We start from the raw sequence: 72,089 nt of genomic DNA on the forward strand, positions 1-72,089 counted from the left end.
AAGAATGAAAAAACAAAATTCATTTCATTATCTTCTTCAAATGGTCGAATGCCATAGCTAGGGTGAGGAGAAAGCTTCGGTTTGCTTATTTCTTTGCATGTAAGTTCATTTCGATATTGTTTCTTATAATTTTTATGTTTTTGAGATCGTTGCAACTAGATCCAGCTAGCCCGTACCTTTATTTTTTATTCTGTTAAAAATTTTGAAAGTTTCCATTGATGAATATTGAATGTTCTTGATGAATACCATGTACTCGGAACTTTGATTTTGTTATTTGATGAATTTGTAAAGTGTTTTTTGTTAGATTTTTATTTTAGAATTAAATTGTGAAAATGTCCAAATTTTAGGGTTTAATAATGAATTTAGTGATTATTAGTGATTTTTTAAGGGCCTGTTATATTTAGATAAAATATTGACTTGAGAAAATTGGTTAATTTGATGAATTTCAAGTTAAGCGACTAAATTGTAAAAATGGTAAAAGTTTGGGGTAATTATGTAATTTTGAAAAATAAAAGGGTATTAATTGTAAAATGGTTTGGAAATGAAATATATGCTAATAAATGAAGAATTTTACATTTTAGATCAAAATCCTATAGATACTCGTAGAAAATGAAAAATAGTGGAATAGTCCCTAAACTTCTACAACGACTACAATTCAATCCAGGTAAGTTCGTACGGTTAAAATTTAACATTTTTATTAATTGGTGATTGGTATTATATATATTCTATTGTTGGAAATGAATTATTTTCTGAATTATAATATTGAATTTGATATTTGATTTGGATTGAACGCGAAATTAGACTACATTTGTGTTTTAGTGTATTACAGGGGTTTGGAGTGGAGATGGTATTGGAGGGAGATATTAGCATATTACCCAAGTAAACCAAGGTTCTGCATTTGTTAAGAACTCTCGCATTATACTTTTTGTTTGGCATGATTTGGGTGGATCAGCTCTTTTGAGCTTTTGTTTAGCTCTTTTGTGCTTCTGTTCAGCTCTTACGAGCTTCTGTTGGCATGTTCAGAAGGACCAGCTCTTATGAGCTTCTATTGATGATGTACTATTACCATTAAGTCGTTCTTCGAGTGGAAAATCTCAGTAAGGTAATCTATTTAATGAATTTGAAAGATATGTTATTTATTTCATATTGATCTAAATACGGATGTATTTATCGATTGAAGTTGTGAATGATAGAGAGTTCTCTGGGATGATTATTATTGTTTGAATTATTATTTTAGTTAGTTTGGTAAGATTTATCATTTAACTCATCAAACTTACTAAGCTTCATTAAGCTTACTTGTGTTGTTTAATGTCATTGTAGATTCTCGAAAGGTTGGACAATGAGATCGGCACTCAAGTCACACTATCTAGCTTATCTCGGTAATTTTTAAAACATTTAATTCAGATTATATGGCATGTATAGGCTCTTGTGTGGTTTTCATCAATGTTTGGCTTATGTAAATACTATGAATGATGTTTTGTGCAAATAACTAACTTGCATATTATATGAGAATGAGGTATAGTTGTTATGCTAGTATGTGTGGTATATATAATTATATCAATGTTTATTTTGTTGTAAACTTGCATATACTTGTGGTACCAAAGAAGGTACATTGGTTAGGCACTTATTAGGTTGGTTTTGATGTGTTTTTGGCTCGATTAAGGTCGTTTTGAATTAGTATTTTGGTTGGTATTTTAGTTTCTTAAGGTCCAAGCAAACTTGAAATGGTAAACTTGTGTTTTAAGATTCATTTTAGGGTCATACGGCCTGAGACATGGGCATATGTCTCAACTGTGTATGACACACAGCCATGTGTCCCATGTAGGTTCAAGGCATACAAGTCAAGTAGACGTGTGGCTTGGCCGTGTGACCTAAGTCAATGTGTTACATGGGCATGGACACGGGTTGGGACATGGCCATGTGTCCCTATTTCGAATCTCCACACGGCCTGAGACACGGGCGTGTGTCTCAACCATGTGACCCCTGGAGTCCAAATTTTTTTACTTTTTCTTAAAATTTCCAAATGTTTTTTATTTAGTCTCGAACTATTTCTATAGTATTTTTGGAGCCTCGAGGGCTTGATTAAGGAAAATTATGAATGTCTTTGAATGAAATAATATTATGTTTGCATAAATGTATGAATTGAATGAATTACTATTTCGTTTGTCTGGTAATGCTTTGTAACCCTGTTCCGGCGACAAATACGGGTTAAGGTGTTACATGGAATCAATATAGAATTAGCAACATCGTTTCATCATTTTAATTTAAGAAGGGTAAATCTTCAACCTTATTTCAACCCGTTTCTATTCCTCGTACATGGATCTATGGCTGAGGATAGCCGAAATATTTTTTCCATTGCGCCACCGAGCGTATCGACGGTCCCATCAAGACAACCTTATTTAGATGTTTAGGTAGGAATAAACCTAAAATTGGTATTGCCTATCCGTGAACACCTTACCCCAATCTGGTATGGATAGTGAGGTCGCGAAATAAGTAGTTCTTTTCGACTCTTTAGTTTAGTGGAAAATTGAGAGATTCTACTTGGTTAATGACTAGTTGATTGATTAGAACTCGAAATAGGAGTGAGTTATGACCACCGAAACAAGTTAGTCTTCAGTTCTTAGAATCGATAAAATCTACAAATTATACTCTCTTCTTTGTCCTTATGCATTTTAATTATTTTTATAAAATATGATTTTTCATCACCTTAGGATTCATCATAATATAATTAAATTACTAGTTAGATTTGTTAACATAAGAATTAGGATTAGTTTAGTTTCGCCTCCCTTCGGTACGGTCCTCGGAGTACTCTAATACTTCATTGTACAAATCTATATTACAACCTAACCTGTATACTTGTGGAAATCTCCTAACAATTGCATTTCATTGCAAGATTTGCACTCTAGATGTCAATACATTCGGTGGCGGTCAATAAGTTTTTGTGAAAGAAATAGGAGCAAACAATCCACAAAAAAACTATGCAACTCTAAGCCAAAAGACTAAATTAAATCTTGTATGAAATCGCAAAGAAGATGCATCAAGAAAAGAAAGTAAGAAAATGAGTGATGACACCTTAATCAATAAGCAAACAAAACAACATTGTTATTAGAGGAAAGAAAATCATATACTATCTATAACATGTATAATAAAAAGGCAATATAAGAACAAGGAAAAAAAATAAATAAGGCACAAGAGAAGGAAAAAGAAAAAAAAAGTTTACTAAATAATGGAAGAACGAAGGAAACTTGGATGATGGCACTACCTACACACTAACACCACCAAATGGTATGCAAAGCACCAAGAAAAGGCTAGGAACTATGGCTAGAGGCATAGTTTCTCTCTCTAAGCATGAAGAAAATTTTTTCACTCAAGTTGAAAACGAAAGTGATAGAGGCTTCACTTATATAGCCAAGAAAATAAGGTGAAATAACCCTACCTAATTTGTAAAAAAACTGACGTGGCCAATGTCTAAAGAGTAGAAAGTGTAACATCCTGGAATAGGACCTAAGAGTTTGGGCCTGACGAGCTAGTGTTGTCCAGTGGGTCTTGCAAGTTAGGGTTCCCTAGTAGGCTTGGTGAGTTGGGGTTCGCTAATAAACCTAGCGAGCTAGGGTCGCCAATGGGCTTGGCAAGTTGTAATTATTGGTTTAGGCCTAGCAACGGGTCTGGCGAGCTACAATCGCTAGTCAAAAGTAAGAGTAGCCAAAGGGCAAGTATACCAAAGTTAGGAAGATAACTTATTTTCATCTTCAAAAAACCAATCATACACATAACTCTTTTCTACTTCTACTGCGACTAGGGCATCATAAGAACATGAAAACACTTAGTGCCTATAAATTAAGTTATTTCTATTAAAAAAATCATATTATTTTGAATGGAAAAACTGTCTCAAATTTTTTCATCGATTACTTCTTTCTTTTGTTGTCAAGTTTCTACAAAAACAAGAACCCAACACTTAGCCTTTAGGAGTAAAGGTAAGACACTGCTTCTCTATTATGTTAGACATATAAAAACTAAGAAAGCTCACAACAAAGGAAACTAGGTTCGCCAAAAGACTTATTACGCTTGTGTTTATGTATGAGTTTTAATGTGCTTTGTCTGTTAGTGTGACTTGTATATGTTTGTAACATTGCGAACCTAATAGAACCGCCAACAAGCAAAGACAAGGGAAAGGTGAAGCTTGTTTAAAACTTTCAACAAATTGGAAAGTGTTCAAGGATCGCCACATGTATGTGAGAACAATAGTGTTAATCAGAAGCTTAGGGTTTTATCCTAATTTTCGAGAGTAAGTCTTCTCTAAACTCTGCTTTGTGATTGTATTAAAAATGTGTTTTTATAAACTATGATATGCAAGCTCTATATTACGAGCTAGATATGAATTGTGTTCAATGAGCTCCTCATGACTTGTGAGCTCTATGTTTAAGTAAATATTTTGACACTATAATCTTTTGAAATTGTTGGATATAATGTAATGTCATTGGATTATGATTCACCTTTGTGTTTGTGTTTTGGGCAAGAGGCCCTAGGACAAGTTAGGAGGAATAAAGGAATGTCGTGCAAAGCTACATTCAATGGGATATGTTGGTGTGTTTGGAGAGCACTTAGCTTTATGCTACACTTATGAGACATGTTAAGACTTTTTGAGTCAAAGTGAGGAGCTATAAGGAGATTTGCTTATCCAACTGAAAAGAACATGTGAATAAGATTGTGTTTTCTGAAATACTATGTTTTACTGTTTTAAGCTAACTAACAGCAGGTAACCATGAACCAAACTTCACATAAATATGGCGAACCAAGTTTGCAAAACAGAAAATTTGTTAAAACTTTTGCTTAATTTATATTTTTGTGCATGCTATGTGGTTTTCCTATAAATTGACTGAGTTTGCAAGAGCACACACACTCTTCGAAACACTGCAGACACTTAGACGCACGGTGTGTAATGGTGAGGTGAGTGATCTAGGCAAAGCATAAACACTAAAAGGTGGTACAAGAAAACTCTGGACATAATGGCAATGTGGGATTCTGCTTGGGCTTTCAGATATTTTCTTTCTATATATAGACTTCACCGATCATTCTAGGACTTAGTTTTTTTTTGTTTTTTTCCTTTATGTTTTTAAATACCTCATGTGACCTAATAAAACTATATATATACAAACCTGAATTTCCAGTATATGTGACAGCCCAAAGTTGACCCTAGTCGGGAAGTGGTTTCGGGACCGCTAAACCGAGTCACCAAAATGTTTGAATGTGATACTTATTGTCTAGAATATGTAATTATGAATGTGTGAAAATTTCAAGCTTCAATTTGGTTGATTTCATGTGAATTTAGTTAATAGGACTTATGTGAGAAAATTCTAAAATGTGATAGGTCAATGTGTGAGGACCATTAGTGCATGTGGACAAAGGGGGGACTTGCATGTCAAATTTCCCCCCTACTAGTAGTGGCCGGCCATGATGGGCATGATGCACAAGTGTGCAATTTATTTTATGGAAATTATGGCATGAGTATGGCCCAAATAAGATATGTTAATTTGTGTCATAAAATGTTGGGATAAAACAAATAAAATAATAAAAAGGAGTATGGAGAATACAAAAAAAAATGTGTGTGTAGTGGTTTGTCCCCCCCCATTGCCGTGAGCTAAAGAAGAGAAAGGAGAGAATTTTGTTCATCCTTTTCTCATCTTCATGCTTGCCGAAACTAGAAAGAAAAAACAAAGAAAAATTTTCTCATCCTTTGGTTCATCCTTGGCCAAAAATTTTAAGGAGGAAAGAAGAAGAAAGGTGAAGAGATTCGGCCATGCATGTAGCTAGGCTAAGGTATGTTTGATGATGTTCCATGAGATGCATGCATGTTTTAGTTGTTAGCTTGAGTTCTACTTGGCCCATGGTCTAAATCTTGCTATGTGATGGAATTGGCACTTGACCATGGATGCATCATTCTTGGTTGGTGTTTGATGTTGTGGTGATGAGGCATGAGGATGAGTTAAGATTCGGCCTAGGTGGAGGTTGTGTTAATGCCATTGCATGCAAAATATGAGGCTTGTTAATGATGCATGTGATGATGGCTTGATGATTCTTGAACCTCCTTTTTAGCATTTTTGTGTGAGCACATATGTGCATTGGTTGCTAAATGGAGAAGAATCGGCTAGCAAGATGTGTGCTAAGGCCGAATGTAACTTTGCATGTTGATGAGCAATGCATGTGTTAAATCGATGAAAAGGGGGAGGATGCTTTACTAGTGTGTGTATATGTGTGTATTAAGTGTTGAGATCGACCCCAAAAATAGACATGCATATTCGGCCAAGGGGAAAGAAATTAGCTAATATGTTGTGTTGATGCATGATTTTTGCATGTATGAGACTTTAATGTCTAATGTATAAATATGGGCTAAGTGCCTTGTGTTCATCTTTTTGATGCCTAAATGATGAAATCAATTTATTTGTTTGATTAAGCTCAAGAGCAAAGGGGAAATAAATCCGATAAAGGGAAGGAAAAAGTGGTTGAATAGCTAGCGGAATCGTTCGACAACACCCGAGGTAAGTTCTTGAGTAAGAGAGCTTAAATTACAATGTGATTAAATCATGCTCTATGTGTGGCTATTGAGCCGAATGTGCAAGGACGATATGTGCCTTGTGTTTAAGTTTCGCAAATGAAAATGAAATATGAATGTGCATGATTAATTGAATGCTGTCCGGGCTAAGTCCCGAAGGCTTTGTGCTAAGTGAATATATCCGGACTAAGATCCGAAGGCCTTTGTGCGAGATACTAAATCCGGGTTAAGTCCCGAAGGCATTCGTGCGAGTTGTTAAATCCGGGTTATGTCCCGAAGGCATTGTGTGAGTTACTAAAATCGGGCTATGTCCCGAAGGCATTTGAACGAGGAGCTATATCCGGTTAAATCCCGAAGGTACGTGATTTGGTAATGAATGAGCTTGCTGTAAAATTCCAGCGAATACTCGAAAAACATCCCAATATGGGGATATGTTACGTATGTGTTGAATTTAATCGAGCCCTTACAAATAAATGTTCGCTCAGTTGATAAACGAGCTATCGGCCTTCGGCTAAGTTAGTCTATTGTGTATGTACATAAGGGTTGTGAATGTTGTGAAGCAAGTTTGATATCGGTAAATTGCGTATTATGAAATATTCCATTTAGCTAAATGTGTGTTATTCTTTGTTTATGCTGGAATTTCTTACTCAAAACTTACTAAGCATAAATTGCTTACTTCGTTCCATTGCTCCTCTGTTTTATAGATTTTTTGGTTCTCCAGCTATCGGACTCGGGATCTTGACGTCGAAGTCGCCCACACTATCAAAGGCTCTTATGGGTACTCTTTTGGTTGAATTTTGATATGGCATGTATAGGACGACCCATTGTTGTTTTTCGAGTACTTTATGTGATGTATAAGTTTTGGATAGCCATGTGAAAATGGCTTATATGTGTTTAAGTATAATGTTATAATCATTTAGTGTGGATATGCTTGACAAGGATTGGCCACGGGGATGGTTAATCACTTTCATAAATTGTGCTATGTATGCAAAAAGGGCTAGTTGAACCATGAAATAGGTAAAGCCTACCTTAAAGGTAGATGCTGACAGCAGCAGTGACGTAGATTTGGAAAATCACTAAAAATAGTAGGAATGGAATTAAATAGTGAATAAATTATGTAAACAAACCTTGAAGAATCTACTTTCATAGGAAAGTAACGAAACAATCATATGGACAGTACAGTAAGAGATATTCGGGTTCTTGTGGAACAGGGCCAGAACAGTTTCTGGATTCCCTGTTCCGCCTTTGGAAATTCACTATAAATTGACCAGAGATAATTAGGGGTCATACCATATATGTATGGATTCCTCTCTGAGTCTAGTTTCCATAGAGACAAACGGCATCAGTATTGAAGCTCTGTGCAGAGAGATATCCAAGTCGTAATGGGAAAAGGTCAGTATAGTCGACCCCTGTAACATGGGAGACTTTGACTAATAAACTGTACTAATTGGCCCGACCAAAAATTCTAGAAAAAAAATACATAGGTGGGGACATGAGTCTAGTTTCAGGGAAAAATCACCAAACTGATTTTCGAGTTGTGAAACTCAAGATATGATTTTTGAAGCGACTAGTACTCAGACTGGGCAGTGTCTGGAAGGAAATTTTTCAAAGTTTGTTAACATCTCGTGTCCGACTCCGGTGTCGGTCTCGGGTTTGGGGTGTTACATTTTATTGGTATCAGAGCTACGGTTTAGTCGATTCTAGGACTACCGTAATGTTTTGGGTCTAGCTATACATGCCATTTTATGTGATTACTTGATAGTGTGGTGATTTCTGACAATTGTAAATGTGTTTATTTATAGTAATGGATCCCGATCGTGACCGAGAGGTAGATGATGATCTTGAGAGTGTAGCGCCTGCTCCCGCACAAGGGACAGTGCCGGCAGACTCTCAACCTAATGCTAGTAATCCGAATGATGAAGCTAGACAAGCATTCTATAGCGTGATGAATGATTGGTTTAACCAATACATTCGAACTAATATGGCTGTTCCACAACCTCCATTCCCGACAAATACTACCCCCGCACCTACAATACCACCGGTAACGGACCAAATAAGGTCAAATAAGCCCCCAGTTGACAGAATTCGAAAACATGGGGCTACTGAATTTAAGGCTATGGATAGCGATGATGCCGAGCAAGCTGAATTTTGGCTGGACAACACTATCCGGGTACTCGATGAGCTATCTTGTACACCCGATGAATGCCTAAAGTGTGCTATCTCCTTGCTACGTGATTCTGCCTACTATTGGTGGAGTACTCTGACTTCTATTGTGCCCCGAGAGCAAGTAACTTGGGAGTTTTTCCAAACTGAGTTTCGGAAAAAGTATATCAGTCAGAGATTTGTTGATCAAAAACGGAAGGAATTTCTTGAGCTTAAGCAAGGCTCCATGTCGGTTACTGATTACGAGCGAAAATTTGTTAGACTTAGCAAATACGCTCGGGAATGTGTTTCGTCCAAAGCTATTATGTGTAAACGCTTCGAGGATGGGCTGAATGAAGATATAAAAATGTTCGTTGGCGTTCTTGAAATACGAGAGTTCGTGGTACTTGTTGAACGAGCTTGTAAAGCCGAAGAGCTTAGAAAAGAAAAGCAAAGAGTCGATGAAGGAACTGGAGAGTTTCGTAAAAGATCCTCGGGAAGGTCTCTTCAACAGACATCGAAGAGATTTCGAGATGATGCGGGCCAGTTTAGAGGCACTTCGGGCCTTTTTGGACGAGATCGTGATCGACCCCCTGTGGGTACACGAGGCACTTCGGTCGCCAGTGTTGGGAATGAACGTCGAGACAGGACGAAATGCCAATATTGCGGTAAATGGCATTCGGGGAGTTGTAGATTTCCTGACCGCTCCTGTTACAAATGCGGATCAGTTGACCACTTCATTAAAGATTGCCCGAGGTTGTCGGGACAGAATGCAAATCAGAGTGGGAGACCGGGTGCTACCACTGCTCGAGGTAGACCATCTGGAAATATGGGCAATGCTAGTGGTGGTTAGAGAGGATCTAGAGATGATATAACCAGATCCGAAGCCCGTGCGCCTGCTAGAGCTTATGCTATACGTGCCCGCGAGGATGCTTCTTCGCCTGATGTTATTACCGGTACATTCACTCTCTTTGATACTAATGTAATTGCTTTGATTGACCCCGGTTCTACTCATTCTTACATATGTGAAACCTTAGCATCCAGTAAGACTTTACCTATTGAGTCTACTGAGTTCGTAATTCGGGTGTCAAATCCCTTGGGTCGTTACGTGCTTGTCGACAAAGTGTGTAAGAAATGTCCCCTGGAAATTCGAGGTTCCTGTTTTCCGGCGGACTTGATGCTTTTGCCGTTTGATGAATTTGATGTTATCCTTGGTTTGGATTGGTTGACCGTGCATGATGCGATTGTGAATTGCAAGAGCAAGACTATTGATTTGAGGTGCGCAAATAACGAAGTAGTCCGAATTGAGTCTGCGGACTTGGAGGGGATGCCAGCTGTAATATCAGCAATGTTGGCACAGAAATATGTAAGAAAAGGGTGCGAAGCATACCTTGCGTATGTACTTGGTGACAAAGAATTAGAAAAGAAACCCGAATCTGTGCCGGTGGTTTGTGAATACCCGGATGCTTTTCCGGAAGAATTACCGGGTTTACCACCTGTTCGGGAGGTAGAGTTTGGTACTGAGCTTGTACCTGGGACTACGCCGATTTCGATAGCTCCGTATCGTATGGCACCAATCGAGTTAAAGGAGTTGAAAGCTCAGTTGCAAGAACTGACGGATAGAGGTTTCGCTCGACCAAGTTTCTCACCTTGGGGTGCACCAGTATTGTTCGTGAAAAAGAAGGACGGAACCATGAGGTTGTGCATTGACTATCGTCAGCTGAATAAAGTGACAATAAAGAACAAATATCCGTTGCCGCGCATCGATGATTTGTTCGACCAACTGAAGGGAGCCTCAGTGTTCTCAAAAATAGATTTGAGATCGGGCTATTATCAGTTGCGAATCCGAGATTCAGATATTCCCAAAACTGCCTTCAGAACGAGATATGGTCACTACGAATTCTTAGTGATGCCGTTTGGGCTCACTAATGCCCCTGCAGTATTTATGGATTTGATGAATCGGATCTTCAGACCGTATTTGGATCGGTTCGTAGTGGTGTTCATTGATGACATTTTGGTCTATTCAAGAGACGAGACCGAACATGCTGAGCATCTGAGGCTAGTGCTGCAAATTTTGTGGGATAAGCAGTTATATGCTAAGTTCAGTAAGTGTGAGTTCTGGTTAAGAGAGGTTAGCTTCTTGGGTCATGTGGTATCCGCGTCGGGTATTCGAGTTGACCCGAACAAAATTTCAGCCATACTTGACTGGAAACCTCCGAGAAATGTTACTGAAGTTCGGAGCTTTTTGGGGCTCGCCGGTTATTACCGACGATTTTTCAAAGGTTTCTCGATGATAGCCACACCAATGACGAAGCTACTTCAAAAGGATGTTAAGTTCGAGTGGACGGAGAAATGTCAGAAAAGTTTCGACCAACTGAAAACTCATTTGACTGAAGCTCCAATTTTGGTGCAACCCGAATCAGGTAAAGAGTTTGTCAATTATAGTGACGCATCCCTACTTGGGTTGGGTTGCGTATTGATGCAAAAAGGTCGAGTCGTGGCCTATGCGTCGAGACAATTGAAGCCTCACGAGAGGAATTATCTGACCCATGATCTCGAACTAGCTGCCATCGTGTTTGCTTTAAAAATATGGCGACATTATCTGTTTGGTGAGAAGTGCCATGTATTTTCGGATCACAAAAGTCTCAAATATTTGATGACTCAATGAGACTTAAATCTGCGACAAAGACGTTGGCTTGAGTTGTTGAAAGATTACGAGCTTGTCATTGATTATCACCCGGGAAAGGCTAACGTGGTTGCGGACGCCTTAAGCCGGAAGTCATTGTTTCCTTTACGAGCGATGAACGTGCATTTGTCTGTTCTACCAGACAGTGTGTTAGTAGCTGAATTAAAAGCTAAACCATTATTGACTCACCAAATTCGTGAAGCTCAGAAAGTCAATGATGAATTGGTTGCAAAACGGGCTAAGTGTTTTCCGAACGAGGAATCGGAGTTTCAAATTGATGATGATGATTGTTTGAGGTTCAGAAATCGTTTGTGTGTTCCAAGGAATTCGGAACTCATTTCGATGATTCTGAACGAAGCCCATTGTAGCCGAATGTCAATTCACCCGGGGAGTACGAAAATGTACAACGATTTGAAACGTCAATTTTGGTGGCATGGTATGAAACGGGACATCTCCGACTTTGTTTCGAGATGTTTGATATGTCAACAAGTGAAAGCGGAACATCAAGTGCCTTCAGGATTACTCCAGCCGATCATGATACCCGAGTGGAAATGGGATCGAGTCACAATGGACTTTGTGTCCGGACTGCCCTTGCCAGCAAGTAAGAAGGATGCGATATGGGTTGTTGTTGATAGACTGACTAAGTCGGCTCATTTCATCCCCCGTACGTACGGATTTTTCATTGGATAAACTAGCTGAATTGTACGTTTATCAAATTGTGAGATTACACGGGGTACCTGTTTCTATCGTGTCGGATAGAGATCCGAGATTCACCTCACGATTTTGGAAGAAATTGCAAGAAGCTCTGGGTACCAAGCTGCATTTTAGCACTGCTTTTCACCCCCAAACCGATGGTCAATCCGAGCGGATAATTCAGATACTTGAGGATATGTTGAGATGTTGCATCCTCGAGTTCAGTAGTTCATGGGAACGGTATTTACCTTTGATTGAATTTGCTTACAACAATAGTTTTCAATCAAGTATTAAGATGGCACCTTACGAGGCTTTGTACGGTCGTAAATGCCGTACACCATTGTTTTGGACCGAGCTCAGTGAAAGTAAAATTTTCGGAGTTGATTTGATTAAAGATGCTGAACAGAAAGTAAAGGTAATCCGTAAAAGTCTAAAGGTAGCCACGGATCATCAGAAGTCGTACGCAGATTTGAAACGAAAAGACATCGAGTATCAGGTGGGAGACAAAGTGTTCCTTAAGGTTTCACCTTGGAAAAAGATACTCAGGTTCGGCCGTAAGGGCAAGTTGAGCCCAAGATTCATTGGGCCGTACGAAATCTCCGAACGAGTTGGTCCGGTTGCGTATAGATTGATTTTGCCCCCGGAGCTTGAAAAGATTCATGACGTCTTTCATGTTTCGATGCTTCGACGCTATCTATCTGATCCATCGCACATAATTAGCCCATCAGAGGTTGAAATTCAAGTCGACATGAGCTATGAAGAAGAACCGATGCGTATCCTAGCTCGTGAAGTGAAGGAGTTGCGAAACAAAAGAGTTCCGCTAGTAAAGGTGTTATGGCTCAAACATGGGATCGAGGAAGCTACTTGGGAGACCGAGAGCTCGATGAAAGAACGATACCCAAACCTATTTACCGGTAAGATTTTCGGGGACGAAAATTTCTTAAGTGGGGGAGAGTTATGACAGCCCAAAGTTGACCCTAGTCGGGAAGTGGTTTCGGGACCGCTAAACCAAGTCACCAAAATGTTTGAATGTGATACTTATTGTCTAGAATATGTAATTATGAATGTGTAAAAATTTCAAGCTTCAATTTGGTTGATTTCATGTGAATTTAGTTAATAGGACTTATGTGAGAAAATTCTAAAATGTGATAGGTCAATGTGTGAGGACCATTAGTGCATGTGGACAAAGGGGGGGACTTGCATGTCAAATTTCCCCCCTACTAGTAGTGGCCGGCCATGATGGGCATGATGCACAAGTGTGCAATTTATTTTATGGAAATTATGGCATGAGTATGGCACAAATAAGATATGTTAATTTGTGTCATAAAATGTTGGGATAAAACAAATAAAATAATAAAAAGGAGTATGGAGAATACAAAAAAAAATGTGTGTGTAGTGGTTTGTCCCCCCCATTGCCGTGAGCTAAAGAAGAGAAAGGAGAGAATTTTGTTCATCCTTTTCTCATCTTCATGCTTGCCGAAACTAGAAAGAAAAAACAAAGAAAAATTTTCTCATCCTTTGGTTCATCCTTGGCCAAAAATTTTAAGGAGGAAAGAAGAAGAAAGGTGAAGAGATTCGGCCATGCATGTAGCTAGGCTAAGGTATGTTTGATGATGTTCCATGAGATGCATGCATGTTTTAGTTGTTAGCTTGAGTTCTACTTGGCCCATGGTCTAAATCTTGCTATGTGATGGAATTGGCACTTGACCATGGATGCATCATTCTTGGTTGGTGTTTGATGTTGTGGTGATGAGGCATGAGGATGAGTTAAGATTCGGCCTAGGTGGAGGTTGTGTTAATGCCATTGCATGCAAAATATGAGGCTTGTTAATGATGCATGTGATGATGGCTTGATGATTCTTGAACCTCCTTTTTAGCATTTTTGTGTGAGCACATATGTGCATTGGTTGCTAAATGGAGAAGAATCGGCTAGCAAGATGTGTGCTAAGGCCGAATGTAACTTTGCATGTTGATGAGCAATACATGTGTTAAATCGATGAAAAGGGGGAGGATGCTTTACTAGTGTGTGTATATGTGTGTATTAAGTGTTGAGATCGACCCCAAAAATAGACATGCATATTCGGCCAAGGGGAAAGAAATTAGCTAATATGTTGTGTTGATGCATGATTTTTGCATGTATGAGACTTTAATGTCTAATGTATAAATATGGGCTAAGTGCCTTGTGTTCATCTTTTTGATGCCTAAATGATGAAATCAATTTATTTGTTTGATTAAGCTCAAGAGCAAAGGGGAAATAAATCCGATAAAGGGAAGGAAAAAGTGGTTGAATAGCTAGCGGAATCGTTCGACAACACCCGAGGTAAGTTCTTGAGTAAGAGAGCTTAAATTACAATGTGATTAAATCATGCTCTATGTGTGGCTATTGAGCCGAATGTGCAAGGACGATATGTGCCTTGTGTTTGAGTTTCGCAAATGAAAATGAAATATGAATGTGCATGATTAATTGAATGCTGTCCGGGCTAAGTCCCGAAGGCTTTGTGCTAAGTGAATATATCCGGACTAAGATCCGAAGGCCTTTGTGCGAGATACTAAATCCGGGTTAAGTCCCGAAGGCATTCGTGCGAGTTGTTAAATCCGGGTTATGTCCCGAAGGCATTGTGTGAGTTACTAAAACCGGGCTATGTCCCGAAGGCATTTGAACGAGGAGCTATATCCGGTTAAATCCCGAAGGTACGTGATTTGGTAATGAATGAGCTTGCTGTAAAATTCCAGCGAATACTCGAAAAACATCCCAATATGGGGATATGTTACGTATGTGTTGAATTTAATCGAGCCCTTACAAATAAATGTTCGCTCAGTTGATAAACGAGCTACCGGCCTTCGGCTAAGTTAGTCTATTGTGTATGTACATAAGGGTTGTGAATGTTGTGAAGCAAGTTTGATATCGGTAAATTGCGTATTATGAAATATTCCATTTAGCTAAATGTGTGTTATTCTTTGTTTATGCTGGAATTTCTTGCTCAAAACTTACTAAGCATAAATTGCTTACTTCGTTCCATTGCTCCTCTGTTTTATAGATTTTTTGGTTCTCCAGCTATCGGACTCGGGATCTTAACGTCGAAGTCGCCCACACTATCAAAGGCTCCTATGGGTACTCTTTTGGTTGAATTTTGATATGGCATGTATAGGACGACCCATTGTTGTTTTTCGAGTACTTTATGTGATGTATAAGTTTTGGATAGCCATGTGAAAATGGCTTATATGTGTTTAAGTATAATGTTATAATCATTTAGTGTGGATATGCTTGACAAGGATTGGCCACGGGGATGGTTAATCACTTTCATAAATTGTGCTATGTATGCAAAAAGGGCTAGTTGAACCATGAAATAGGTAAAGCCTACCTTAAAGGTAGATGCTGACAGCAGCAGTGACGTAGATTTGGAAAATCACTAAAAATAGTAGGAATGGAATTAAATAGTGAATAAATTATGTAAAAAAACCTTGAAGAATCTACTTTCATAGGAAAGTAACGAAACAATCATATGGACAGTACAGTAAGAGATATTCGGGTTCTTGTGGAACAGGGCCAGAACAGTTTCTGGATTCCCTGTTCCGCCTTTGGAAATTCACTATAAATTGACCAGAGATAATTAAGGGTCATACCATATATGTATGGATTCCTCTCTGAGTCTAGTTTCCATAGAGACAAACGGCATCAGTATTGAAGCTCTGTGCAGAGAGATATCCAAGTCGTAATGGGAAAAGGTCAGTGTAGTCGACCCCTGTAACATGGGAGACTTTGACTAATAAACTGTACTAATTGGCCCAACCAAAAATTCTAGAAAAAAAATACATAGGTGGGGACATGAGTCTAGTTTCAGGGAAAAATCACCAAACTGATTTTCGAGTTGTGAAACTCAAGATATGATTTTTGAAGCGACTAGTACTCAGACTGGGCAGTGTCTGGAAGGAAATTTTTCAAAGTTTGTTAACATCTCGTGTCCGACTCCGGTGTCGGTCTCGGGTTTGGGGTGTTACAGTATATAATTATAGTCCAAGTCTAGTTTGATGTTTTCTTCATCTATAAGTTCATACTTACGTATTTAATTTCTAAGAGAGTGTTCACCATAAGCAAAAGCATGATATAATCAAAATTGACTAACTTATATAGAGTTCACCAAGGTTGCTACAACGAGACAAGGTTGTTGAACTGTGTAATGTGCGAACCCTAACAATTTGGTGAACTATTACCTTCGAACCCTTGATAACTTTTGATACATAGAATAGGAGAACCCTACAAAACGTGTTCGCGGTATCTAAATATGTAGGGGTTGTTTATGAAACCTACCTTGCTTAAAGAGACTTACTTTACGAAGACTTAGAATGTGTGAGCTATGCTAGGAGCAAACCCTTATGATGAATTGGGTATCATACAACTAATGATATAACTATTTACTTAATCATAGAATACCGCTTAAAAAGAAGCTAGTTTAAATGTTTTGAAGAAAGTACTTATATGATATTCTACTGCATATTAGTAACTTAAGCATGTTTTATGCTTTAACTGGTGGTGTGTTGGAGGATAGGTTGGTTTAAATGGAGAGTCACTAACGTGGCTAATATGGTGTTCCATAGCTCGAGTTCAGCAATTGGATCGGGTATGAGGTGTTACATTTATTGGTATCAGAGCTAGCCAGGTTTGTTAATTTGTTAGGTTCACCAGGTTTGTAAACTATTTGAAGTAATAAGTATAATCGTTTGTTATTAGGGTAGGATTGGGAAAAAATGCATTGCCTTGGTTCAGCTACTTCTTTTGTAGGATTATGCTTTAGATAACTTTCTACTACTCACATTCCTAGTGGTTGGGATCATAGATATGCTTGGCGAGTTGTGCTCGAAGGTGTGGTGTGCTCGTAGATGTGCTTTGGTGAACTAATTTCGTTGATTTGTTTTGGCAAACTAACTTCGCAATTGTGTTTCACAAGCTTAGGATACATAACTGTATGTGATTATTGTTCTTGCTTAAACATGTGTCTTATGTATGTTTAAAGTTAGTAAAATGCCTCCCAGAAAAGTAAATGTGAGTGCGAACTGTGTTCATGAAGCTACAGACATGTCACTGCTAATCGTTGGTACAAGCCATGATCGGGGCTTTCGAACATGTTGTTAGTACCAATGCTGCTCCAACTAATCGAGGATTGCTATTAGAGTGTCTGCAAGCTCTAGGTGGTAAGGAATTTAGTTGTGTCAGGGGAGCTTATCCTACTAAGGTAGTGTATTGGCTTAAGGGTGTCAAAAAGATCCTTGAGCAAATGGCCTATTCCGAGGAAGAAAAGCTAGGATGTATTGTGTCTTAACTCCCTGGTGAAGCCCATCACTGGTGGAACACTGTGAAGTAGGGAACTGTTGTGAACCACCTAACTTGGAACTTTTTCCTGGAAACGTTTAAGAATAAGTTCATGGGTGAGTAGTACATGGAAGATCGTAAGCGTGAATTTATTAATCTAGTGCAAGGCGAAATGTTTGTAGCGGAGTACGAGGTAGAATTTGTGTGACTCAGCTAGTACGCTGCCGAGATGGTTTCTCTAGAAAGGGATCAGTGCAAAAGGTTTTACTTTGGATTGCATCACGACATCCAACTCTATCTGGTAGCACATGACCCTGCGAACTTCGACGAATTGGTGGAAAAAGCAAAGGTTGTCAAGGAAATTAGAACAGTAGCTCCATTAATTGTAACAGGGTTTGAAAATGAATATCTAGACAATCTAGACGAACATCCAAGAAGGATCGCGAATCGCATAACTCTAGTAAAAATTTTAGACACAGTTTCTAATTAGACCATTCGGGTAGCAGGGAACATTGAGGGTGGAAAAGGAGGCTCGTGTCAGAGACTTATTCGGGTCCTAAAGGTCTTTTAGGCTTGTAACGTTCTAAGGCTGAAGTTGGTACGAATTCAAAGAAAGTTCATCTAAAAATGGTTCAAGCACTATGAATAGTATATCACACGACATTGTTCCCAATTCCCCCCAAAATGTGATCATTACATCTCATCGCCTTATTTCTCGTTCTCTTACCTTCTTTATCTCTCCAATAATGTGGAAGAGGATAATTGATAATATCTCTTTTTTTGCGCACTATGATTTCGAGACTATTTTATTCTCCCTTCTTTTTTCTTATTTTTGAGCATATTTACACTTTGTTTGTTCTTTTCTCTCAAAGTGCTTTTGATCCTCACATTTTTTTCATTTTTTTCTTTTCATTAAGCAATATTTCTAGAGAGAATCATTTACGAGCTAACTCAACCCCTCTTCACTAATCATTCGAGTATATTTTTGTGAAAGACCTCCACAATGTTCTTACCTAACCCTCGATGTCCATAGCTTGACATTCATTCAATCGTGCATTACAAGGTTTTGGGACAGTGAAAGGTTGAGTTTTAAAGTCAATTTAATTTAGGCTTAAGGTTTCAAACACAAGGTGATAAGGAATGCGGCAGATGAATGTGGAAATGGATCGTAAAGTTTGTCAAAGTCACGGATTTGACTCAAGGATCTAGACGTTCAAAAAGAATCTTGGATTCTGACACAACCTGAAACGCAAATGAAATCCAAGTCAAATAAAAATAAAGAAAAACAATTAAAAATAAATAACTAAGATGAATAAAATAGTGTAATGAAATCTAATATTAGAATTATAAAGAAGATAGTTGGAAAGATAGAACGTGGTATGTAGAAGTCCTAAGAAGCCTTGGAAACACGAAAAATTCACAACTCCCTTTAAACGGTTGTAATTTCCCTCCAAGAAAGAAAACTTGGCAAGAGAAAAATCAAGAGAAATTCTTAAAAGAAAAACTCAAAGAAAATTTATTAAGTTAAAACAAAAGTTGAATAATAATCAATTGTGTCCATTGTGTACAATGCAAAGGCCTATATATAAGCTAGCTAAATAAATCTAAATAAAACTCGTAAGTATACGAGAACTCTAATTAATCTAAATAATAAGTAGTTTTAAACTAAACATTCTTGTTGATATAAAACTCCTAAATAACTTAAACTACTACCTAATAATTATTAGGAATTTCAAATAATAAAATAATAAAATAATAAGAGCTGATAAATATAATACAAGGTTCATATATAATAAAAATTAAGCCCAAAACTAGAACCCAATATGATTTAAACTTGAATTAAAAGCCTAAAACTCGTAATTCCAGTCATAATCACGTCTAGAATAATGTTTATTAAAATAATCATAACTTGAGTTCCCAAACTCAAAATGGAGTGATTTAAAGTGCATTTCGAAGCTAACAAATAGATCTTCTAACACCATGAAGACTTCTCAAACCAGAAATGTTTGGATCTCATCCAAAAAGTTGTTGCAAGTTTATTGAGTTCCCAAACTTGAAAATTAGCAGCTTTGGTGAATGGAATTTAATAAATTTCACCCAATCCGTGCATGTATCATTCCCCTTTTCCTTGAAAAGATTCATCCACAAATCTTGTCTTTGATTGAATCTTGGTTTGATTTGCTTGGCCTTTGATCGAATCCATGCATGTATTATTCGGATACTGTAGAAACCCAAGTCATACAAAGGCAACATATTTCATATTAAGGGATACATTGAGACCTCAACGTTGCTAACATTCATTTTTTTGTATAGAAATTGATTATAATGCTTCTTTTTTATACAAAATTTGTTCATTAATTTTTTTGTATTCCATTTGTATTTGCCACTGTCTAATAGCATTCATATAGTGGAAAAATTACTACTTTAAGCCATACTTCAGGTACCAATTACAATTTCTTTGGTGATTGAACTTTTACCATTTTTACTATCTAGTCCTTATACCTTAATTAATCATTAGTTCGATAAGGGTACCCATCCAAAGTTACATATTTCATATCAAATACTCATATATGGAAAATTATGTACAATTTACATTAGATTTTAATAAAGACAAATGAGTTGCAACATAAATATAAAAAAAATATCATTTTTTATTTATATTATTCATATTTAAATTAGAAAAAGTAAATAAAAAATACATCATCAGTGTCATCGGGTCGAGTATGTGCCACAGGCAGCGGCTAATGGTTGTGGGTAGGATTTCTATATACAAGTTGTGGTGTCAGCTCCTCCTCTTAATCATGATCATCATCCTTATCTTCTTCTTCATCACCTCGACCCTCGTACCCATCTTCATCTCCACCCTCATCTTCATCTTCATCTTCATCTTCATCTTCATCTTCATCTCCACCCCAGTTTTCGTCTTCGTCTCCATCGCCTTCATTCATGCTTGAGTGTGGTGTCGTCCCAGCCTCCCATCATGTGTCCTCCATTCCATGAAATGGTGGTTGCCACGATGACCCATCTCGATAAAATAATGACGCGATGGATGTTTGTGACTCTATTGGCAAATAATCTTATAATGTCACAAAACCTGGATACGTTGGCATTGATGTGGGCATTGATGTTGGCATTAATGACAACATTGGTGTTGGTACATGTGGTGGAATTTATGTCGGCATTTGCGTCGGTATCAACGTCGACATCGGGGCGTAGTATGTTAGGGATGGAACTACCCAAAAATACGTACTGCAAGAGGTGTAGATGCAGAGTGCTATGGTGATGTATAGTGTGGTGCATAATGTGGTGCTTGTGAATAAAACATGAGGTTAGTGAAACGAACAGGATTATATGGAGGGAACTAACTAGGATGTTGTGTAGACATTGTGGCATTTTTGGGTTGGAGCCGGGGACGAACCTGTCACGGCACCTCCTTCAAACATATGTTGTTGGGCGGTCATCGTGGCCTATTCAGATGAAGTTGCCTACTCTTCACCTCCACCGACAGTAGATATGCTTGTCGGCGACTCTGACCTAAGGCATGTACTCCAAACAAGTCGTCGTATTTGATGAGAAAAAGGGTTCGCGGATGGGTAAGGATTTCATCCTACGATCCCAAATGTTGATATATTCCTTGTGGTAATCTCGCCAATTTTCGTTGGTCTTCCCCTGCAGATCAAGCTTGTGCAATGCTTCCATGTCTTGTGGGGGCGATGAAATTTTTTGCCTCCACCTGAACTACTGCTTCACTCAATCCAATTTGTACATAACCATTGTCGCGTAAACCATCAATGGCACCTTCGCATACCACATACTCCAAATGGCCAAAAATTTGAACGAGACACATTCTATGATATCCGGATCAATGTATGACATCCATACAAACTGTAGTGCATAATTATAAATCTTGTTATGTATAGAATTTTAAATTTCAAATCATTGTGTAATTATTATAAATTTGAAAAAATTAACAACTAACTCGACTTTCAAGCGTTGATCTAACAAAAGCTGGATATATCCGAGCTACTTTGGTAGTCCCACATGTAACAGCCTGTTTTCTGTGGTGTCAAAAATAGTAGTTTCGGGACCACAATTTCAACAAGTGAGTCACTGTTTAAATATTTATTTAATATATTAAAATTTAATTTTGAAGGTTTAAATAGTTAATTAAGTAAAAATGACTAAATCGTAAAAGTTGCAAAAGTTAGTAATAATACTTAATTGGTCATGGAATTATAAGTTAAGAGCTTTATGTGGTAATTACACCATGTGAATGCATGCTGGATGGTTATAGGCTTTGTTTTTCTTTTTGTTAAAAGAAATCTTAAGGGTAAATTGGTAATTAAATAAATAAATGCATAAACAATAAACCAAAATGTCATCATCTTCTCTATTTCTTTTTGTTCTAACTGAAACCACCATTAGAGGAGTAAAAAGCTTTTGATCAAGCATTGTTGGCTTCATGGTATGTATTCATTGCCCGTTTTTAATGATTTTGTGTTTTTGAGATCGTTTTAGCTTAAATTAGCTAGCCTGGGGTCAATTTGTAAAACTATTAAAATTTTAGGGACTTTCCATGAATGAATTTAAAATGTTGTGAATTTTGTTGATAGATTATTAAGGTTGGTTATTAAATAGATGTATTTTGTTAAGTGATTTTTTATGATATTAAGGTTTAAGGACTTATTTATGGAAATGGTAAAATCTAAGGAAAATATGGTAAAATAATTGAAAATATGGGTTGTATTGGACCTTAGGAAAAATTGGCTAGCATGAATTCTCTTTAAAAATGGTAAAATTTCAAGTTTTGAGTTTAGGGACTAAATTGCATAAAAGTTAAAATGCTAAGGTTAATTTTGTAAATTCATATTAAAATGGGCTATAAGCTTGAATTAATTATTTTAAGCTATTTGAATTATTTAATTGAATGAAATTATTTTTAAGATCAAGACACAAATCAATCGGACTTGAATCGTGGTAAAGCTAAGGTTTCGGATTAGTCATCATCTCTACTTTGCAACTGTGTTAGTCTAGGTAAGTTCATATAATGGTAACTAGTTAATTTTCATTTTGGATGAATGGATGATTAATATGATGCTTGTGTAACTTTGATTGAATATAAATTGTTAATTAGTAACTTGGATTAAATTGAAATGTTTATTCAATTTATGAATATATGTGAAAAAGGTGAGTTTCATGGAAGAGTATATTAGAAATGATATAAAGAAAGAAAGTTAAGGATTGATATGGAAAATATCCCGTTTGAACCTTGTGAATACTTAGGATACAAGTGACATGTCACCAGGGGTTATACATTTTTTATTGTTGGTCTTGGATGACCTACCGATGGCTGAGGTCTTGCATTTGCTGCAGATTCTTCACATCTCGTGTGAGCAACATCGTGTAGCTTAACATCCCGGCCCACAGCTCGTGTGAGCAGGCCCATTTTACAGCTTGTGTGAGCATTACAGATACAATTACAATTATATGTACAGGCACACTTTATGTGAGCATTTCCAGAGTATCCGATGATATTCTATTTGGTTCAACGGGTGACTAAAGTTTAAATTGGATATGTATGTATATGAAATGAGTTATGTGTTATGGAAATATGGAATGATATATGTTAATATATGTATTTGAATTGAAAGGTCTTAATTGAGTATATGATGGATGAACTGTATTTTGAAATCCTTATTATGATCTATTTTATGTTTAAGTGCATTGGTATGATCTTAAGTGCACCTACTAACTTTTTGGAGTGGTGTGGATAGGAAAGAGAAATATCTATATGATTTATTGAACAATGCATAAATGGTTAAATCGTTTTATGTTCGGTAAATTAAGTTTCTTTTATACGAACTTACTAAGAAATAATGCTTACGTCATTTGTTTTCCATGTTTTGTAAATCACTGAAAAGCTAATCCAGTTGGAATTCTCGTCGGAGCATCATCACACTATCCCTCCATCTTTTTGGTAGTTTGTGTTTACTTTGGATAATGGTTATAAATGGCATGTAATAGGGTTATAAGTTTATTTTAGTAAATTTGGCTTGTTTTGGATTAATGTTCTTGGTTGTTGGCATGTAAATATTGGAGTGAAAGTGTGAATTTGAACCCTTATGCATGCTTATTTGAAAGTACATAATATATGATGAAATGACATGTTCTTGGAACGGTTATTTGGCATGAGTGGTATATGTTTAATGAATGATCTTGAGATGTTGAATTGGATTAAGTTTGATAGGTGAATTGTGGTTCCTTTTGATGGCATATTGGTTAGACATAGGATGAATGATTTTTGGCATGTTTTTGGTGTCTTTAAATATGTTTTTAACCATGTAAAATAAGCTTGGTATGATGTGTCTTGGTGTGCAAGATTTGGTGCTTGATTTTGCTTGCCTTAGAGGTTAAATAGGGAGCACACGGCCTGGGACAAGGGTTGTCACACGATCCTGTTGCACATATGGCCACCTCACATAGCTATGTGTCATTTAATTTTTAGGTGTAGGATGAACCACACGGTTTTAGAAGAGAGTTACACGGCCTGGCGACACGACCATGTGACCAAAATTTGAATGCACACACGGTCTAGCACATGGCGACACGACTGTATGACCCTATTTCGAATACCCACACGCGCGGATACATGGGTTGGGACACGGTCATGCGTCCCATACATCGAATACTCACATGGCCTAGTCACATGGCCATGTGACCCTTATTTCCAAAAAAATTCAAATTTTCTAAAATTTTCTGTTTTATTTCAAAATGGTCTCCAAATGTTTTCAAAATGTTTTTAGGGCCACATAGGCTCGTTTTAAGGCCCATAAGAGTTTTTTTTCTTTAATTAACTTGAATTATTGAATTTTTATTTAATTTTCTTAATTGTTTTTATTTTAAGTTAAATGTTCCAAATTCTATAGTAATGCTTCGTAACCCTACTCTGACGATGGAGACGGGTTAGGGGTGTTACACCACATAACACGGCCCATAGTTCCACCTATTCAAGAAATATGTTAATTCAAACATATAATAAATAAACAACATTTACTATATTAACTACATATTATTATCAAATGAATTTTACCTTGTCATCAATAAGAATGTATAAGGGTTGTTCACTCGGGGACGTAGAAATGGTAGCCGCCACCTCGCCCATGACTGCAACAGGAGCAAGCAACCACCAATTGACATATTATCTAGTTCTGTCGCCCGACACAACTCCCGGTACAATGTGGCCAATATGGTTGATCCCCAACTCAGTTGTTCGCATTCTTTGAAGTCGATTAGGTGTAGTAGCCACCTTATGTGTACCAAATTTCAAGATTTATCGAGCATTAGAATGTCCTTGAATAACCTCAAGATGAATACTCAGACGTATTGTTCTTTGACGACGTCAATCGCGTTTGGAGGAAGTTTTTTAAAATTATTTTTCAACCATTTTATATCTATCCGATCACATTGAAACTTGTTCAGCACCTTTTACAAAAATGCCTCGTAAAGGTCCTCTTTATCGGGAACGACCGCTAACCCCATAAGGACTGGCACATCCACCGAGTAAATCGAGTTGTAAAGCTACGTCTTCGAGTGTGATTGTACACTCACTGCATAGAAGATGAAATGTTTGTGTCTCGAGTCTCCATCTTTCCACCAATGCACTGATAAGTGTAAGATCCAATTTGCAGCCCTCGAGCATACGAAATACATGTAAGAATCCCGTATCTTGCAAATAATCGTGAATTTTGGTGTCTAGACTCATTGACAAATTATGTATGAACCCCTCCAAAACATAATCATCCATTTATTTATATCGACAAAATAAAATAATTTAAAATAATTTAAAATTTTAAAAACTTTAAATTTAACTTAATTGAAAATAGCAAAATTTTAAATTTCTCCTTACCATTATCGCTTGAGTGGCAAAAATATGCTTGTCATTGAAACGAATCAAAGAACTTGTCATTCATGAAATTTTAATCGAAATGAATATACAAAATAATTAAATAAAACTATAGTATTTTTAAACAAGTGTGTAGGAAAATTTAAGTTCAAAAAACCTAGAGAGAGTTGAAAGAATTGAAAGAGTTGAGAGAATTGAGAGAGTTGGATTTAAGTGAAAAGAATGAAAAATAACATTCAAAAAACCATTGAGAAAATGACTATGTGAGGAAAACCCGTCTAGCTGAACAGGCTTCACACACCCTGTTCAAAAACAATATATTTAACTAAATTAAATAAAAAGCCTAAATTACGAATTAAAAAAAAACAGCATATAAGTCTAATTTAGCCCTAGATTATACGAAGATATTATTATATATAATTTTAAAAATAAAATAACCGACTATTTATATACCAACTTGGTCGTGCTAGCGGTAGTATAGATGAAGGGCTTCCAAACTTCGGACTCATTTAGCGAATACCCAAATTTATTTAAAACCCTAAAAGATTAAAGGAATCATCAAAAACTCTGAAAGCCAAATTGAAATTTTAGGGAAAAAGAAACCATATAATGCAAGGAACAGATGAGCTAAGCATAGATGACCTGGCTTCAAGTCTCTCTACGTATAAGGAACAGCTTCAGCAGGTTTCCAATTTTTCTTTTGTTTTTCTTTTCAATTTTCGAGTTAATACTTGCAATTAGCTTTAATTTATAGCAATTATTTGTATGCCGAAACAAACATATAACGACCCATGTATGTGATTGGACTGAACCTCTTGTTTTCGATGAATTATTTGTGTCTAGGGTTTTGTTTTTATTACTACTATGTTAAAGGATTATTTCATGATTAACTTAGCTTGTCGAGAAATTGGAAGAATTTTATGTGGACTTGCAAAACACGACTAATTAGCTGATTTTGGTAAAAATCAGGTTAGACAGCTTCTGGCTGATGATCCTGGGAACGCTGAATATGTGGACATGGAAAAGGAGCTCGCTGAGGTGATTCTTGCTTATGATTATTTTCTTTTTGCTGTTCTTACATTTTATTTTTATTGTAGCTTTCTATTTTTTTCTTGTTCTTTACTCTGACTTGTCATGTCATGGTTACAATGCGGTTATTCTGTTTAGAAATGGATCCAACACCTACCGGCACCAAAAAGTGATCAAAGTATCAGTTTTAGTTTGTTGGCCTTTTTTTTTCTTTTAGATGTTAAGTTTTTTGATAAGGTGAAGAAAATGTCATTTCTCTTCCTTCCATCTTTTGAAGGAATCAACATGTTGCTCAATGAAGCAACGCCAATTAACTGCTAATGGTAATGGCTCTGCTGGAGGTTTGTTTTTATTTCAGGGTTGAAAAGGTGAGGGCGGTTAATATTAAAAGAGTTCACAGCTGCAGAATGTGAACTTTAGGGAGAAAAAGAAATTTCTGAAATATATAGCTTTGGAAAGATGCCCATCACTTTGATCTTGATTCCTTTGCAGGTGTGCTATGTGTCGTGATGGCCAGCCTGCTTCTCATTCACCTGATTTCCGATGTTCATCTTGAGATTCTAAGTTCGAAATATGATAACAATTCGCCCTTAATTATTTTACTGAACATATAGGTTCATGTTTAGATATATGCTTGTGCTGAACCTCTGACGTGCAGGTGATTGCTCTGACAGAGGAACTGCTTGCAACTGCGAAGCAAAATGAGATTTCTGGATCAGATATTGGGACTAGTGTCAGTGCAGCTGCTGCACAATCGAAGGTAATTGAAATTCCTGATTAATCCTTGATTTATTTTTGTAGTTAATTTTGTTTGTCCTAAAGTGGTTTATTCACTTAGGCAATTGAAATGGAAATTTTTATTTTCTTTATACTATTTATTGTACAAATACATGCATGTGAGATGTCACAAATTAAATTTTTTCCTTATATTCAATTTGTCCAGTAACCGTTCCTGTCTGATGAATGTATTTAATGCAATAAGTTCTTAGATGTCTTAACAGTGTTAGCATAAGATTTGGGTAGTTGGGACAAGTAGTTGAATAACATAATTTTTGCAGGAATTGAACTTATCTCCCATCATTTCCATGAATTATTCTCTTTTTTTTTTTTCTCTATTACATACTTGCATTGGAAAATTCATTATGGCAAGCATATATTCTTGCTGGTGCAGGAGTTCTCTCTCTTTATTCTTTTAGGTACTAACATCTCATAGATTCTTTTCTATATCTAGGAAATGGTGAAAACATCAGATTATGAAGATAAATTTCCTGTTGGCACAAAAGTTCAGGCTGTCTGGAGTGAAGATGGAGAGTGGTATGTTTAGGAACAAGTATATTTTTATTTTAGCCAATAGTTTTTTCCCTCCCACTTCATTTGCTTACTTTTCTATGTTTCATTTGTTGAATATTCAGGTATGATGCAACTATTGAGGCTGTTACTCCAAATGGGTATTATGTGTCTTTTGATGGATGGGGAAACAAGGAAGAGGTACCATTCTGTTTGCCACATGAGATTCTTACATAAATACATCCACTTGAATTTTAGTATTCTATTGCTTTTACTAACCTACTAGATTTTGGTTATGTTAGCATCATGGCTTATTTTCGTTTTCTGTTTAAAGATGGACATCAATGAGTTTTGACATCAGGAACATGGAGAAGTTCAATAATCATTTTAAATACATATTTTTCTTCCTCTATCTTCTAATATTCCTATTGTAGCATTCCGATCATGCATTCTTTATATAAAGAAAATTGATAATTCCATGTTAGCTTTATGGGCATAAATTGTGCTTTTGGAAGTCTAACGTGCATGTGCACATGCACATAAACAAACTAGAAAGCACAAACATGCTTATACTTGTACATCATCTTTCACTACTGCATTAGTTCCACTAGTAACAAAATGGAATTTGCAATTTTTTAGTGGGTTCGACATTTTAGTGAGAAAGGGAAGAGGGAGATTTTTCTTTTTTGTTTTTTTTTGTTGGGGGGGGTTGCTGGTGTTCTCGAGTAGAGATGTAATGAAATAGCCAAGTCAAGCTTCACTGTGCCTCTGAATTGGCACATTTTACTGAAGTTGAGCTTGAGCATGGGCTCCAATCAAGCTTACATTTATCTTCAAATTCAGCAATGTAGTAGTGCTTCGGCTTGGTTGGAACTAATTTGTGTCGAACAAAATAGTCAATATTTCTTCTAGAAAACAATATCCACAATTTAATTTGGAACAACATAACAAGTCGAAATTAAGAAAAAAATGTTTTGCATGGAGATAGGCTAGAAAATTATGTGGAGGTCACAAGGTAAAACTTGAAAGATGGAAATGGCTTGGGAATCTTGAAGAGAATGAGGAAATTTGAGGGCATGGAATTGGTAAGAAGTATTCAAAAAGGAGTTGTGCATGATAATAAACAATGTTGCTATGATGATGTGTTTGGGTTAAAATGTCGGTAGAGAATGGGAGGCTAGGTAAGAAGTATGCATCATTATAAAAAAAGAAAGGAAGAGCTCGGAAGTTGAGTCTTTTTAGATGGAGTTCAAATACTTGATCCAATAGTATTTGAAGTAGTCATTAAGATAAAATTTCTGACATAATTCAAGGTATAGTTGGAACTTTAAAAATCAAAACAAAAACTTTAAGAAATTCTACTGAAAATGTTGAAGAGCATAATAAGTTGAGCTAACCTATGTTCTAGCTTTGTTTTATTCATTAAACAACCTTAATAAGGTAAATACAAATGAAGTTTCTCTCATCCCCTAACTCTTGCTCATAGTTGTGTTCTAAACTTTTTGTTTTTTTGGGAATGCCTAAAAGATGTAATGAAAGAATATACTCACTATATCTTTAGAAGTTAGGCAGACTAGTTTATTTAATAGATTAAATTCATGCAAAGACTTTTTTGCCTTAATTTGTTTTTTAATATTACAAATATATTCTAACATGAGACACTCACAAATTGCAGTTTCCATCTTGTAGTTTCAAAACCTATGTTTTCCCTGAACATCTGCAATTGCCTAATTTCCTTAGACTTTTGGGATCTCAAAAATACCCTTGTTGACATTGACATTGTATGATTAGATTTTATGAATAAATAAATTGGTTGCACTTCTATGGAGGATCCATCAAACTTCTGACTCAGTAACAGTTAAAAGGACTTGCAACAGATAATGACATGCATTTGATTAGTATTTAAAGAAATTATTAAAAACATGTTTAATTGTGCATGATTTTTCAAATGAGTTAAAATTAAAAAATTATCCTCCAAAAAACTTTTCAAAATAAAGAAAATGGGAGGCTTAAGGTACTTGACACTTTGATCCCATAACTAGAAATGATGATTTGTCAATTTATACCATTGAATAATCCACCGAGCTAATTGTAGATGATTCCTTCGTGACATAGAGAGGCTTTTTAGTGGAATTCTGGGCAGTTTATATGAGCGAAGAGGCCTTTATATCTGTTCTGCTGATTGGGCTTTGGAGCTTTTTATCTCAATAGACTTTTTTCTTCTTTTGGCTTAGAGAATGAAGGTTTGATTAATTTAAGAGTTGAGTTTAGAAACATAATGAGCTTTTAGCTGTGTCTTCAAGGGTTTACTTTATTTATTCCTAGTTTGCTTCCCTACATCTTCCATTTCTTTTTGGTCTAAGTTATGAGATGAAATCGGAATTTTTTGACCGAACATGATTGAACTTTAATGTAAACGCAGCATTTCTGTGTGCTTACGGGCATTGTGGTTTTAGTTCCTTATGCCAACAATGACAACCTGTGTTTTCTGCTTCTTGTTTGTCAATCCTATTTGGTGCCTACTAATTCTTTTACCATGTGCAATTTCACTGCCAGGTGGATCCTGCCAATGTAAGGGCGATTGAATACAATGCTTTGCTGGAAGCTGAGAAGGTAGCTGAAGCTACAAAACAAGCTATCAAACGGAAGATTGCTCAAGCTGCTTCTGTTGACTTTCAATCTCGAAGTTTACCAGCAAAGCTTCGAATCACTTCTGATGACCCTGAGGATGTGGTAAGATAATCTCTGTTGCTGATATATAACTTTAACATTATGCAGAGGGGAATCTGAAATTCAGTTTATTTCCATGTTTAGTGACTTTTGATGTTCTTAAAGCTGTCTTATTAACGTGCAATTTTATGAATAATCATACTTGGTTATCCTGTATGAGTGGATTTTAGATCTATGTTGCTCAGACTTGGGTACAGTCATGTGTAGTGGTTGACTCTTCAATTGAGTTAAACTCAAGACTCGGGATATGGCATGAAAGGATCTGAGAAGAGGATAGGGATGTGAGGACTTTTTTTATATATATTTAATATAATTATTAAATTTAATAACGTAAATGATTGGTTTGGTTTTATATATTATGAGGATATATATCTCATTATTTCTGTTTTTTTCTATAAAAAACAAATTATCTAATTTCTTTTTAACCATTATTAGTTATAGATGCTTTTGAAAATTTTAAAATATATTAATGTACTATTTGGAATGAATTTATACATTCAATTAAAATTAGTTTGGACCTTCATATTTTGGGTCTTAAAACCCAACTAAGATAAAGGCCCTGATTTTTTTTCTAATATTTACTTTTTTTAACTTTTTACTTGTACTTAGTGACTGATCAGCTTTTTATTCCTTGATAATCGGGATTTGCATCTGATCCTTTTTCTCTTTCATCCTGCCTCTTCTTTCTTTTTCATCTCTTCTCACCTAGTCACAAGAGTCCGACAAATCCGACACATATCCCTTGTCCTTGTCCATGTTGTGTTGACATGGTTGCCTTGCATTTTGCCGAGTCTGAGAGTTTTAGACTTACGGTTTACATATAAAAATGACCTATAGTTGATACCCTTGAAAATTCCAGAGCTAGTAATGCATTTATTTTCTACTTGTGATCTCCAAATGCTGTAATTTTCAATCAAATCATTTTACCTACCACCTTCTATTGAAACGTTGGCAGAAGTTTATTTTCTATTGACTTTATGATTTCTTGCCCTTTGGTGCATAGAAAGCAGCCAAACGGAAGAAGATACATGCTTTCAAGTCAAAGATGCGACTTGAACAACTTGAAGTGGCACAAAATAAGCGGCAGAATGCTTGGCAGCAGTTTCAGACAACCAAAGGCAAGACTAAAAAGGTCAGTCTAGCCAGCATTTTATGATATTTCCCGATTTTGAACTATTGTAACCAGGTCCGTTTGGTTGATAAGGAAAAAAAGAGCTGCCAAGGATGACCCTCCTTTTTAAACAAGATGTCCCTTTGGTAGTGTTTGAATAAATTAGTTTTGTTAAAATGGTGAAGGTGTGATTTTCTTGATGGTGGAAATTTACCTCTTGCTTGGCACATAGAATGGAAAAAGGGGAGGATTAAAAATTTGTCAATCTAATGCTTAAGCTACAAGGTAAGAAAGTGGTTATGAATCTGAACTTTTTGGTTAACAAATTTTCCATCCTCATTCTTTTCCTATCCTTTGTACATAGAAAAGCCTTAATATGGAATTGTAAGATAATGTGTCAGTGAACATAATCTCTTTTGGGATGCCCTTTCCAAGTTTTTTCTTGTGGATTAAAAATTTGTCAATCTAATGCTTAAGCTACAAAGTAAGAAAGTGGTTATGAATCTGAACTTTTTGATTAACAAATTTTCCATCCTCACTCTTTTCCTGTCCTTTGTACCTAGAAAAGCCTTAATATGGAATTGTAAGATAATGTGTCGGTGAACATAATCTCTTTTAGGGTGCCCTTTTCAAGTTTTTCTTGTGGATTAAAAATTTGTCAATCTAATGCTTAAGCGACAAAGTAAGAAAGTGGTTATGAATCTGAACTTTTTGATTAACAAATTTTCCATTCTCACTCTTTTCCTGTCCTTTGTCCCTAGAAAAGCCTTAATATGGAATTGTAAGATAATGTGTCGGTGAACATAATCTCTTTTAGGATGCCTTTTTCAAGTTTTTTCTTGTTGATAATTAGCAAATTAGTTAGATACATAAGAATGTAGACCGAGATGCTAAAATCTTAATTGAAGGTATTCTTTTTAAATTTATAATAGCCTTCTCATTTAGTGAGTTATTAATTCCATTGACAGGTTGGTTTTTTCTCGGGGCGTAAGCGTGAGAGCATTTTCAAATCACCGGATGATCCTCAAGGTAAGGTTGGTGTGACAGGGAGTGGAAAGGGCTTGACAGATTTCCAGAAAAGAGAAAAGCACTTGCATCTTAAGGGAGGTAATGTTGAGATAAGTGATGACTAGGCAGGTAGAGTTCCTACTATACTTTTAGTTGCCTTAGCTTTGTTTCGCACTCCATTCGGTAGTTTGACAAGTTCCCAGTTAGGGGGTGTTGTAAACATGTACTTCCCATCATTCTCTGCGCCAGTATTTTGTGCTTGCAACTTGTTAATCATAATGTAATTGCTCTTTTTTTCTTCCTTTTCTAAGAGAGATCGCATAATCATTGTCTCAGCCTTTGCGTTTGGTTGTTTTCATGATGCTTCTACACTATATCTTTGTTGAGACGGAGAGGGGAAACTAGGGATGTCAGTGGTTAGTATATATATATTTTTTAAGTATTAGAATTGTTTATAAATGAATCCGAGCTTAGTTTAATTGCTTCATGTAGCAAACGTTTATTGATATGGGATTCCAATACTATAATGTGCAACCCTTTTTCTATCATTGAGAAATGATAATTTTATGTTTTCTTCTTTTTTTTAAGGTGGAATAAATGTTATAGGTATTAATAATACAACTTAGCAACGACGATTATTATTTACAATAGTTTTATGAAGTTCAATTATTAATGGTAAGTACTACGAGTCTTAATTTTAAAAAGGGTTAATTCACTTCTTGCGTTGAGTTTTAGCAATTTTTCTTGCGTGGGGTTTTGAGTTTTTTTCTTAAGTCCTTAAAATTGGTAATTCATTTCGTTTTGAATTACATTGGGATTTAAACTTCTTTTAATCTAATGGTAATGTAATTGTTTTTACAATGGGGTTCAATGTTTTTAAAGTAATACAAAAAAGTTCGTTAGAATAATTAACCTGAGGGAGTAATATGGACAGTAAAATTCAAGGGAATGATTTGGAAAAAGAAAAGAGGTGATCCAATATAGAAATAATTACTCTAAAAAGTAATTATTGATGAAAGTATTAAACACATGTTTTAAGTCTAGATCATGGCAATACAGTAAGGATGAGAAATACACTACGGGATACTATATGCTGCCTTTTGAACTTCGTATCTGTATTTATTTATTTTTAAATTGAACTAGTACTTAAATTTCAATTTTGTCCTTTGATAACTTTGAAATTGATGTAGCATTTATAATCAATAACAGTTTTTTCCATTATGATGTATCACAAAAATTAAATATATATAAATTTATTAAAAATTATGAATTTTATTTCAAGTTTAAAATAAATATGAATAAATGATTGTCTAATTATCTCATCTGAATATGAAAAATCAATTATTTATTCATTGTGGATGTATTTTCTTGTAGTAAGTATATCTTTTAATTTTTTTTAAATACTAGGTTTTAGGGGTGATTCGACTCGAAAAAATCGAAAAAAAATTTAAATTCGAGTTAAACGAATCGAGTTATTCGAGTTAATCGAGTTATTCGAATCAACTCGATTTTTTTTTTCGAATTTCGAGTTCGAATCGAGTTGAGTTTTCGAATTCGAATAACTCAAATAATTCGAATAATTCAAATATCAAAGTATAATATTTTAAATTTTTACCCCAAACTCCCAAACCTTTTTACTTTTCCCTCAAAACTTTTACTCCTTCCCACTTTTTCCCCAAAACTTTTACTCCCTCCCTTCCCAATCCCCAATCTACCCAAAATTCATTTCCCACCAAAATTTTACTCTTCCATTTATTTTTTTTCAAAATTTTACTCCCAAAAACCCTCAAAACCTTTTATTTTCCCCCAAAATTTTTACTCTCTCCCACTTTTCCCCCGAAACTTTTATTCCCTTCCCATCCCACCTCCCATCTATCCCAAACCCTCCCCCCTCCAATTTTTTTTTAATATTTTCCCTCTAAAATTTTACTCCCCTATTTACTTTCCCTCAAACTTTTATTCCCCAAAACTTTTTATTTTTCCCCAAAACTTTTACTTCTCACCCTTTACTCTCAAATAAAAAATCAAAATTATCCAAAAAAAATCACTAAACATAAATAGTAATAATTTTATTTATATCTACTATTTATATTATTAAATTAAATTTCACATTTTATATTATTGAATTGTTTAGTCATATTAAATATTTATATTAAAATTAAATTATTAATTATGTCGTAAAATATTCGTGTTAAAATTTTATATTGGTATCAATTTCACATTTTATTTTTAAAATAACTTTTATAAAAAATCATATTTTTACATTTAATATATTTTTTAATTCTAAAATACATAGTGACAAGAATCTGAAGATAATTGAAACAACTAAGCAAGCAAAGAAGCTAACCAGTATGTAAAAAATTAATAAATAAATTATGAAGTGATGAAAGTTAATAAAAAATTTGATTAAGGTGGATAAATTTTATTACGATGGGTGACAATGGTTACAAGGACCCAAAATTATTTTTTAAAATGTAACTCGAACAAATATATTCGATTCGATTCGATTCGATTCGATTTCCATCTCACTCGACTCGATTCGAGAAAACTTCAAATAAAGTTAGGATGATAAAATGAGATTCGAAAACTCGATTAACTCGAAAATTTTCAATTCGATTCGATTCGATTCGATTCGATCGAATGCTCACCCCTACTAGGTTTAATATTATTATATTACAATTAGAAACATATAAAAACTTTTAAGATACATAAAACTGTTAAAAGATTATAAAGTTATTTATGTTGAAAATGAATTTAAACAAATATATGTTTAGATTTAACTGAATATAAATCCCAGTTTATCCAAATTCATTTCATATTTACTTTTTAACATTTATATATTTTTAACTTTGTATATAAAGATTTTAATTATATAAATATTAAATATATAAAATATCAATATTTTACAAAACCTCAAGAAAAAATAAGAAATATGGCATTATATATATAGTACCGACTAAATATGGTTTTTAAATATTTTTTTAAAACTCATGATAGCTCACATACGCCATAAAACTTATATATATTTTAAAAAGTAATATAATTTATCTAAAAAAAGTAATATAATTGGCGCATTAATTTTATAAAATATTTGAAAATGATCTTTGAAAAATATGTTTCCATAAAAAAAAGATAAAGGTCGGTAAATTTTTTTTGAAAAGTGTTATGAATATTTTATTAAGTGAATGTCCATCAAGATCTAAATAAGTTTTGATATATTTCAAATTTTAATAGTCATTAGAAGTAGATCTCTACTTCATTTATACTTATTATGCCTCTATAAGTAGACTTCGGAGAAATATTGCAAATATTTCGATGATCAATAAAATGCGCTCTCTTTTGCTCTTTTATTTTCTTTGTTCTTTACTTTCTGTCTATTTATTTTATAACATGTTATCAACACGATTTTATTTTATTTTATAATACAATCAGTCTAAACCTGCTGCTCAAGTTCTTGTCGATTGCCTTTTAGAGCTATTGCAATTTCAATTTTCAATTAAGGCTTGCACACTATAGGTAATCATTATCCAAAGAAATCTATAGAATCCTTACGTGGGTGATGACGATGATGTTAAAGATCTTCAGGTATATTTTACTATAATTTATTTATTACATCATGTTTATTATAAGTGGAGACTGATCATGACAACATGAATAGATAGTTTTTTATTTGAAATTCACGTATATTTGCAATGGTGATTATGAAATAAAGAATCAATGGAGACGTTTAGAAGTCTGTCTTATTAGATTTGTTGCATTTCCCAAAGTAAATGCAAAAATAAAGCAAATAAAAGATATAATCATGGACCACTAAAAGTGAGAACATAGTAATAAATAAGAGAACAATGAGAGTTTTCAAGATAACTCTTCAAAAGGTAAAGATAACTCTTTTTCAATTGTTTTCTTTTTTCTTTTTTTCTACGTTTTGGTTACAGTTTTAAAAAAGAAAAACAAATAAAAAAAGGGAGAGCCCGTACCTGGTTAAGCCCGCCGTCGAATCCCTCGTTGGTTTCAATCGGAACCAGATGGTTGGGGACTCTGATGTTGAAGTGGCGCATGGGGGGTGCTTCTCTGTTTTAGGTTTTCTTTCAAAATAAAAGAGGGCTACTGATACTTTAGGGTTTATTTTTTTGTCTATAAACAACATAAGAAACGACGTCGTTTGATGCCAATGCAATGGTTTCAAAACGGCGTCGTTAAAGGCTGAGACCTGCGCGGTGGCCCGACCCGAGGGAAGGATCTGCATGTTTTGCCTAAAGGGTAAATTTGCGCATTGGGTCCTCTCTCTTTTGGGGCATGTTCAAATCATTTTTTGCCATTTTTTATTTTCGCCCTGCATTTTGTTTTTGTTTCATTTTGGCCAAGGTTGAAATGCTGCATTTTGGAGGGATGGGATATTTCCTATTTCAGTCCCCCACGTTATTCGCGCATTGCACATTGGCCCTTATTTAGCTTTATTTATGTTTGTTCCCTAGTAATTCTGTTTTAGTTGCAATTTAATCCCTTTCGTATTTTTTTCATCAATTAATTTAATATTATTATTTATTAATTATATTATTATTTGTATTATTATTAAACTTTTCATTTCATATATATGTTACTTATTTAGATTAATGTATGTATATTATTTGGTATATTACATATATATATTTATTTACTTTAAAATTCATTTTAATATTATAATTTCACATAGTATTTCTTTTTATCTTCCTTTAAATCTATTTCAAACTCATATATATATATTGTTTATGATAAAATTTTATGCATGTGATTTATTGTATATTAATAATTTTCAATTTCTGCCCTTGCATGCTATTCATTTTTTTATTTTATTTTAAAGCTTGTTTTTATTAATTTACTTGATATTCCTTTTAATTCTTTAGTTTTTAATATTAATATTTACCAACATATAATATGAGATTCTTACCTGTTATTTTGTATTGTTTATTTATATTTATTGATTGTTTGACATTCATTAGTATACGTTTTAGTTTATGAATCATCATCTCGCATTGTACATTATTATTCAATCGGTTTTTTATTTGTTCAAAAGATTACGTTTAATATCATTTAAGTATCAAAATCGATTTATTCAAAAACTTTCAAGATAACGTGATACTCGAAATTTGTGACCTTCGAGAGGATTGAGTCCTAACGTATTGGGTTTCAATTTTCCTCGTTGAATCTAAACAATCGAGAATATTCTTTAATCAAAACACATAAATAAAAAGCTCATTCTTGAGAACTCAATACGTCGTGTCCTAACGTATTGGATATGGCATGTCGTTTTATCGAGATGAAGATTTTTTTTAAAAAATAATAAGGGCAATATTCAATGCTCGAAATTTCGAGAAATTGTGCCCTAATGTATTGGGCTTCGATTTTTCATTTGACTTAAAGCAATTGAATATCCTTTTTAAACTTCACCGCACGAGTTTTGAAAATCAAAAGACAAGCTTATTCTCAAGGACTAAAAATGTCGTGTCCTAATGTATTGGGTATGACATTTTATTATAATGAAACAAGAAGGTCTTTAGCATCCGCTTCGATTTATCCAAGCATCTTTTATAAAATTAACATTAATAAAAAAGGGAGGATTGTATTTTTAAATTCTTCACGAATTTTTGATATTCGGCATTAAGACCTTAATTAATCAATTCGGTACTAATTTTGGGCGTTGCGAGGGTGCTAACCCTTCCTCGTGCGTAACCGACTCCCTAACCTATTTTCTCAAATTTCGCAAACCAAAATCATTTTTAAGGTGAGCCGATCACACCCCATTAAAGGATCGGTGGCGACTCAAATTTTCGTTTTTTAAAGTCGACAACTAATTGTTGTTTTCAAAAAGTGGTTTCGACACATATTATTATGCTCATTAATGAAACCATTAATTGTTTGCTCTTTCAAGTAAAACGATAATTTGCAGCGGAAGTTTAAAAGTCGTTACATTTTGAAATTTGAGTTTATGTTCACAAAAACGTTTATTTGCGTAAAACCATCGTTTTCGTAAATTGTTTTATTGAGCGTCGGAAGAAACTTAAATTAAATTCAAAACCAACAACAAAACCAAAAAAAGTCCAGATAGTCTCATATTTACAAAACTCTCAAAATAAACCAGAAATATAAACAAACTTTTTAAATAAACAAAATTTACGGATGTGTGGACACCTCTGAGCCTTCGTCGCACCGACCCGCCTAAGCTTGAGGATTACCTGAACAGAACAGACAAACAGAAAGTGAGTTTTAAAAAAATTCAATGTGTAACTCAACGGAAACATATAAATGCTCAGTTTTCGCATAACAGAACAAATACGGGCATAAGTCCTTAACAGAATCATATTAACAACAGAATCATTTAGATATGCAAGGTCATACCCCTATCCTCTACACACCAACACCGACCATCCCAACATACCACGTGGGGTATAAAACACCCAACTAGCCCTACACACCACATAGTGCCTGTACGACACTTATCAGAATAATCGCAGTCATGCTGCCAGAATAATGGTGAAATATCGCCTAACAAAATATTTCCTCCACATAAACATATCCCACCCGAAACACAGATACAAATAAACAAAATAACAGATAATATACACACTTATACATAACAGACATAATACACGCATATGCGTGACAGAGCAAATCATACATATCATGTCTCATTAATATCATACAAACCTTATTTAAGCCATTTTCAGTCTAACAGAATAACAGGTTTCATGCTTAAGGGTTTGCTTTGCCCATACTGACCCTACGGAAGGCCCACAGTTGATTAGAACAATGCGTGAGACCTTAGGAAAAATTTTGAAATTTGGGCCCACATGCCCGTGTGGCTTGTCCATGTGGGCCCACAGGTTCGAATTGGCCTACGCCGTGTGACCCACATGGCCGTGTGTCGCACACGGCCTACCACACGGCCGGGTACACGCCCGTGTGGCATCGATAGGCCAGATTTTTAGCTTTCATAGAATGTCATTTTCTCATGTTTTTGTTACACACCTGGTTCGTTTTTTATGTGAAAGAAATCCCGAGACCTTTAAACCTAAGAAACAACATTCAAACGTCTATTTTAGCAATCAATTTATGAATTTAACAAGACTAAACCGAGCAACGCACACGAACTTATTGCCAACGAACACGATAGCACACAGAGATTAGACCGTTGGATTGAAAACCACTGCTTCATCGTCTTCTCCTACGCAATAGATGCATAATAATCAAATCCCGTAGCTACACACCACTAGGCCATTTGAAAAGAAAACTCCTCAAATGGCGTGCAGAAATTGAAAACTAAAACAATAAACAATAATAAACGACACACCACTTACCAAACCGAACGTGAACATCAAAAATCGAAGCACAACGATTTGAGAGAAAGGTTTGTGATAGAATTATAAAGAAGAAAGAAGAAAGAAGAAAAAAGATTTTGACAGTGAACAGGAAAGAGAGAAAAAAAATCAGATGGGAAAATTTTAGGAAATTGAATTAAAATAAAAATAAAAATTAAAAAAACTAAAATCCCAACTCCCCACTAAAACTGACAGCCGATTCTCATCCAACAACCTCAAACTTCCAATTCCATCAAGCTTCTACTACACAACTGGCACACACTCACAGAAGTAAAAATAACATCATTTGCTCACACGGAGGTTCAAACACGAGACCATAGGGCAAGCTAACACCTTCCTACTTGAACCAGCAGGCTCATTCTAATATAAGTTGACTGAAAATATAACATAGGCCCACCTAAAAAGGATAAGGCTAGGATAAAAAAAATAGCAGAATTTCCAAAAGTGAGACTTGAACCCAAGACTTCAAACATATCCTCAAATCACTTAACCACTGAAACATATATATATTAATGATATAATTCATAAAAACAAAGTTAAATAAACCAGGGCGTTACAAATATTGCATATAATTATTTGGAAATTGTAACACCCCTAACCCCTATCTGTCATTGAAACAGGGTTACAGAGCATTACTGGAGTTTACAGATCACATACAGTTAATTCATATAATTTACTGTTCATATCCAAAATCAATCATATTGTCCCTTAAATAGGCCCTCGAGGCCCAAAATATGTATTTAAAACAAGTCGGGACTAAACCGAGAACTCAAAGAATTTTTCACAAAATTCTAAAATTTTTCCTAGGTGCAAGCGACACACGTCTGTGTGGCCAGGCCGTGTGAGAGACATGCCCGTGTCCTAGGCCGTGTGGATATTCGAACTAGGGCACATGGTCGTGTCCCAGCTCGTGTTCATTTTAGGTTGCTTACTGACTTGCGTCACACGGCCAAGACACGTGCCCGTGTGTCAGGCCATGTGAATAATTTAATTTGCATTAATTAGGTGCAGGGATCATACGGCCAAGACACATGCTCGTGTGCTAGGCCATGTGTCACACACGATTGAGACACACGCCCATGTCTCTACCAGTTTGAAAATACCTAGGCATTCTGTTTCTCAATTTCAGAGATGCAAGGGACACAAGGCCAAACCACACACCCGTGTGAATGACCATGTGTCACACACGGTTGAGATACACGCCCGTGTCTCTGCCCATGTGGACAAAAATAGGCTATTTTCAAGGCCACATTTCTCACCCAACTTGACTACAACCTAACCAACCAAATTTGCACCATTACAAGTCAAAATAAAACCTTCAATTCAAGCCAATTTCAAGCTCAATACATGTCATAACATCCCATATTTCTAAGTATTCAATCTTACCTAATTGACCATATAATATATGTAAGTATATTTTACCAATCCATGCAACCTTTAACATACTTATGTAACTTCCACCATTCAATCATTTCAACACACATCAAGCATGATAAGTCCTTATATAATTACAACAAAATATGTTTAACACTAGCCATTCCAATGGCTAGTTACAACCAAAACATTATCATGCCAACATCGACTAAATAACCTATACATGCCATTATAACTTAAATTAGTGTTCTAGTTATACCAAAATGAGCCTAGGGATAGTGTGATGATGCTCTGACCAGCTTCCAACTTTTACGAGCTTCCGAGTACTATAAAACAAAGGGAATAAAATAGAGTAAGCAATTAATGCTTAGTAAGTTCGTATAACAGGAAGTTAACTTACCATTCAATTCAATTTAAAATAAGCTCATAAAATACATCCAAAGCAATTTAGCCAATAGCCTAAACACATATTCTCATCAAACTTTTTAGTCATGTAATTCACATGAAGTCCAAGAAACAAGGATGAGCTCATCATGTTACAATCATATACATGTATTTCAAATACGTTTCCATGATATTTCATCTCAAGTTCAAATTATCCCATGTCAGAACTTTGTCCACTGAATTTATTTGAAATATCGATGGACATCAGGTAGTACACATGAAGTGTACGAATCTGTAATTCGTCAATTTATATTCAGGAGTGTTCATAAGAACACTTAAATAGGAAGCACTCTCTCGAGCCATATAACGGGAAGCCCATGTGAGCTATGTAACGGGAAGCTCATGTGAGCTATGTAACGGGAAGCTCATAAGAGTCATAATCAGGAAGCTCATGCGAGCCTATAACGGGTAGCTCCGAAGAGCCATTAACGGGAAACTTCGGATAGCCATATATCGGGAAGTTCAAGCGGGCCATATGAGGAAGCTCACAAAGAGCCTTTAATCGGGAAGCTCACGAAGAGCCATATAACAGGACGCTCATAAGAGCTGCAGTGTATCCACAACACATGCAGGATCACAACCAATCGGGATGCTCTGAAGAGCTATTAACGAGAAGCTCGCAAGAACCATATAACGGGAAGCTTGAGAAGGCAAATATCGGGACGCTCTTTCGAGCTATGGTGTGTCTACAACATATACAGGACCACAACCAATACGAGAAATCTTGTATCCATCGAATTTCATTTATTCAATCGGGACTTAATACTTGTCGGGTAATATTGGATATATGATTAATAATTACACATAACAATTCATAAAGATTTCATACATAGCAATTACACCATTCAAATACACACCATTCAATTCAAACATATAGATATACAAGTTAGTTACACGAACTTACCTCGATAAGTGTTCGTGTACGAAAAATCTACTAATCCGATACTTTTTCTTTTTCACGATCTAACTTCGTATTTGAATTGTCTGGATCTATACGAGTAAATTTAACTCAATTTAATACAATTCATATTCAATTCAATTCACATCCTAGGCAAAATTACCATTTTGCCCATATACTTTTAATTAATGATGATTTTGTCCCTAGGCTCGAAAAATGAAATTCATGCAATTTAATCCTTATTCCAAGCCTAGCCAATTTTTACATATAATATTTACAGCCCATGTTTTCATAAATTTTAGAATTTTTCCATGAATTTTACAACTTTACAATTTAGTCCTTAAATCACAATTTCATCAAAATTCACTTTACAAAAGTTATTTATCTATCAACAACCTTTCATTTTCTACCATAAATTTCATAATTCATCTATACTCATTCATGGTAAAACCCTAGTACTTTGATAACTTTGCAAATTAATCCCCGAGATAGCTAGATTAAGTTATTACGATCTCGAAAACATAAAAATTACTAAAAACGGGATAAGATTACTTACCCAATTACGCCAAAATAGCTTGCTTGAATGATTTTCTCCTAGCTAGGATTTCCATGGAAATAATTTGGGAAAGGTGATGAAAATAATGATATTTTTTTCTTATTTTATTAATTTATCATCTTTTCATCTTTTTCTTTCCAATTTCATCCTTTTCTTTAATTAAATTTCCATGGATGACTAATCATCCTTATCTACTAACCCCACTAATTGGTCTAATTACCATATAAGGACTTCAAATTTTGAATTCCATAGTTATTTGATACTTTTAGCTAGTAGAACTCAACTTTTACATTTTATGCAATTTGGTCATTTCCTACTAATTAAACATGTAATCGATAAAATTTTCTTAATGAAATTTTCATACGTTATTCCTATCATAATGCAAACCATGTAATAATATTAAAATAAAATTTTCTTTCTGAATCAGATTTGTGGTCCCGAAACCACTGTTCCGATTTCACTGAAAATAGGATATTACATAAATTATATATATTAACTTAGTGGCATTATAAACTTCACATTGATTTAGACATTTCCAGTAGTAAATGTCACAATAGTACTTATATGTGGATACAAAGTAAAAAGAATGATAGTAAAATTATCAATTTGTTACAATTTAGTACAATTGAAACGCATGTTAAAGTAAACCAGAAGTTTACTGATACAAATGCATTTACTATTTGGCGTGACCAATTACATCATCCTGAATCATATTTGATGTGAAAATTAATTGAGAATTCATATGAACATTCATTAAAGAACCAAAAGATTCTTTAATTTAAAGAATTCTCATTTGTTGCTTGTTCTCAATGAAAATTGATTGTTAGAAACTCACTAGCTAAAGTTGAGATTTAATGTCTTACAAATTTGAAATGAATATGGGCCCATTCATGCACCATGAGGATGGTTTTGATATTAGATGATTTTTGTAGATGCATCTACAAAATAATCACGTATGTGTTATCAATTTGCAACCTGTCGTTTGCAAGATTGTTTGTTTAAATAATTAATTTCAGATCATGCAATTAATGCAATTCATCTTACTATTGATGAGTCTAGATCTCAATCTTTTTATTGATTGAGTTTGAAAAACTTTTGTAAAAGTTTGTTATTTATGTGCATAATGATTTAGAGAAATTATTAATTGAACGCCTCTAATTAATGTCTAAACCATTACTTATGAAAACTAAACTTCATATTTCGACATGAGATTATGTTGATTTATGTGGTGTACGTATCAAACCAATAAGTTATAAATACTCCCCATTACAATTGGTTTTTAGTCAAGAGCTAAATCTTTCTCATCTTTGAATTTTTGTATGTGCATATATGTTCCAATTGCTCTACCGCAACGCACAAAGATGAGTGAATCCCCAAAGAAAGTTGGGAATATATATTAATTATAAGTCTCATTGTATTATTATATGTTTTAAATGTATTGGATATTCAATTATGACATGATTTGTGATTACTATTTTGATTCAATAGTTTTCTCGACATTAGAGGGAGAGAAATAATAACTTGTAAGGAGTTAAGGGGAGAGTAATTTGAATCAAAAGTTCAACAAAGACAATTCATTACAAGTTTCAACTATGAAAATTTTCATAAAAGAAAATAATTCTTCTAGATGGTCATATAGTGGAGGCGGGTACTCTAAAAGAGACCCAATACATAACTAATAACTAAAACTCCAAAAGAGATTCAGGTACCTAAAACTGAAGATTAAAATAGAGAAAATAAATCTTGATAAGTTATGTCAATTTGAGAAAATGTCGAACCAATAATAAAAGTGGTCGACAATGATTCTGCATGCAATATTATTGTTGAAATAATGAAATAAAAGGAGGATCTTGAATAAATCTATTGAGAATTATGGGTATGGTATAAATTGGTCAAAATGAAAAGACGTAACTCAAGTACAATTAAATTTGTGGAGTTTTTGGACCAGTAGTCCAAATATCTAAAGGTATAAAGCCAATGAGGGTACAAATGAAGTAGTTTTGCAAAAAAAAACACAAAATAAAATAAAATATGAAGTTTTTGCTAAGTTCTGGCATTGATTATGAAAATATATAATATTCTTTTGTGGTGGATACAATAACCTTTAGATATATTATTAAATTGACGGTTCATAAAAGATTTAATTTGCGTCTAATGGTTGTTGTTACAACCTTTTATGAATCACTATATAGTAAAATTTATATTAAAATCTTTATAGGATTTAGAATGCTAGAAGCATATTGAAATTCTCAAAAAATTATTCATTTATAGGTAAAATTGACTCAGCGAATAGTAGTTGAAAGAGGATTATAAAATGATCCAAAATACCTATTTGTGCTTTTATAGAAGAATTATGATTAAAGTTTGCTATGATTATTGTTGAAAAATCTGAAGAGATCAAAATATATTTCCCCCAATATTTCCCCCACTCATGGCTTTTAAAAGAATGATGATATAAATGCTTAGAAAATACATTCAAATTGTCATTTGAAAAACTAGTATTCAAGATTGAATACGTAGAATATGAGAAAGTATGTGATGTTTTCATGAGGGGGAGTAAATACGCGCTGTACTTTTTTTTCCTTAACCGAGGTTTTGTCCTATTTGGTTTTCCTGGTAAGGTTTCTAATGAGGTAGCATATTATATGTATTATAGATATGTGTACTCTTTTTACTTCACTATGAATTTTTTTCTCACAAGATTTTTATCTTAGTAAGGTTTTAACAAGACACATTATCTACTAATGGACATCCAATGGGGAGTGTTATGACTATTTTATTAAATGGATATCCATCAATATCTAAATAAGTTTTTATATACTTTAAGTTCTAATAGTCATTAGAAGTAGATCTCTACTTTATTTATACTTCTTATGCCTATAAATAGAGACTTTGGAGAAGCATTCTAAATATTCCAATTGATCAATAAAATACGCTCTCTCTTCTGTTCTCCCATTTTCTTTGTTCTTTACTCTCTGTCTATTTATTTTATAACAAAAAGTAATTATTTTATATAAAAATAAATGAAATTTTCTCCCATTACTAAAACCCTAAGATCTCTAATTATTTTATTTTATACTTTAAAGTGAGCCTTTCGATAACAACTTTTCTATTCTTTTCTAACATTATTGATTAAATTCTTAAAAAAATTAAGAGTAACTTTTCTTGTGATAGATTAGGATAGTTATGAAAGATTTAGCTTTTTTTTTATTGAATAATTTTGGGATATTGATTTGTATAAAATTCTTAGCATCATATTTGGTTAATAATTTTTAGAGGTTGATTAATGCAAATCTTTAAAGAAATTAGGATTGATTGTATTTATAATCTTTAATTTTTTGAATATTGATTAGAAATTTAACGTTTTTATTTAGAGTTTATTATTGCTAGTATGATCATCGTGAATCTTGCATTTACAAATTGAATATTGCATTCTCATGAGAAAAAAAGGGCTTCAAGGTGCAAAAAGTCCTCAAACTTTTTCAGAAAAAGCAATTAAGCCCTTACTTTTTTTTGCACTCATTTGGGTACTTGAACTTTCAAAATGCATAAAAAAAAACCCTCAAACCTTTAAAAAAACAATTAAGCCCCCCTTTTTTTTGCACTCAATTGGGTACTTGAACTTTCAAGATGCATAAAAAAAAACCCTCAAACTTTTTCAGAAAAAGAAATTAAGCCCATGCTTTTATCAAAATTTATAAAAAAAATTAAAAGTAATAATATTATTAAATTTTAATATTAAAATATTAAAAAATTAGAAAAATTAAAAAAATTGTAAAAAAATAAAAAAATTATAAAATTTTATAAAATATTAAAAATATATAGAAATATAAAATTTTATAAAACTTTATAAAGTTGTAAGAAAATTATACAAAATGTAAAGAAATATAAATTTCGTAACAAAAATTTATAAAAGTTATCATATCAAAAGAAGCATTTTATAATTTTTATATAACTTTTATTAATTTTTATTTTTTATCATTTTTCACCACATGTCACGCTTGCTACATGTGACTTTAATTGAAAAAAACTAGGGGTCATTAATTTTTTTATGATTTTTATAAAATTTTACAATTTTTTATTTTTCTACGATTTTTATAAAAAAAATCTAATTTTTAATAAATTTTAATTTTTTATATTTTTATTAAAATTTAATAATGTTTAAAATTTATTATTTATTATTATTTATAATTTTTTTCTAATTTTTAATAAGAGTAGGGGCTTAATTGCTGTTTTGAAAATTTTGAGGCTTTTTTGATGCATTTTGAAAGTTCAAGTACCCAATTGAGTGAAAAAAAGCAAGGACTTAATTGCTTTTTTTGAAGAATTTTGGGGGCCTTTTTGATGCATTTTAAAAGTTGAAGTGCTCAATTGAGTGCAAACAAAAAAGGAGGGGCTTAATTGCTTCTTTTTTTTTATGTTTGAGGGCTTTTTACACCCTTAAGCAAAACAAAAAAAAAACACTAAAATGTTGGCTTTATGTGTTTAGGGCTTAGATATCTTTGTTCTAAATATTTAACAAGAATAAAAATATATTTTTAAAGAAAGTCTACTAGTGAAGTAGAGGAAAAACAAATATATATTATGTATTTATTTATGATTTTTATAAAATTTATAAATATTTTAATTTTTAAACTATTAACTGCCCAATCTAAATTTCCTAATTCAGTCCCGCATAAAATTTTCAAGTAAACCCCACAGTTATTGAAGAAAAACAAAGAAGAATGTGTATAAATAGGGTGAATTAACGTACAAATGAATGATCTATTTATTGTGTAAAAAAGTGACGGATAAGGAGAAAAGATTCGAGAATAAAAAAAAAGTAAACTATGTATATTTAGAATATTAGTGGGAGAGAGAAAACATCTCCTCCATTCTCTCTTTGACCGTCTAAATCAAGAAACAAAGAGAAAGAAACTTTTCCTTCTCATTTCTACCATTTCCATGTAGCAAGTTTTCATGGTTGGAAAATTTGAGAAATGTGATGTTAGAAGATTAAATTCATGAATGAAGTTAAATTAAATTAGGTGTGAACATGATAGAGAATTGGTTAGTGATAGTGAATCAAGTTGAAATTAAGATTAGATTACTAACAAATTATGTTTTACCAAAGACTTATTTGTAAAAAGTGAAAACTTTGGGAGTTTATTAATAAATAATAAAATTAGGACCCTGTACTATATTTGTTAAGTCAAATCTGAATTTGATCGGATAAATTGTGCAATATAAATGTTTTGAATATTAGAGTAGTGAAGGACTAAATTAAATTAAATGCATTCACATTGGATTTCGTTGAATTGTGTTGAATTATGTGATTAAAAGCGTTCTTGTAATTGTATTACTAAATGTAGACAAAGACAAAGCTAAAATGTTTAAGGCGAAAGGAAAAGAAAAGTTGGATGTAGTTTAGCTTTTGCAGTTTGTGCTTCAATTTCAATTTGCTTCTCAGGGTATAATGACAGATCGGGAGGCTCAACTAGAAGGAATCTGTGGAGAAATTGTGTTATATATGGTAATCTATCCGGTATACGAATTGTATCCGAAACTCTCCATTTGTGCAAAAAAAAAAGCACAGGTTGTCTAATAGAACTCCTCCTGCCCTACAGTAGTTGATACGTCAAGGAAGTTTTACCTGGAATAAAAGAACAAAAAAATGGATTCATGAAGGTTTAATTAGTAAATCACTCCCACTTCGGATTCCTTTAGATAATGAAGATCTGATTTTAGGTTATGTTTCAGGAGAGTTTTACCAACATGGGATAGAGTCAACAAAAGTGAAGTAGACTTTGCAACAAGGATTCGAATGATTAGGTAGCTTTTTCAACTTCAAGATTCCTTTCAGGGGATCCAATTCAAATTTCAAGAAACTTATTTTCTTCCAATAAGAGAATTTGGAAAAATTTAAGGAATAACAACTATGAAAATAAGGGCTTCCGTTTGTAAAATTTGTGAAAAATGTCACCTAAGCCATAGGAGGGGACGAATTACCGTAATTTGTTTTAACCCGAGACATAAACAAAGACAAGGATAATCTTTCTATTCTAAAAAGAACACTAACTAATCTTTATAATCAATATGTTTAAGCATCAAGATAATGGTATCTTTCTCTATAAACTTTGAATAATGGATTCGATTGGTGATACTTGAAATATGTGATAAATATTCGAAATTGTGTTTACTATGTATATAAATGTTGAGACGTTGATATTATGATGATATGTGTTACAAAGGTGATTATGATGTAATGCCCCGTTAAACGATGCTAGACATTGTTCAGGTATAGTTTGGCATGCCATAGGGTCATCGATATAATGATTTACAAGCCATCATTATCCGGCAACCCGAGATGGTGAAATGAAAAATACAGACAAATAGTAAAAGCCAATGCTGCCAAGAAACCCGAGATGGTAGAATATAAAAATTTTAAAATTCATCATTGTTGGACAACCCGAGATGACAAAATAAAATAGATCCATGTATCCGTCCTAATGTCTATCATTGAATAATAGGGGCTGGAATGAATAAGTGTTGAAATTGATACTAAAATGTGAAATGAATAAGGAACTTTGAAAATGACATGATGAGTGAAAATAGTATTTATCAAAATAATTTATTCTTGTTATATATACCTAATTTATTCTTAATGCAATATGTTTGAATTTGAATTATATTAGCACCGCTGAGTATTCTATGCTTACCATACGATTATGTTTGTTTCTGTGCACAGGTATCAGACGTGAGTAGATATAGATTATAGTGATCAAGCATCCAACTCAATAACTCAGCTTGAAACACACTTTGTTACCTCTTTTTTATGTATATATGTCTGTCTGTGTATGAGTGTGTGTGTGTGTGTGTTTGAGTTGAAATGACATGTACATAGGTTGTTTTGGACATATTTCTTAAATGGTCATATCGTATATCTGGTATATTAGTTAGAGTATGCCCAAAGACTAATCATGGGACGATTATAATCGCATACTCGTTTTACCTTGTTTGTCAATATAATACATTGCCATTGTTATTTTAGTTTCTTTTTTTTTGTGTAAATAAACTGATTAATAATAAAGTCCTGAGAATAATATGATTATTCTTAAAAGGTCATTAGTCAAGTATTATTGTGGGCTCGGACAATAATAATGCATTAAGACTAATGTCTAGTTGATTGATGACAAGGTGTTGTCATTGACATAAGGATGTCAAAATCAATACATGGGCATGTGTTAGAAAATAATATACTAGACTGACCCGCTATAAGTATGTTTCATGGATTATTATGAAATAGTCACAACATTACTCATAGTGATAACTATGTATACCATCCTTAGGCTTGAGATCATCATTGTCCCAACATTGTGAGTCATATATTTTGATACAGTCAAACGTCTACTGTAATAGGTTGTACTATAAAGACTGATGTTGGGTATGCCACAATATATGTAGTGGGATATGATTGATGAAGATAGGATTTGTCCCTCCTATATAATGGGAGTAATATCTTAGAACACTTGATGGAGTGAGACTAGAAATACATGACCATGCTAAAATAAGTCGATATGAGATATCATACTTATTTGTTTATTATAGTCTACTCAAAATATCAAGAAATATAAGATTGGGCTATACAAGTGTGACTATGCCATGACTTGTGTCCAATCTAAATACAAAGGATAAAAGTATATATTACATGAAAAAAATTATCACAAAAATGTTGTGTCGAATTACAATTTATTGTAACTTGGGTAGATGTGATGCATTTCTAGATGCCATTCATTGCTTGTGACATTCGAAATGTTCTAATAATACTACCAACATTGGAAGAGCCTACAGGGTCACAACCTATGGTTGAAGCGAATAGAATCCAAATCTTATTGCTATTGTGTTTAGTTGTCACATGAATTAAATTAATTATTGAATTAATTTAATTTGATAAATGTTGAACACATTATATATACAAACTTGTTGTACACAAATCGAGAATATATTTAAAATTAGTATATAAATTTGATTCATTTAAAATATTAACTGAATATAGTTTACCAAAATTATTAATATAAATAGTTATAATAATTTCGGTCAAAGATAAAAGAAATGGAAGTTGATATTTTTTTCTGGAAAGAATGTAATATTTTTAATATGCTTTCCATATGTTTATCTAAAATTAAGGGAAATAATTCCGTTTTTCTGATTATGTGATATTAAAGAAAAATAAAAAAGATGAAAATCCCTGATTGTGAGAGGGTTACCAAGAAAATAACAGACAGGGTCTAACAGCCGTCTTTTCAAAATTCTCTCTGAAAGGTTCAAGAGAATTTTTCTATTTGTTCTTTGACTGGGTGGACTGCGTCGAGGCCGATACGACTTTGTTGTGGCTTGGAACTAACATCACGCAAAGGGATCAGATCAAATAAGAAAAGGTATATCTTCGACCCTATTTCAACCTGTAAGGTCCCAGTAGTCAGTGGTGTCAGAAATTATGGTTTCGGAACCCCATTTACGTAAAGAAAAATGTAAATATGTTTATTAAATATTTGCAGAGTTATATTAGAAGTGAATTGAATTTTGGTTAGGTAATTTCGTGGAATTAATACTTAATTTAAGTACAAGGACTAAACCGCATAAGTGGTAAAAATACAATTTACTAAAGAATTATAATTAGAACTTAAATAAAGGGTTAAAATAACAATTATACACTAAGTTACTACCATATGGTCGGTTAATGAGTCATATATATAGATATGTTATACTATAAAACATGAAACAAATTAAAATTCATAAAATAAAAACATAATTAAAAATATAGTAAGTGGAAAAGACCAAAACCATTTTTCATCCATTTTCTTTCATCAAACCAAATGTAGAAAATAAAAATCTAGGGACACAAGGTTGGTTCTCCAAAATTTCAAGCCTTAATTTGGTTAGTTCAATTTAGTCATTTTCCTATGATTTTTATGTTTTTGAAATCTCGGTACCTTGAGCTAGTTGACCTATGTCGTATTTTGCGTTATTGTTAAAATTTGAGGATGTTATCATGGTTAAATAGTTGAAGTTCTATGGATTAGTTTGATACATTTTAAGTTTAGAGTTGAAAAATGAGAAAATTATAAAGCCAATTGATGATTTTGTGCAATAGGGACCTAACTGCATAAATTTCAAAATTTTAGGGTAAAAATATGAAATAGGGAGTTAAATTAGGCCTACAGTGAAGTTAGTATTAAAATTTGAGGTTAATTGTGAAAGTTATGTTAGTCTCGATTGTAGGGACTAAATTGAATGAAATGAAAAATGTGCATAACTTAGTAATTGAATGCAAAATTTGTTATTATTGATAATTTATTATGTTTTTTTTAATCCATAGCTAACGTCGACCTGGATTCCTCGAAAAAAAAGGAAAAGATAAAGTCGTCGATGAATAGCCCGGAGTTTACGGTTTGTGTTTTTATAATTCGAACTACTCATAAATTGCTACATTTAGAATTGTTTATGGATGGTAGGAATATGAGGTGATTCATCTGTGATAATGAAATGAATTAGATTGAATTTAATTAATTGACATATTTGAGAACTAAACTGAATATTTATGAAAAGTGCATACATTTATACAAATGTGAAATTGAGTATGAAATTGTGATGATTTATTGTTGCTACATGTTGAACAAATGTGTTTATGATGAAAACAAGTATAAATTGAGATAACTGTTAATAATAAGATGTAAAATGCAAACCTTACTAAATTTTCACACAAAGAAGGATATAGTTGGCATGCCATAGGATATGAAGAGTTCAAGGTTACTTCAACTACGAGTCGATAAGGCAGTAAGTGCCAATTTGCTTCGGTTTAACAAATGAGACACCGGGTACCAAATTACTTATAGCACTAGGCGCAAATATTTGCTTCAGAGTGAGGCACTAGGTGGCAAATTGGAGTGTTGGTTGGATCCCTGTATCCGTCAGAGTCCAAGTCGTGTTAATAGGGATATAAAATGGTAAAATCAAGGTAATGGATATTGAAATGACAAATGTTGAAAAATGGAAATGAAATGTGAAATGGAACATGAAATGGTGGATTGAACTGTGAATATTGATTGTACATAATCAATGAACTCTTGAAATGAGAAATTGAGATGAAATGTGCCATTATATTAGTTGAATTAGCAAATGACCATGTGAAATAACCTATTGGATTTGTATATTGCATATCATCTTTATTGAATATATGCATCACTATGACTTATATCATGTTTTAAATGTTCAGATTATAAAAATAACACTGAATTATACTCAATGTATGGATTTTTTTCCGTGCGTAAGTTAGGTACTGTATGTTTCGATCGTCAACTTAGCATCCAATAGCAAATCTTGGACTCATTCGTTAGTGATATGGTCATTTTGGTTTTGGCATGTACCTAGGATGTCTTATATAATGTTTATTTCATTTGTGTTGGCATTTTGAGAAATCTTATGTATATATATGCATATATGTGTGTGATGGCATTGATCATGAAGATGGTATGTTGTGGAGTATTTGATTTGTCTGGTTGATGGCTTAAATGGTGATTAGGTAATATGCCTTAGAATAATTATGTAAAAGGGATTCATATGCATGCTTGCTATAGTTTGGTAGCTTTAGTGAGTATGATATTAATTTGAATTGGAGTCATTTTGAAAAATGTTTTGAATGGTTAGTTGGTGCTAAATGGAGTCATTGTTTGAGGGGCCTTGAAAGGCATATTGAATTGATATGCATACGATGTTTTATTTGTTTTTAGATTGATTATGTTGGAGTGCCTTATGAGGCATATTGTTAAGTTTTGTTAATGTTTTTCAGGTCTACAATCATAGCTATGGTACCATTTGAGTTGTAGGTAATTTGGGTATGAAATGAACAATTTAAAGATAACATTTTACCATTTCTAAACTTAGGTATCAATATTTTTATATTTGGTATCGAGACTTGACCATATGAATAGTTTTTAAAACTAATAAAATACTAAACTGTTATCGATTTTTATATGAGTATCGATATTTTTAATAAAATATCAATACCAAACAAGAAACACTGATACCCTTGTTTTGCATAAAAATAGAAACATGATTTAGTATTGATTTTTAATAAGGTATCGATAATTATCGATACCCAAGAATTAAATATCGACACCAACTTTGAAATTTTAAGATTTTGAATTATTTATAATTAAACCCTATTTCGTGCTTGAAATTTTACGATTAGGTCTATATAGATGACCAATTTATTGTATTTTTTTATTTGTGATTTGATGATGATTAATTGAGGTTTTGAATAATAAATTACACGTAAATTGTTTGGTATTTGTTCATAGCATCCTTTAACTCTAGTTTGATGACTGAACCGAGTAAGGGATGTTACATTTATTGGTATCAGAGTTATAGGTTTAGCCAATTCTCGGACTAAATTGAGCTCTGAATTGAGTCTCAGGTACATGCCAAAGTTAAGTCGAGTCTGAGTCGAGACTTGGATGTTGATTATATTTTTTCTATTTTATAGTTGATTGATGTTGGGAGAATCCGAAAATGAAGTAAATCAGAGTATTCGCAGTAGCGACCACTTCACTGAAAATGAAATTAGGTGGAATCGATGGCACCAAGCATTGATTCAGTTGGTGCCCAACATCCTAGGGTGATTCAACTATATTTCGAGCTATTTATCATACTCTTTAGAGAGTGGCGGGAGCTACTCCTTCTATAGTACTTGTGCCTATTTTTCGACAAACTCTGGTTAATGAATTACGAAGATATGGTGCTACTGAGTTTTTGGGTCTAAAAGGGGTTGATCCCTCAACTGTCAACGTTTGGTTAGAATCTAAGAAATGTATTTTGCAACAACTCGAGTGTACCCCATGTGAATGGGTAATTTGTGTCATTTCTCTACTGTAAGGAGAAGCTTATAAGTGGTGGTAGACAGTAGCACGCCATGTACCTACTGGGCGAGCCGACTGGGAGAGCTTTCAAAATGAATTTCAGAAGGAGTTTGTCAGAGAATTGTATCTTGAGGATCAAAAACAAAATTTTTTGTTGTTGAAACAGAATGAAATGTCAATGGCTAATTACGAACGCGAATTTTTGTGACTTAGTAAATACCCCTCAGAGTAAGCATTTTCAATACCAAAAATCAATCATTCATGGCTTTCAACCATCAATTGATATAGCAACAATCACACATGAATACATTGGCATACACTTTTCATGGCTTTATCGGGTGATCATACATTGGATAAACGGATCTCTGAGCTCTCACAATTATCAAATACAGTCCACCGAGTTGAGTGGGCTGAAGCACGTGCTCCCTTATAGTGCCTCAAATAACCCATTGAGTGGAGACTCATGCTCAACACTCTCTTATCTACTCCAACAAATCAGTCCACCTAAAACCATATGCTCACAATGTCACAAATAATGGTGAGTACCTGGAAACACAGAAATTTACACATTTTTACATACCCTTTTTAACTTAAAATCATACAGTTTCGATAAAATTCTTGTCAAAAAAATAATTAATTTTTACAAAATAATTAAAGTGCACTTAAAATATGAACACGTTGAATTTTAGTAAATTTTATAATTAATTTGCACAGAGGGCGAAAAATAGCTCGGCAGACATTGCTAGAAGCGTAAAATCGAGAAGCAATTTGAAGTATCGAGGCAAACTAAATTTCAGCCTAAGACGGTCCAAATTTATATGTATTAATTCATAATATAATTAATTTTAATTTATATCCAATTTAATTTGGGTTAATAAATTATTATTAATTAATTATGAAAAAGTGGTCCAGTTGAACTGAACCGAGTGAACTGAACCGACCAAGAAATGGATAGCCCAAAAACCATCCCAAGAGTTGACTTAAATCAGCTTATTATCTAATTATTTAAACTTGCAAAGAGGCCCTTGAAGATTTGTTCAAGTTGCATTCAAACCCCTCTACAATTGGTGGCTTTATAGATTTGCCCCAAGCCTAAATTCGCAAAGTTGAAACTATCAACCTTGCCACATGTGTGGCCGCCCAAAGGAGGGCTCTTTGGCTGATAATTTTAGCTATTCTTAGCAGCCCTCCTTAGCTATAAAAACCCACTTAGGCTGGTCATTTGATAAACACACCTCAAACATTCACATCTTTCCTCTCTTCTCTCCACTTTCTCTCTTCTTTTCCATTCCAAAATTCCCTTGCTCTCTTGCCGATTTCTCCTCTTAGGAAAGGGGCATTCATCAGCTATTTGGTGTAGAAATTAAGTGTTCATAGTAGCCTTGGTCAATAAGGACAACGAAGAAGGAAGAACAGAGCAACTAGTTAAGCCACGGAAAAACACCGGATTTGATTGTTGTTCCCTATCTCTTTAATTTCTGTTGTTGTTATGCTGAACATATCTATGAATATTTATGTTGTTGGAATGGTTAATTTAATCAATTTAGCTTGAATTTAATTTGTGTTAGGTTGATTTCATTTCGTTTGTAAAAATTATTGAAATTGTGTTTATGTTGTTATAGGCCTCGATAAGATGCTTGATTAAGTAAAATCATGACTAAGTTATTCTTGCATTACAATTGTTAGGTAACTAATGAATTAATTATTTAAACAGATTGAAATTGTAATTAATGGACATAGTATTTAATCAGTGCATGTTTAATCATCTAAGGTAGCTGAGGGTTAGATTAGCAACGGTTTCGAGGTAAGGATACTTTGTTACCTCACATAGTCTTTTATGTGCTTATTAAATGGAGTTAATTGTTTGAATTGACATAGAGATATTTACAAGAGATTATTTCAATTTAATAAGTATGTATGTGCAATAACATATTTACCTATTAAGATTTGTTTAATCGGTTGAATTGACATAGGAATATAGTCAAGAGATAAATGGATTTTGGTAGGTGAGTATGTTCATAATTTAGCAAATTACCGAGTTGCTGTGAACTTATTCGTAACAATATAAACATGAGTTTAATAATTCTAAGTTAAGAAATGTAATTAATCTAACACAATTATGTCATCTTGATTAAAAACGTATTTTGAAATCGTGCATTTGAGATTTATTTATTTAGTTTACTTAGTTTAAAATCTTAGTTTTTAATCAACCTCTTCAAACAAAGTATTTTTCTTCACCAAAGTGTTTTAAATAGCATTCATAAATAATTCTTTTCACAGTCACTGTGAGTACGATAACTCGACATTTACTTGTTGCTATTGTGTACACTTACACATTTCCGTCGTTCCAGTACCCACAAATCTTATGGCGTGCTAACTATATCCAATGGATTCACCATGCATGTTGCCAATATATTCAATCAAACATAGCATATAAATCAATCATTAGTGTGCTCAATTTAATGTGACAAGATGCTTATGTGTAACATATAACATATCATTTAATATCCAATTCAATCAAACAATTCATTTTCCAATTTCCCATAGTCAATGACCAATTGTAACTTCAACATAACATGATAAAAAATTTTAGTACACATGCTTAAAATCATCCTTAAAATTAATCTAATTAAATAGCACAACACCACCCAAAAGCTCACCATTTTTTTTCCAACACAAATTCAATTTTTTGCACATTTAATACCAATATTGAAAAATCAACCATTCATCCATAAATAATTAATTTTAATCATGAATTAAGGTACTAATTAAACATAATTGAGGGTGAATTTACCAAATCACCCTTAGAAACACTCACCACATAATTTTATTCTAACACAACAAGTGATCAACTAGGAAATTTCGAACTTCAATTCCGGTTATCTCGATCTTCTTCAAGATTCGGAGCTTCAACAGAGGTAAAGTAGACATTACCACCTTTCCAAAGCTATATTTAACACATTTTTTATTTAACTATGCTAATAGAAATTCACTCACAAAGATACCTTACTGAATTTGTAACATCAAGTCGAAAACTTAATTTCTCACAAAATGGACCTCTCCAACCCTCCTAATCACTTCCAAACATCAATACTAAACCAATTACACATAAACTAAGCATCAATTTCACAAAAATCTAGAAAATTAATTCAAGAATATGATGAAATTTGGATTTCTTCAAATTACCTTACAAATCATGTTTAGTCTTGATAAATAAGACCAAAAACCTTTTAATAGATCCATTTTGAGTTGGAACATCCATTGATTTGTGGATTTCCTCTCAAAATTCAAGATCCACAATTAAAGCACCTTAAGCTTTTGAAGATAGCAACATTAATAAAAAATCTTTTAATTGACTCTCAAATCATGTAAAAATGTTTCTAATAAAAAACAATTTAGGAATAATAATTACATTTGATTGAAAAGCTTGATTCAAGAATCCTGAAAAATTTTAGAATATTTTTGGCTACTTTTGAAAATAATTTCGGGTGAATTGAGAGAGTATTTTGAGAAGGAAAATGGTTGGATCTATTCTCTAATGATAGATCTTTAAAACCATGCAAAGAAAACAAAATTTATAGCTCTCTAATATGATGTAGTTGGTGTGAAAAGTAAGCTAGATGCATTGTTTTTAAAGCTGAAACAACCCACCAGAATTTAAAAATTGGTGAATTTTCCTAATAAATACTTTAAATTTTAAGGTTTATTTGTCAAATAAATACTCTAAATTTTCTCTTGTTTTACATTTAAACCCAATTTAATTAATATTTAAATTTAATTCAAATTAATCCCCAATAAAAATCATTTTAAAATTCTTTTTCGACCCAAATTAATTTTCCAAAAATATTTTATTTTTTTGAATTATTGTGTAATCGATTCTAGATGATATTAACCTCCTAAATTAAATTAAAAATTACTAAAAACCCCATAAATTCTTAGTTTCGCACTCGAAACCTGAAAAATATACTCGAAACTATTAGACCCAGTTTAGGGATATTTCACTGTATGTCTGAGATGAGAAGTATGGGTCATTTTCATGTTAAGTCACTACCATTTGTTTCTGATATGAATGATATGATATGAACTGATCTATGAAAATGGAGTTAAAGGAAATATGTTGTGTAGCCTCTGGTAGGGAAAATATATACTGCAAATTGGATTGACATAACACAATTAAACATGTTACTAAATGATTCTAAAATTGAAACCTATAAAGAGAATATATATGAATGAAATGGAAACATCTTATATGAATCTGACTCTAAATTCTAGGTATGTGGTTGACATGAAAATGAAATGTCTGTGTTATGATTGTGTTGGCGTATAGAATTTGTCCATGTGACACGCCATTAGCGTACTGAGTCCGTGAGAGTTCTGTATATGACAATGGGCGTACTCTGTGGTTATGAGTGATTCCTTTACAAAATTGAAATGTTTTATTCACATTTTTACTTAAGATTTCCATGGAACTCACTAAGTTCCTTTGAACTTACCCCGTTAACCTTTCCTTCTCAAGCCTACTATTAAAGGAAGACTTTCTGAGGGATTATGCAGAGGACATCTGGTGTTGTACGATAGTTGTTTATTTGTATTATTATGCATGATAAATAGGGGTGATGTCTAGTTGTATTTTGAGACGGAATTATAATTGAAACTTATGATTGATAAATAATGATTTAATGAAATTTCATCCAAGTTTTTGAAATGGTTTCATAATGTTATATTTCAAATAATGAAATTATCTTATTGAAGTTTATACGCCATTTGGCTTATACTTTATTTTTGTATTTTATTGAAGGTTTAATTCAAACACTACAGATTATACAAAGTTTTCGCCAGAAATAGTTTTAAAGATGGATGATTTCTAAGTAGTGACACGTCATACATAGGTCCTTCTAAAGGATTGCGTTTGGTGTGTTACAGTGCATCAACTATATGGCATTGAAAAAGAGAACCGAAAAGAACAAGTATCTAATTCCACTCATCACAAATTTGTTTGATCAGCTTGGTAGCATGAGGTAGTTTTTCAAGATGGATTTGTGATCGGGGTATTGATTTGTTGTAAATCGACGTAGCAGATTAAACTACTTTTCACACAAAAGGAGCTTGAATACAAGCATTTTAGTTATATTTTATTTAAGTTTCTTTAGCTTTACTTACCTTTAATAAAATGTGAAAATTGAGTCTTTTATACCTTAAGAGTCGAAGGAGGCCGAAGGGAGAGCTAATGTACACTGTGAGTGTGCAGTAGACCATTAGAAGGCATTTTAGACCAATAGTGGATGCTATATCACAACATGGGAGCCCAATAACGCAACATAGAGAGTAGAATAGAGAAAGTATGAAATCGCCTTCGATGTCACGACATAATTTGAGGGTGTCGTGACATACCCTTAAAGACATCTCAAGGAGGAGAATACTGCCACCTCTTTCGCGACACAAGTCCTGGTGTGTCGCGACAACGACTCTAGGATGAAAAATAAACATGAAACAGGGGTGTTTTGGTCTGCCCAAACAAACTTAAAGTTCGGGAACATTAGCTGACCTAAGGTTAAGGACGATGGCCACCTGAAGGCTATAAATAGGCTCATTTGGCATATGTTATGGACACCATTCCATTAGCTTAGATTCTTCCTTTAGATTTAGTTTTGTTTTCTTGCTTTCTTAGGTTTTCTAGAGTTTAGTTTATTTGTCTTTTTTTTATTTCAAGAGATCTGAATTGTGAAGGAGATCAACTTTTATGGATTCACATTTATTATCAATATCAATCAGGCTTTTCTTAAACTCTCTACTTCAAATCGTTCATTATGATTAATTCTTCCATCCATTCCATATTATTTATGAAAGCTATGATGAACTAATCTCTCTATGGGGGATTAGCAACTAGAGGTATGATCTATTAACTATTTTCTAAGGTCACTCAATGGATCAACTATTTGGGAAAGGAAGAACGTAAAACAAACCTTGGGCGTGACAACCCTAGGAATTCATCAAGGTGGGATTAACCCAAATTTGGTATAGCCTATTCGTGAACACATTCATCCCAAGCTAGTCTAGACTGTGAGGTCAGAAGATAAGTAGTTCATGTTGACTCGTTATGTTAGTGGAAGATCGAAAGATCCTGCTAGGGCAGCGACTAGTTAAATGACGAGGAACCTGAAACAACAGTTGATAGGGATTACTTAAGGGAGCTAATCACCCATAATCAAGATTTGCTTTACTATACATTTTTATCTCTTGAGTTTTATTTATTTTATGTTATCTTAGTTTATGACTCGTAGTAGGGGCACACCTATTGTAGCAGCCATCGATCCAGAAAAAATAATTCAAAGAAATCATCATCAATAACATCAACAGTAGCATCAGCAAATGCAAGATCCACCAACTACCGCAGGTAACGTACCACGTGACAATCCACTGTTTGATGAAACTGACAATAACGCCGTAGGAAACCCGTTAGCACCATAACTTCTCGCAAATGAACAAATGGCTCGAAACGTAAGAACTTTAATGAATTGTGCTTCAAAAAGTAGAATAAGACCAGAAATTACAGTTAATAATTTTGAGATCAAACTGATTATGATTCAAATATCCAAAATAATATGTTGTTCAGGGGAATTATGACAGAGGACCCTAATCAGCATTTAAAATGGTTTCTCCAACTCTATGATACTTTTAAATATAACAGGGTCACTTATGATGCTATTTACCTTCGGATGTTCCTCTTCTCCTTGATTGATAACACCTTTTCTTGGTTAGACTCACAAGCACCAGGATCTATCATAACATGGGATGAACTCATTGGAAAATTCTTACAGAAGTTCTTCCCAATTGGCAAAGTACTTTAGCTTAGACAAGAGATTGATGCCTTTAGAAAAATAGAGGGAGAAAGTTTCTATGAGGCGTGGGAATGTTTAAAAATACCCTCACCACATATTTCCCAATTCGATGTGATTGTAGGTATTTTATAATAGGTTGGATGCAAATGCACGATCTGGATTAGACAGAGTAGCAAGAGGAGCCCTTGTGAATAGAACATACGATAATGCGTATGAAATAATTGAAAACATGGCACTAAACTCCTACCAGTAGCCAATTGATCGATTCACATATAGTCAAAATCCCGTTACGGTAAAAGCTATCTAAGAGGATCACAAGTATCAATAGTTAGTGGATAGACTCAACCGTATTGAATCTACTTCTACATCGTCTATGCATGGGGAGAGAAACTGCTCTTCCATTATATCAACAATCCAGCTGAGGATATAAATTACATCGGGAATAGGGGTGGAGACCCTTACTTACAAAAACCTGATTATGATAGGCAACATCAAAAGACAAATTACATATAATCCCAGCTGGAGAGATCACTCAAATCTGAGATGGGGGGAACCAAGGAGCATGTGGTTAGGGGTAACCACCTTATTTGCAAAAACCCCAGGATAGGGTTAACCAAAATGACCAAACTACATGTGGTCAGCGTTTGGATAGAATTGAGGGTTAGATGCAGTCAATTAGAACATATGTCAAGTAGGTGCAATATCACTGTACCAACTTCATAAGAACATTGACTAAACTCGAGGATCAAATGAGCCAACTAATGATCATGATGGGCAACATCAAAAGACAAATTGGAACAAGTATTCCTAGTAATACAGAAGATAATCCACGAAGGGAAGGTAAGGAGCATGTAAAGGCGATAGCACTTCGATCGAGCAAAGTACTGAGTAACCCAGAAAACCCTACTCCAGAGATAGTTGTGGAGGATATTAATGATCCTCAAGAGGAATTCCCAAAAGCTGAAGAAGAATCAAGGCCAGAAGAGATAAAGGTACCATCGATTGAATTAGAAAATGAAACACCTAAAGATGTCGAAATTACAAAAATCCCATTCCCTACGAGACTTGAAGTAAAAAAAGAGGGATGAGGAAGAATTTGTAAGTTTTTTTAACCTATTTAACACATTAAATGTTAATCTACCTTTAATTTAGTTAATTCAGAAAGTTCCTAGGTATGCCAAATTTTTAAAGGAAATGATGGCGATGCGTAAGAAAAATAAGGTAGGAGAACAAGTTAACTTAAGTGCTTCTTGTAGTGTAATTTTTTGTAGGGTTGACCCGACCCATTCGCGCAAACCGACAACCTACCCTTCATTTAACCAAATTTTAACCTTTTAAAACTCTATTTTATAACCTAAAACCATTTCACTTCTAATTAAAACATCTTTTAAACCCTAATGCCTCAAACTCTCTCAAATATCTCAAAAAATCTTAAACCCTAAACCTTTAATCTCTTAAACATTTTATTTTTCTTTACTCTTCAATCATACTAGGTGCAACAAGGAACGAGAATATTGCGGGAGCAAGGAATTCAAACAAACTTTGATTATGTATTTAAGGTTAAGGGTTCCTAAATTCAACTTTTTACTATTCCATTGAATTGTTTGCTTAGTATTTCATTAAGATTGAAATATCATGCCTCCCAGAGAAATTAGAAGAACCAATGAACCTGAACCATCGACAGGTCCAAACCTTCCTAATTTTGCAAACCCAGATATTAGAAAATATTTTACTGAACTTCAAGTAAAAACCTTTATCCAAGAGAGGGGATTCGATCCGTTATGGTTCTCTGTAAGGAAATATGGCCTTTAATCAAGTATCATAGGTGGGAACTTTTTTGGATGATCCCTAAAGACAATGTTGTGGTCCCTGTTGTTCAGCAGTTTTATACGTCTTTACGAGACCAAGAATCTAGAAATACTGAATGTCGTATGTGGGATATGGTACTTGTGTGGGGAAAGGAAGTGCGAGTAACCCCTCGAATTATTTGCGACTTTTATAATTCTCTATACTATTAGAATGATTTCATTGATGAAATTGATCTAGAATATTTCTGAGACATAGATATATATATTTTATAAACTTTTTTACTGAAGGGAGGGGTGAATAGAAATATCGCGCACGTACCAATATCCCAGTATCCTTTCAACAAGCGGTTATGTTTCTTGAGGCTAAGATGTGGATTCAATTTGTGTGCATACGAATAGTACCTACTTTAAATATTTCTAACATTAATACTTTTAGAGCAGTTTTACTCTATGCTATTTTGCAAAAATTAAAAAGCAAGTCTACATTGGCAAATGAATCCACCAGAATATTAATAGATGCATCAGTAGCCAGAAGGTGAGAGTGTTCTTCCCTCATCTAGTGACGGTCTTATGAAAAAAGGCGAGTGTATCTATGACATCCACTGAGCACCCGCTGAAACCTTCTAGAAGTATCATCGGGGACACCTTGTTCCAACAATACGTTGAGGTGCAAGCCAAACAAATAAAAGATTGGAACAAATGACAACAAGAAGCGACAACTACAGCAGCTTCATCCCAGAGGTTGACACATGCTCAACAAGAAGTTGGTGAGAGTAGTCATCCAAAGCTTGATTGGATAATTCAGTGGCTATAGGAATCGAGACCAATTTTTCAAGAATTTGCTAAGCAAAACAATATTTGAGTCCCTAATTATAAACTTGACATGGTTAGGCCAACAGATATGGAAAAAGACGAAGAAGGGCAAGATAGTGAGGACGATAAGGATGACGAAAGTGAGGAGATGGATTTTGAAGAGGATGATTGAATATTTTTTATTTTTGAAAACTTGTATTAATTTTTGAATACTTCTTTAATTTTAACTTTGTAGGAGTAAGACTAATAGTAGTTTTTCTTATTGCATTTTGTTTGAGTTTTCTATATAGGAACCCAACACAAAAGAGACAAACAATTCGATCTTAACACGATCAAAGGAGGAAGCACCCACCATTAGTAGTTGGAGCGACCACGATCAATCGGGTAACTTCTTTCCTTAACTTTTTACAGGCGACACATTGAGGACAATGTGTCAACTAAAGTGTGGGGGTAACATAGGAAATGTGTTTTTAAATTTTTCTTTGATTATTCTTGTCTTTTGTGTGCTTGAGCTTGTAGAAATACAAGTGATTGGTTAGGAGCATATACATAGGTTGTTTGTGTTTATGAATAAATTTGGCATGATGATAGGTGATTTTAAATTTTTAATTATTAGACTACTAAGTTCTATATGTTACACTATACATAGGCATTAAGCAATCAACTATAGCAAGTGATATAGAAAATACAAGGAAACGAGAATGCTAGTACGAATGATAAATGGTTGAATTTGTAGTTGTTTGGTTGATTAAATTTTTGCATGTTGAGATAATTAGGGATGACCTAAGGCATTGTTTTGAACACATCCAGAGCTAAAAACTTGACCTATTTTTTTCACCTTTAGTACTAATTTTTGAGCCAGTTGACACTACTTGGTGAACCTCATTACGAGCCCCGAGCCTAAAAACATTAATTTGTATTTACCATTTTTCTTCGACATTGCACTACACGATTATAGACGTTTGTCCATACATATTGAGGGTTAAATAGATACATCACGGTAAGAGTTTGTAAAAATAGAGTGAAATAGGAAAGATTGGTTTCATATAGGAACTATAAGTTAGCCTAATGTGCGAAACAAAAAACGAAAATTCAAAAAGGAAATTAGTACGAGTAGAAAAAGTCTTAAAATAGCTAAAAAAAATTTATGAGTGAGATGCATTGAAAAAAAAAAAGAAAAGTAACAAATTCAAAAAATAAAAGAAAAACTCATTCATTAGTGCACAAAAACTCGTAAGGCTAGTCGTAGTTACTATGTCGTGCTATGACTTCCTATATATGGAGAGATAAAGAAGGTGAAAGAAAGAGAAATAAGGTGATGAGTGGGTAAGGGTCACTAAAAGGGGGAAGAATAGGGATCAATATGATGTGCCAAACTATTTTTCGTGTTTATAACCCTTTCAATGCTTACTATCTTTGAATTCCATATCTGTCCTAAGACTCAGAATGTTACAAGTCGAAAAGTCTGATGTGACCTAAACATGCTTATGCATGAATGGACATCATACTAAACATACGTATAAACGAGTATTTGTATTCTTCTCGAATAATAAAAGTACTTGTATGATTTATTAATCAATTCCTACAGGTGAGACCCTTGATACTTGTATATTTTGTAACATACTGAACTTAGATGTTTGAGATCAAAAGTGGTAAGTCAAATATTCATCATGTTAAAGTTGTTAGTAAGCATGAAATGTCTAAGTCAAATGCTCCAAATTCAATACTTATATGAAATTTACTCAAAGGTCGTCATTTTTGTTTGTTATTTTTGTTTATGTTGCTTGAGGACAAGCAATGACTTCAGTGTGGGAGAGTTTGATCTGCCGTAAATCGATATAGCAGATTAAACTAGTTTTTGCACTTAAGGAGCTTAAATACAAGCATTTTCGTTATATTTTAGTTAAGTGTCTTTATCTTTACTTACCTTTAATAAAATGTGAAAATTGAGTCTTTTATTGATGCTAAGGGTCGAAGAAGGCCTAAAATTGCCTAAGGGAGAGCTAACGTACCTTGTGAGTGTGCAGGAGACCATTAGAAGGAAATTTAGACCAATATTGGATGCTATATCGCAACACGGGAAGCCCGATGTCGCAACATAGAGAGCAAAATAAAGAGAGTACAAAACTGCCTTCGACGTCGCGAAACAGATTGAGGGTGTTGTGACATACCCCTAAAGACGTTTCAAGGAGGAGTATACTGCTACATCTTTCGTGACACAGGTCCTAGTGTGCCATGACATCGACTCTAGGATGGAAAATAAACATGAAGTAGGGGCATTTTGGTCTGCCCAATCAAACTTAAAGCTTGAGAACGTCAGCTGACCTAGGGTTAAGGACAACGGCCACCTGAAGGCTATAAATAGGATCCTTTGGCACATGTTATGGACATCATTCCTGTAACACCCCTTACCCGTATTCCTTGACGAAATAGAGTATGAGGTATTACAATTTTTTTTATAAAAAAATTTCGGCAGCATTTCTACTTATTTTTACATAAAACCCCCTGTAAGTTTTCAAAACACAATTTCAAACGATTTCAACCACTTGCAGGTATATATGTGTATACACAATTTATCCATTAATAAACACCAACCTATTAAACCGAACAATACTATATATACATATTTATACCACATTACATAAAGTCATCTATACATGTCATGTTTCAAAAGTGTTGATTGCCAAAATACCAAAAAGTTGATGATAGTGTGGATGATTTCCTAACTTCGTCCAAGTTCTGAACTGGCTCATGTCACTATAATCATGGGAAAATACAAACGAGTAAGCATATAGCTTAGTAAGTAAACATATGACAAGTAAATAAATTTTTCACAAGATTACATAGTGACATAATTTTTATCACACATAAATTTCATTGTTTGCTCAATTTCCAGCAAGCTATTTTTCTGCATCACAGTTTCCAATTTATTTTTATCTAGAGCTACAGGGATCCAAATTAAGTTCCGTAAAGTTTCTCCAAAAATAGACTCACATACCTTTCCACCATAAAATTTTTAGAATTTTTTGTTTATCCAATTAGTACAGTTTATTCTTTAAACCTTCCCCTATTTCACTGCCTGACAGTTCTGACCTCTCCTTACTAAAATTTACTTATCTCCCTATAAAATATTAAAAAAATGTTATAGTTTCTTTCTCTTAAAAATAGACTCATTAAGGAATCCAAGAATCTAAATTCCAAGCCATAATTATTTTTTTACAATTTTTGGTGATTTTCCAAATTTGGAACAGGGGATTTCGAAATTAGTTCAACCCTGTCTCAATAAAATTAAAAAAATCCTGAAATATACAACTCTTTTGCTTCCCCTTTTTCTTTCATATGAAAATAGACTCATTCAGCTTCAATTTCATCTATTACTCAACTTTTAATTCATTTTTAACCATTTATAGTGATTTTTCAAAGTTTTCCAACTGTTGTTGTTCACAAATGTTTTGTATTTAAATTTGCTCTTTTGTAGGTTTGATGTTTCCTTCCACCTCACACATGAGTTGATTAAGTATAAAACCCAATATCCCTCACATATTCTCGTCCACCTTATATATATATTCACCTTTCCGATTTTTCCCTGTTGAACACTCGGAATGTTGTCCGTTATCGGTGGATTCAGCACTTAGCAACCACCAGTGATTCGGAGAATCAACACTTAGCAACCCCTTTCACATTTAAGATACGATGGGATCAGCACTTAGCAACCACCAATGAGTCGGGGAATCAGGAACCCCTTGGGGGAATCTGCACTTAGCAACCCCCTTCACATTTAAAATATGGTGGAATCAGCACTTAGCAACCACCAATGAGTCGGGGAATCAACACTTAGCAACCCCCTTCACATTTAAAATATGGTGGAATCAGCACCTAGCAACCACCAATAATTCGGGGAATCAGCACTTAGCAACCCATTGGGGGAATCAGAACTTAGCAACTCCCTTTATATTCAATGTACTCCGGCCTATTCCGAGTGTTCAGCCGAAAACCGTGTTTTTCAACACTTTACTACCTTTCCCAACTTAACCATATTTTTAGTATCTATACCAAGTATTTATTCTATTTTAATTTAAATCTCAACATATATTGAATAATATCAAAATAATGCATTAATTCACATGCTTACTTACCTCGGTGTAAAATATCGTAATTTTACAATTTACTCCACGACATTTTGTTTTCCCCATTTGAGATTATCTTCTCATCTTTCTTGATCTATAATATCAAATTTAACTCATTAAATGTTCACATTTTTTAAAATAGTCCTCCCCCAACTTTTTGAAAAATTACAATTTTGCCCTTAAACTTTTGCATATTTACACTTTTGTCCCCAAGCTCGGAAATTAAATTTCATCTCTTATTCTTATGTTTTATGACATGATGAACATTTTTTTCTTGTATAACAACATCAAATTCTCACTCTAGCACACACTTTTGAACATTAATTATTTTTACCGATTATGTCAATTTACCCGTTTTCGCTTAAAATCGCTTAGCAAAAGTTGTTTAACATAATTTTTAGCTTCATATTCTACCATAAAACAGAAAAATAAACACATTTCACCTATGGATATTTTTCCAAATATGAACCCTAACATGAATTATTGCTAGAATAAGCTAAATTAAGCTACTGGGACTGTAAAAATGTAAAGAACATTAAAAACGGGGCCTGGAATCACTTACTATTGAGCTTGGAAGCTTAAAAACCCTAACTATGGCTTCCCCCTTACTGATTTCGTTCACCATGGAGAAGATGAGCACATTTTGCCATCTTTTTCCCTTTTTAATTCTTTTTATTACTAAATGACTAAAATGCCCCCATTAAAAAATCTATTTCACCCATTTCTTATTTCTATTTTTGTCCATCAATTAACTAATGATTTAATTACCATATAAGGACCCCCAATTTATAATTTCGTAACAATTAGACACTTCTAACATGTAGAACTCAACTTTTGCACTTTTTACAATTTAATCCTTTTGACTAAATTGAGTGCCCAAACGTCGAAATTTTCGAACAGAATTTTTATGAAATTTTTTCGTGAAATTGTAGACCATAAAAATATAATGAAAATAATATTTTCACTCGTTGAATTTGTGGTCCCGAAACCACTGTTCTGACTAGGCCCAGAATCAGGCTGTTACAATTCTCCCCCCTTAGGGATTTTCGTCCTCGAAAATCTGACCGAAAAAGAGGTTTGGGTATTGTTTCCTCATAACCTCCTCCAGTTCCCATGTAGCCTCTTCCATTCCATGTTTTTGCCACAACATTTTCACTAAGGCTACACTTTTATTTCTTAACTGTTTGACCTCTCAAGCCTGAATCTTTATCAGTTCCTCCTCAAAAGTCATATTCGGTCGAACTTCAATTTCTGTAGGAGAAACTACATGTGAAGGATCAGAACGATAGTGTCGTAACATCGATACATGAAATACATTATGTATTCTTTCCAACTCTGCAGGCAAAGTTAACCGATAAGCTACAAGTCCAATTCATTCAATAACTTCATACGGTCCAATAAAACGTGGACTCAATTTGCCTTTACGACCAAATCTCAAAATCTTCTTCCATGGAGATACTTTCAAGGACACTCTATCACCTACTTGAAACTCAATCTCTTTCCTTTTTAAATCTGCATATGACTTTTTCCGATTAGAAGCAGCTTTTAAACAGTCACGGATTATTTTCACTTTTTCTTCAGTTTCTTTCACCAAATCAACTCCATGAATCCGGTTCTCACTGAGCTCATTCCAATATAAAGGAGTTCTACATTTACGCCCATATAAAGCTTCATACGGTTCCATTCGTATACTTGGCTGATAGCTATTGTTGTAAGCAAATTCAACCAATGGTAGATATTTCTCCCAACTGCCTTCAAATTCTAAAATACAACACCGGAGCATGTCTTCAAGAACTTGAATCACTCTTTCTGATTGCCTGTCAGTTTGTGGATGGAACGCAGTACTAAAGTTCAATTTTGTACCCAAGGCTTCCTGCAATTTTATCCAAAACCTCGAAGTGAACCTCGGATCTCTATCTGATATAATAGACTTAGGCACCCCGTGTAATCTCACTATTTCAGCAACATATAACTCCGCCAACTTGTCAAGTGAGTAATCAATGCGTACTGGAATGAAATGGGCTGACTTTGTCAATCTATCAATGATTACCCAAATAACATCCTTCTTCCTTGGAGTCAGAGGCAATCCCGTCACAAAATCCATCGTGATGTTGTCCCACTTCCACTCTGGAATCATTACCGGTTGAAGTAAACCCGATGGTACTTGATGCGCAGCTTTCACTTGTTGACAAATTAAACACTTTGATAGAAATTCCGAGATATCCTTTTCATGCCCGGCCACCAATACAATTTCTTCAAATCATTATACATTTTCACACTACCTGGATGAACTAACAAATCACCACTATGTGCTTCACATAAAATGGTCCGAATCAACTCATCATTTCTTCGTACACAAACCCTATCTCGAAACATTAGACAATCATCTGATCCAAGTCAAAAATTTGAATCAACACCTGCCTCACACTGAGCTCTCCTGGCTTGCAATTCACTGTCATTCTTTTGTGCTTCCCGAATTTGCTGAAGGAATAACGGTCTAGCTCTCAATTCAGCCAAAATTGAACCACCATCAGATAAAATTAATCTCGTACTCATAGCTCTCAAAGCAAATAAAGATTTTCTGCTCAAGGCATCAGCAACAACGTTAGCTTTTCCGGGATGATAATCAATCACTAGCTCATAGTCTTTTATTAGCTCGAGCCATCTTCGTTGTCACAAATTCAAGTCTTTTTGATTCATTAAATAATTCAAACTCTTATGATCAGTGAAGATTCGGCATTTCTCACCATACAGATAATGACGCCAAATTTTTAAAGCAAAAATAATGGCAGCCAATTCTAAATCAAGCGTCGGGTAATTCTTCTCATGCGGTTTCAGCTGTCTCGAAGCATAAGCTATTACTTTACCCTCTTGCATTAATACACACCCAAGACCATTCAACGATGCATCACTGTAAATTATAAACTCTTTCCCTGACTCAGGTTGTACCAACACTGGCGCTTCGGTCAGTAATGTCTTCAATTTCTCAAAACTTTGTTGACATTTATCAATCTATTCAAACTTGACATTCTTTTGCAGTAACTTAGTCATAGGAGAAGCAATCATCGAGAATCCCTTAACAAAACGTCTATAATACCCAGCTAAGCCTAGAAAGCTTCTAACCTCGGACACATTCTTTGGTGGTTCCCAATCCACAATTGCTGAAATTTTGCTTGGATCAACCCGAATACCCTCACTTGAAACTATATGTCCCAAAAATCTGACCTCACGAACCCAAAACTCAATTTTGCTGAATTTAGCATACAATTTCTTCTCTCAAAATCTGCAACACATTTCTTAAATGTTTGGCATGCTCGGATTCATCCCGAGAATAAATTAAAATATCATCTATGAACACCACCACAAACTAATCCAGATACAGCCAGAAAATTCGGTTCATCAAGTCCATAAAAATAGCTGGAGCATTAGTCACCCAAAAGGCATTACCAGAAATTCATAGTGTCCATACCTCGTTCTGAAAGCGACCTTTGGCACATCGGACTCCCTAACTCTCAACTGATAGTAACCAGA

At 33.9% G+C, this 72,089-nt stretch overlaps 1 protein-coding gene across 2 annotated transcripts; it reads left to right on the top strand.

Annotated features, from left to right (window-relative positions):
* Window positions 1-25,729: 25,729 nt before the first annotated feature.
* Window positions 25,730-32,757, top strand: LOC107902055 (survival of motor neuron-related-splicing factor 30). 2 transcript variants are annotated; one of them, XM_016828315.2, is made up of 8 exons: window positions 25,730-25,966; window positions 26,252-26,320; window positions 26,970-27,071; window positions 27,543-27,625; window positions 27,724-27,799; window positions 30,155-30,331; window positions 31,332-31,460; window positions 32,408-32,757. In XM_016828315.2, exons 1-8 carry the CDS (start codon window positions 25,892-25,894, stop codon window positions 32,570-32,572), a joined length of 876 nt encoding a protein of 291 aa, XP_016683804.1. In that variant the 5' UTR covers window positions 25,730-25,891; the 3' UTR covers window positions 32,573-32,757. The 2 variants fall into 2 exon arrangements, with proteins under 2 accessions (XP_016683804.1, XP_040951253.1); XM_041095319.1 differs by having other exon boundaries at window positions 31,336-31,460.
* Window positions 32,758-72,089: the final 39,332 nt, after the last annotated feature.

The sequence above is a fragment of the Gossypium hirsutum genome, chromosome D06 (assembly GCF_007990345.1).
Source record: "Gossypium hirsutum isolate 1008001.06 chromosome D06, Gossypium_hirsutum_v2.1, whole genome shotgun sequence".
In the NCBI taxonomy this organism is placed as follows: Eukaryota; Viridiplantae; Streptophyta; class Magnoliopsida; order Malvales; family Malvaceae; genus Gossypium; species Gossypium hirsutum.

Coding starts and splice junctions, on each gene's coding strand:
- LOC107902055 (XM_016828315.2), top strand. CDS start 25,892: ATGCAAGGAACAGATGAGCTAAGCATAGATGACCTGGCTTCAAGTCTC. Junction 27,072..27,542: donor CAGCTGCTGCACAATCGAAG/GTAATTGAAATT, acceptor TTCTATATCTAG/GAAATGGTGAAAACATCAGA. Junction 27,800..30,154: donor GATGGGGAAACAAGGAAGAG/GTACCATTCTGT, acceptor TTTCACTGCCAG/GTGGATCCTGCCAATGTAAG.